The sequence below is a fragment of the Prionailurus bengalensis genome, chromosome C1, assembly GCF_016509475.1.
Source record: "Prionailurus bengalensis isolate Pbe53 chromosome C1, Fcat_Pben_1.1_paternal_pri, whole genome shotgun sequence".
In the NCBI taxonomy this organism is placed as follows: Eukaryota; Metazoa; Chordata; class Mammalia; order Carnivora; family Felidae; genus Prionailurus; species Prionailurus bengalensis.
Window position 1 is genome coordinate 14,743,802 of NC_057345.1, and position 70,649 is coordinate 14,814,450.

At 52.4% G+C, this 70,649-nt stretch overlaps 1 protein-coding gene across 1 annotated transcript; it reads left to right on the forward strand.

The window, feature by feature from the left end:
- Positions 1-14,662: 14,662 nt before the first annotated feature.
- Positions 14,663-57,558, forward strand: VWA5B1 (von Willebrand factor A domain containing 5B1). The gene is made up of 21 exons (XM_043573939.1): positions 14,663-15,252; positions 16,812-16,964; positions 18,609-18,879; positions 22,594-22,739; positions 23,519-23,650; positions 24,281-24,405; positions 28,059-28,235; positions 32,870-32,980; positions 34,906-35,108; positions 35,568-35,682; positions 38,955-39,140; positions 41,023-41,206; positions 42,149-42,339; positions 46,090-46,291; positions 46,762-47,076; positions 49,486-49,623; positions 52,059-52,172; positions 54,549-54,623; positions 55,489-55,558; positions 56,070-56,187; positions 57,052-57,558. The coding sequence occupies exons 1-21, from the start codon at positions 15,114-15,116 to the stop codon at positions 57,556-57,558; spliced, it is 3,672 nt and encodes a 1,223-aa protein (XP_043429874.1). The 5' UTR covers positions 14,663-15,113.
- Positions 57,559-70,649: the final 13,091 nt, after the last annotated feature.

The following is a 70,649-nucleotide window of genomic DNA, read 5'->3' on the forward strand; positions in this document are numbered from 1 at the left end:
TGTAAGGTGAGGACAGGCAGCTGAGGAGGATGCTCCCAACACAGCCTAGAAAGGAACCATGGGTGAGAGAGGCTGGAGGGCAGGGGACGAGTCCGCCTGATTGGCCATGTATTCCCGGTTCCTTCTTCAGATCCCATACAGGGGTCTGAGTCATCATTATCTGAGACCCTACAGATGTGAGGTTGTAGGTTTAAAAAAGAGTACCCTGATAGAAGAACGTTAATGAAATGACCACTTAAAAAGTAGTCCCTGCCTGAAATCTCTCCTTCCACAATGCCAACATCCATCCCTGGCCATCACTTAATACTGGTGTCCATCAGGTTCTTTTTGGGTTTGGGGTGGTGTCAGCAACTGAACATACAATGCCAAAGGATTGCAAAGTGAAACTGAGGTCTTATGAAGGTTGTAGGATTTAATGAACGAAGAAAGGTTCTCATCTCTTCTTATCTCACACAAAGCCACAGACAAATGAGAACCCGGCAGAGGTAGACCAGAAAACAACAGAAGGGGAAACTGGCAACAATGAGTTCATGGTTAGAAAACTTGAATGGTCGCTCTGTGATGGAGAAACGTGAAATGAGAAAATGTCATATCATGCTAGCATATGATTTTGCACAAAAAATTTATCTCCCCACCCCCACCGCCGCCCAGTCAATACTTGATTTGTTCTTTGTTCATTGGAAGGTTTAACACATGGCTGCAATTATAATCTCATTTTGGTCCAATATAAGATTCTATTTTCATATTTTTAGTTTTACTTTTCAAAATAAAATCCCAGTCGAAACTTTTTTTTCACTCACAATTTCATATGCAATTTTGGTCCCTGTCTTCAGTGGATTCACTGGAGTGGTCTCTTTCTGGTCCAATTATTGCGCAAATATGGAGGTCATTCATTTGTTTTTTCAGCATTAATGAGCACCCGCTGATGGCCAGACACTCTGCTAAGTACTAGGGATATAACTGTCAACAAAACATACAAAAATCTCTGTCTTCATGGAGAGTGGACCCACTGGGCAATTCCCCCTCCCCCATCTCTTACTCCCTTCCCAATATTGTGGTTTCTGTCTCTGGACCATCGTCTTTGCTCAGAGACCCAAACATTTATGGCTCCACTTGCCAAGTTAGATTGTGCTGCAGTAAAAAGCACAATCTTTCATTCTTGCTCCTGCTGCACATCAAAGTGGGTCATGCATATTGTCACATAATATAGTCACTCTTATGTCCAGGATAACAGAGGCTCCTTGTAGACATGTGTCCCCATGATCACAGTGGCAGGGAAAAAGATATGGCCAAGTACGCAGCAGCTTTGAAAGCTTCTTCCTGGGAATTGACACACCTCCCTTCCACTCAGTTCATTGGTCCTAACAAGACACACAGCCATACCTTCTAGAAGACAGCCTACCAAGTGCCCAGAGAATTGGAAAAGTCTGCCCAACAATGTGAAGATCACATGTGGGCTTCTTCAGAGAGGAGCATCATAGCATTTCTGAGAATGCAAACAGAAAATGGGTGGAAGAGGAAGAGTTATCTTGGGTTGAATCCCTTTGGGCATCTTAGCCCCCAGCCCTGGCCACTGAATACCTCACGGCCAGTGGACTCATCTTCTGCCAACCCTGAAGCCCAGCCTAGCAAAGCAGGTGGAGAGCCTTCATAGAGTCTCAGTCAGCTCAGGCTGCTTTAACAAAGGTACCCTAGAATGCGTAGCTCAAATGGCAATTTACTTCTCACAGTTCTGGAGGCCAGAAGTCTGAGATCAGGATGCCAGCATGGTTGGCTCCTTGGTAAGGGCCCTCTTCCTGGTTTACAGACAGCTGTGCTGTGTCCTCACATGGTGAGGAGAAAGAGAGAGTTCTGGCTTCTTCCTCTTTTCATCTAATTCCATCAAGGGGTTCCACACTCATGACCTCATCCACATCTAATTACCTTCCAAGTGCCTTATCTCCAAATACCGCCACACTGGGGATTAGAGCTTTGAATTTGTGGGGACACAGACCTTCAGCCCATAAGAGCTCCCATAGGAGCTCCAATTCCCCTGTGTTACTTCCCCCTCTGAGCCTCAGTCCCTGATCCTTAAAATGGGTATAATAATCTTTATTTTGCCCCAACTCACAGAGCTCCAATTTAATTCACAGATGTGAAAGTATATTATAACTCACTCCATATAAGGCTCGATGCTCATTATTCATACTCTTATGGCACAATGGTAGATTGAAAAGGGTAAATTGGTCAGAGACTAGAACGCCCTCACTACTGTAAACTCCATCATTTTCTTTAAAAAAAATGTTTTTAATGTTTATTTTTGAGAGAGAGAGAGAGAGTGGGGGACAGGCAGAAAGAGAGGGAGACACAGACTCCAAAGCAGGCTCCAGGCGCCGAGCTGTCAGCATAGAGCCTGACGCAGGGCTTGAACTCATGGACCACGAGATCATGACCTGAGCTGAAGTCGGATGCTTAACCGACTGAGCCCCCATCATTTTCAATTCTTTGAACCTTGAAGGGTTTTCTAAGAGATTCTTCAAGAGCCTGTCGGGAGGTCTGACCTTGACCCGGTTTGCCCCTCACCTCATCTTCCCCCGCAAGGCCAAAGCTGCCCACTCACCTTCAAGAGCCAGCCCTGTCTTCCTCACACGGCTCCAGGCCAGCCATGATACGTACCTGTGCAGACACAGGAAGCACTTACTCTGGGCCGGGCACTGGGCTCAGTGTTTCACACGCATTGCTTCACTGCCTCATGACAACACTCGAAAGCAGACCTGCTACTGTGCCCTTTTCACAGATCAGAAAACTGAGGCTCAGAGACATGAGGAAACCTGCCCTTGTCACTCAGAGGTACGAGTCAGAGCCTGGCTTTGAGCCTAACTGTTGAGACTCTAGAGCCTGAGCTCTTGGCCTTCAGGCTGGCTGACCGGGGTGGGGGGCTCTGCTGCTGGCCTCCTCTCCCTGCTTTCTTGTCCCCAGCTGGGTTAATCTCTGGCACTGACAGCCCACTTTGTACCTGGCAGTCTGAGAGGGCTTTTCCTTTGCCTCTGAACGTGAGGGATATTGTTAGGACGGACTCCATGATGGCACAGTGAGAGACACAGAGGTGCCAGAAAGAGACTGCCAGACTTCCAGTCCCAGACCTATTACTTACTAGCTTTGTGACCTTGGGCCAGTTTCTTAACCCCCCTTGTGTTCACCCAGATCATCTGCAGAAAAAAAAAAGAAAGAAAGAAAGAAGAAAGAAAGAAAGAAAGAAAGAAAAAAGTGCTACAGGCTCATGAGGAATCAGTGTGCTAATCCACATAAACTGCTTAGCGCAGTGCCTGATTCAGGGACAGTGTGTGATAAGTGTCGGGAGCCTCTAAATCCTATCTCCTTAAGCCTGGTTGGCAGTGGGGACTCTGTATCCTGGACCCAGCTCCTTCCACCGCCTCCCCACTCCCTATTAGCCTTCCGCTGGCTCCTCACCACCTGGAGCCCTCCCAGGAACAGGGACACAGCAAACCTTCCAGAGTCTCTCCCGCACTGTCCCCCTCCCCCCCCCCCCCCCCCCCCCCCCCCCGCCCCCCTGAGACCCATTTGGAGGCCTCTGTGCGCATCCGCTGTGTTGTTTGCCTGTTAGCTCGGATGATTTCCCAGCGGGAGCTGCCTCAAATATGCCGACTCTGTAGGAGGAGGGCATGATGCGGATCCGACATTGCTGCTAGAAGCCTGGGGAAGGAGCCCCAGAAGGGTGGGAGCCAGCGTGGCATGGAACCTGGCCTCTTGGAATAGCAAGCAGGCTCTCAGGCACCCTCCCTGGGCCTTGGCACCTGGATCTGACTGGGAGGCTGCAGAACGACACAGTTAAGAACCCACGTTCTGGAACCGGAAGGCTTGGGTTCAAATCCGGACTGTACCACTAGCATGCTGTGTGACCTTGAGATTCCCTTAACCTCTCTGGGCCTTGGTTTCCTCTGCTATAAAGTGAAGAGTCCAAATCCCAGCTCTGCCGCTTAGGAGAGTAGCACTTGGGCAGGGGATGTAAGCACTCTGGGCCTCAGTTTCATCATCTGCAAAATGGGAATAACGGTCATGCCTACTTCACAGGGTCGTCCTGAGGGTTCCCTGAGCTAACGCATGAAAAGCATTTAGAATAACGCCTGGTGGATATTAATTGCTCCGTACGTATTAGCTGTTATTATTTTTAAAGACTTCTTTCATGTGCTGGGGAATAGAACAAGGAACAAGACAGCCTGGGTCCCTACCGCTGGGCAAGTGGGGCAAAGACAGACACTAAGCCAGCCACCCACCCATCTTTGTGTCCCACTAGGTGTACTGTGTGTGGGGCCCAAGCGATGGATGCTGGCAGCATGTGTGATAGCAGGGTCCCGGTCCGGGGTCCATATGGAGTGGTTGGCAGAACTGGCACCTGGGCCTGGGGACCCTGTCTCGGCCCACACAGCCTCCCTGTGCCATCTGAGGGGACAGCGTGAGTGCGGTAATCTCGCAGCATGGCCCAGGACCTCAGAGGAAGTTAAAGCCGTGAATATATTCTTCAGGCAACACCCAGGCCGGGTGGTGCAGAAAAGGGGGGTCCCTGGGGTGGCCGGGTGGCAGGTCTGGGGTCTATCGATGGCCATGACCACCAAGGAGACATACGAAACACACAGGTGCCCAGATGCAGTCTGAGCTGGGGGGAGAGTAAGACCAGGAAGGAATCCCAGAGAGGAAAGGAAAGGAAAGCCATCCCCAACATGTACTGAGGGGAAGCCCTGGGGTGAGCCCTCTACATGCAGTGTCTCACTTGTAATCCTTGCTGGAGCCCTGGGAGATAAATCGCCACGGTACATGCCCATTACACAGAGGGCAATACTGAGTTTCTGTGGGAAAGACTTGGAAAGGAAGAGGCAAGGCAGGTTCCAGAAGCAGGAAGTAGCTTCCCAGCCTGTCATTCCACCCTTAGAAGTGTCTGGGGGAGGCATGGTCCAAGGGTGCCTCTTCAACTTCCTAGGAGCCCCCAGTGCCAGACAGCAGTTCTAGAAGGGAAATGCCTGGGGGGTGGATTCTAAAATGGCCCTTTCCCGGCGCGGTTGTTCCGTGAGCCCCTTAGCAACAGGGAGGCATGGATAAGGTCAAGGTCACAACCGTTCGGTTAGTACCTTTCATGGGCCACAGGGATGCTGGTTGCTCAGCACAGGGGGCTCGCCTTGCACGTGCAGCCCTGGAAAGATGGGCAGAAACCGAATCCATGTACACGGAGTCCAGTTTTCCCGGCGGTGTGGTGGCTCATGTCTGAACGGCCCTCCGTGGGCAGAGACTCCAGTGCTGGAGCCTCACGGGGCCCCCGGGAAACGGGCATCCGGCACCTGCTCACAAGTATTCCCACCGTCACCTTAATGGTACACAACAAAGACTCTTTTCGGAAACCCGACACGCAGTTTTCGGCTTAGTTGTGTCTATTCCTCCCTCCTGCAGCAGGTCCGGTCCCAGCCTCTTAGCCGGAAGCCTCTGCAGCCGTGGGCGGCTTGGGCCTCAGCCACCTGCAGGGCTGACTGCCCTGGACATCCAGACTGGCGGGACTCCAGGTCTCCCGGCAGGGCAGGAACACGGAGCACTGAGAGGCCGGGGCGCCCTCTGTCCTGATTAGCCCTGACTCCCCACCCCAACGGGAGACCAAGGCTGGCTCTGGGATGGAATCCTACAGGCTTTGGGTTGAAATAGAGGGATTTCTCTCACTGTTAGCTGCTTTAAATGAACCCGTGGCGGAGGCCTATTCCCACCCCTGATACACTCTATCCTATTTATTTATTTATTCATTCGTTCGCTCACTCATTCATTCATTCATTGGGTAGATAGAGCACACACCATCCATCCATTCAGGCCATCGCTGAGCACCGACTGTGGGCCAGACGGTGGGGGAGACAGTCCTTGCCTCCAGTGCCAGGAGCTGGCAGCCTCCTGGCTGGGGTGGGTGGCGGGCGGTGGGGGGGGAGGGGGGGGGCAGTTCAGGACCATAGGTGTGGGCCCAAGGGGGGAGGTGTAGAGAAGGAGACCAGCTGTGAGAACCCCAGAATTCTAGAAGCTTAGGACAATCAGCGGGGCCTGAGAACCCATCAACTCTGCCCCAGCTTTGAAGGGAATACTGGGGCTCATCTGTGTGTGGAGCAGTCCTTGGAGGACAGGCTCCCAGCAGGGGCATGAAAGCATAGACTTCCTAGACAGCTTGGTGACAGGAAATATGATGAGGACCCCTAGCCCAAGGTGAGTGGGCAGGGTGGCAAGGCCAGAACTTCTTGGTGGGTTCACAGTCTGTGCCTGGCCCAGGCCTGGCTGAGACCACAGAGCTAGGAAGCCCCGACCCCGTGGACACAATCTGGGGGCACCTGACCAGGGGGAAGGGGAGAGGTCTCCAGAACGGCCTTCCAGGTGGAGAAAGAAGGCCTACCATGCTGTCTCTGGAACAATATGAGCTAGGGAAGAAAGGGAACAGGGCACATTCCGGCTCCAAGGTCAGAACCAGAGGTGGGCGCTTGGGCCGGGACCCGGGGATCTTCCCAGCTGTGCGAGCTTGGTGCCTGTACAAGGTCACCCAGTCCAGGAAGGGGGCCTTGCAAGGAGACCCTATGGAAAAAAGGCCTGGAAGAGAAGCCTCCAGCCTCCTCAGGACCCGCCAGCTTCCTGCCCACCACTCACAGACATCGTCTCCTTTATCCGTCCAGTTTCTAAGGAGGTGGGCGCCATCATGGTCCCATTTTATAGATGCAAAAGCTAAGGCACAAAGAGGTTAAGTAAGGGGCTCAAGGTCACACGATATATAAGCGGCAGAGCCCAGCTGAGTAACTGGCCCCAGGCCACCAGGGAGTGGCCATCTCGGACACTAACCTAGGCAATGCTCTGGATCCTAGGACCCGGCTGCTACCCCGCAAGCAAGCTCCCCCCACTTTCCAATCCCTTTCTGGCAAGTGAGCGGGAGGCCCCTCTCCTGCACCCCAGGACCCTGATGCAGGTGTTCCCCAGCCTGTCATGACGACTGAAGACAAGCAGGGACCCCACACTCTCTTCTCCCAGTTCCTTTCCCTGCATACGTCCCCACATCACATGTAAACCAACTCACGCCACCTGCTGCAGGTTCTTGATGGCCCAGAGTGTTCTCAGCCTAGAACGCTGCACGCCAGGTGATTCCGGGATGACTGGGGCCCAGACCACAGCCTCCCCAGAGGCATCTTCTGGGGCCCGCAGCTGGGGCGGGGGGCTGGTATGCAGGGGCCTGCTGAGCTCATGGTGGTCAGGATCATAGCAGCAGCTTGAGAGGCATCACAGCCAGGGGAAGCCCAGTGTCCTGAAGCCCGGTCCCCCAGGCTCCTGGTGCTCCCTCCTCCTCACCCTCCCTCCCTCGCCAGCCTCTCCTGTGCTCAGCATGGACTGGGAAGCAACTGGGGAAGAAAAGGACAGGCATTGGCCGGTGGAAGGCTGCTTGACCACCCACCCAGCCTGACCGCTCACCAGCATGCTTCCAGACTTCCCTCTGCACCTCATTCCCCCCACCCACAAAGTGAGGGTGGGTGTGAGCTTTAGCAAGGATTACAAAGCACTAGAACCCGGTAGGTGCCCCATTTAGAGGCCCTCCTCTGAACTGAGCCCTGTGCAGGAAGCTAGGACACAGGCAGAGAAGGAGGCGCGCCCTGTTTGTACAGCGCTTGGGGTCAACAAGCATTACTGACGAGCAGTTCTGGTCCGTCCAGATGAGAGATGTGCCAGACAAGTGCTCAGAGGCCGTGGAGGCCCTGAGAAGGGCGTGTCTGATGGGCCGGGATGTGGGGTGGGGGGCTTCAGAGAGGAGGTGACAGTGAAACAGGGCTTTGAATGCTGAACAGCACTTTGAAAGGCAAAAAGAAAGCAACCATCATTCCAGGGAAAGGCCCAAGGGTGAGAAAGAACCTGGCCAGTTCAGGGCACAGTGAGAAGGTTGGCGTGTTTGAGACAAAGTGATGGAGAACTCGGCAGGAGGTGACACTGGAGAGAGATGGGGACCCAAATGGGGAAGAGCCCTGGGCGCAAGGCTAAGAGTTTAACCTGCCCTATCAGACAAGAGCAATGGGGAGCCATTAAGCCCAGGGGAAAAGAAGGCTGGTATGTGTGTGTGTGTGTGTGTGCACCCGAGGTGACAGAGTGAACTGGAAGGGAGGGTAGAGATGGTCCAGGGCAGAATAAGGAAGCAGCAGTGGTAGAAATGGAGGGGAGGGGCGCCTGGGTGGCGCAGTCGGTTGAGCGTCCGACTTCAGCCAGGTCACGATCTCTCGGTCCGGGAGTTCGAGCCCCGCGTCAGACTCTGGGCTGATGGCTCAGAGCCTGGAGCCTGTTTCCGATTCTGTGTCTCCCTCTCTCTCTGCCCCTCCCCCGTTCATGCTCTGTCTCTCTCTGTCCCAAAAATAAATAAAAAACGTTGAAAAAAAATTAAAAATATAAATAAAAAATAAAAATAAAAGGGGTTTGTTGGGGCCCCTGGGTGGCTCAGTCGGTTAAGCGGCCGACTTCAGCTCAGGTCATGATCTCGCGGTTCGTGGGTTCGAGCCCCGCATCAGGCTCTGGGCTGACGGCTCAGAGCCTGGAGCCTGTTTCTGATTCTGTGTCTCCCTCTCTCTCTGCCCCTCCCCCATTCATGCTCTGTCTCTCTCTGTCCCAAAAATAAATAAACGTTGAAAAAAAAATTTTTTTTTAAATAAAAAAAATAAAAAGAAAAAGAAAAGAAAAAAAAAAGAAATGGAGGGGAGAGGAGGCTGGCAAGAGACGCATGGAGAGAGATGGCCCATCCCAGGAGAAGGTTAAGCAGGAGGCAGTGCAGCCGCGAGGCTAAGCGCATGGCTCTGCAGTCCTTCTGCCTGGGTTCAGCTCTCAGCCCCCTTACCTTCTGGCTGTGTGGCCCTGGACAGTCTACCTCGCCTCTCTGAGATTGGTGTTTTCATCTATAAAATGGGGATACTAAGCGTATACCTACCGCTGAGGGCTGTTGCCAAATTTTATATAAAAAGTCCATGGAGTGATGTTTCATTCATTCAGAAACAAAAATATTTATTGAGCATCTACGATACCCAGGCATTATTCTCTTGGTCGTGGATGCAGCAGTGAACGGACTGAAACAAAACCCTCGCCCTCATTGGGGATTACACCCTGGAGAGCTGGGGAGACATGTCGAACGAGACTATTAATAAGAAGAATATACAGTATGGTGATAAGTGCTGAGGAGAACGCAAGGAAAAGAGGGCTCAGACGTGCGAAGATTTGGAGGTGGCTGCCTGCGTGGTTTTGGAGATGGGGCACACATGGGTACTATGTCAAGCTCAAGGTGTGGGAGTGGAAGTCACCAGCTGAGCTGGAGCAGAAGCAAAGGTTACTGAGGTGCAGGGGTCCGGAGATACAAGGGCTGGGAGATGCACCACACCTGTGGATGCTAAAGTCACCTGGTTGATGGCAGGGTTTGGGGAGCGGAGGAAGATGGGAGCCAGGTGCCAAGTGTTTGCTGAAAGAAGGGAGAAATCAGGACCTTGGGAATGGCAAGCAATGGGCGGGTACGGAGTCAAAAGGCAACAGTGCCCCCAACCACCACCACGGAGAAGGGGTTTTATAGGCAGAAGCAAAATGGTGGTTTTGGAGCAGCGGCTGAGGCCAAGGAGGCCACCGTCCCACCTTGACACTGAGGGGTGACAAGGAGTAGGCAGTCCTTCCCGTCTTGGGCTGCAGGGGAAGCAAGGTCCTTGGCCAAGGACGCTGAGAAAATCCCAGGAGAGCCCCAGAATACAGGGAGCCTGCTGGCTCCAGACTGGTAGCTGCAGAAGGCACTGTGGTGGGCTTGAGGGATGGGAGGTGGGCAGAGGCTGGCTCAGGGACACAGGATAGCAGCGTCCACTATGGACCGATGGGTGAGCTCCAAGATGGCGGGACCTTGGTGCCAATGAGGGTGTATCTGGGGCCCTGATATAAACACTGAGATGAGAGTCCTAATGGATTTAGCATCAGTATCTTCTCTGAGGTGCTGCTCTGGGCCTGGTGGTCAGAAGACATCTCTCCCTCAGCTGGGAGAGCTGAGGAACCCCGAAATGGCCAGCCTGACATTATGACTACATGTTGATTGATCCATTCAACAAATATTTATTCACCACCTACCATTGGTGCAAGCAGTGTTCAAGACACTTGGGATATATCAGTGAGAAAAACAGACCCCAATCCTTGCCTTTGTGCAGGGACAGTAGATTATAAGCAGCAAACATAATGCATAGATTGTATTACATCATATTATAGTGGTGCATGCTACGGGAAATATAAATGAAACGTAGGTTGAGGGATTGAACGTGAAGACGGACGAACAGGTCGCCAGTCTAAGGGTAAGCTTCCACGAACAAGTCCCCTTTGAGCAAAGACTTGAAAGAGCGAAGGAACGAGCCACGAGAATGTCTAAGGGAAAGCATTCCTGGGTGTGGAACAGCCATTGCAAAAGAGCGAAGCCAGGAGAAGAGCTGGAAGGATGTCATGTCTTCAATGGGAAGAAGGAAGCAGGCCTGGGGGGCCTGGAGGCATGCGGGGAGCCATCAAGAGGGCTGTGCCATCGAGTCACGTGACTGGATCACGGCTTCAAGGCATCACTCTGTCTGCTCCACTGTTGGACTACAAGAAGGTGGCAGCAGGGGAAGGTGACAAGAAGGGGTCAGATTGTGAGTCTGCTGGCTTGCAGCTTTATTTAATATGTGTCTCTCCCATTAATTTATGTCTCACACCTGGCTTGTCTCCCACGGTCTCCCCGGCACCTGGGTGATCACTGAAAGTTCATGTCCTTGGGAAGCAGCCGATGTTCATTCATTCATTTCCCTGCGTAAATATTTATTGAGCACCTAGTATGTGCCAGGCATGGTACTGGGTACTTTTCATACATTACTCAATGTAATCTTCATGGTGCTGGTGAGGTGCCAGCCAGGGGCCCCTCTGCTCGCCTGGTTTTGCTGATGAGGGAGCTGGCATCCAGGGAATAAAAGGCACCCACTTGGGGCAGGGTAGCAGTCCCAAGTGGGTGCCTTCTAGGCTTGTCTGGCTCCAGAGAGGCCTGCCCGAAGGACAGGGATCACTGGAGATTTACAGGTTCTAGGCCACCAAGAAACAGTCTTGGTGTTCAACCGTCACACCAGGAACCTCCCATACCCTGGATGTGTCCTATGACCTGGCAGTCACTCGAGGCCCAGATTGGGAGGATTGCCTCTCCAGCACCCCGCCCCCCCCAACTCATGTGCAGAAGCAAGCACATCTCTCTTCAGGCCACAGTGTCCTCATCTGCAGAACAGCAATGCACCTCCTACATGGCTCTGAGGATTGAATGATGTACATGCCCAGCAATTTCGATGTTCGACAGATCTCCCTGCCACGAGATTCTAAGCTCCTTTTTTTTCACAATTGTAATTATTTTTTATTTTGTTTTTTTCTTAATATAATTTATCATCAAGTTTAGCTAACATACGGTGTATACAGTGTGCTCTTGGCTTCGGGAGTAGATTCCACTTGTTGGGACGAGCCCTGGGTGTTGTATCATAAGCGCTGAATCGTGGGAATCTAAGCTCCTTAAGGACAGAGCTGTGTCTCATGTGCCCCCAGTGGCTAATTCGGGGCCTTGAATACAACAAGTGCTTATTAATGCTGGATGAATTCATGAAAAATATGCATTGTTTAGGCCCCAAGGAATCTCAAGTTCTCTCTTCCTGAGAAGAGAAGGTATTGATATTGTTAAAGGGGTGAGTTCTGGGTGAGTCTGCCCCCTGTTATCACCATCACTGTCATCCAAGCCTCCCTTCCAGGGCAAGGTGCCCCCGGGACGGGCACCAGGGACTGTGTGGGAAGATGTCCTTGGCCAAACTCCACCCCAGGATGGACTGAAGCTGAAGTCCAAATATTCTGGCCAGGAGGGAACCGGGCTGAGGAGGAGGAGGGAGGGAGTGTGGGTGGCAGCTGAGACAGCTCAGGAAATGAACTCCGCCACCTTGTTCTACCCCTGGGAGTGGCGAGGCTTTGCTCAGGCCACCAGGACAGAGAACATTCCTGAGAGAGGGTGGCTGGGGATCCAGCAGCTCCCTCCTGGCTCCTTATCTGCCTCCTGCCGTCAGTCAGCCTGCCTCGATAAGGCAGGGCTGAGAGGCGTCTGGGCCGGAACCACAAGAGAGAACATAATTATAAAGACGCTGCTGCGGGGCAGAGAGGGCGGGAGCCCCGGAGGAGCCACGCAGGGCCATGAGGAAGGCTTGCAGGGGAAGAGTTCCCTTCCTTGGGAAAAGGCAGCGCAGTAGCACGCGTTGATCGGGCTTTGCTTGGCTCGCGCTCCACAGGGAGGAAAACCTGCCTTGAACTTGACCTCAAATTTGTATTCCCCACCCTTTGACTTTGCTTCCCTGCCGGAGTCCAGTTCCTGCAGATCCAGGGGTTCCCGAAGGATGAACGGCATCGGCGAAAAAGTGAAAAGAAAATCAAACAAAAATAAAAGTGGACACAGACCACAGCAGTGTGTTGGACTGGCCGCTTTATCGTGGCAAACGTGGCATTATATTTGCTAGCAATTTCCTTGTAGCGTGCGTCATCTATGTTTTCTGGGCTTTACCTAATTCTAAAATGTTCCTGTGTGTAATCACCCTTTAAGGAATAACATGGTTATTTTCTCATAACGCTCCCTCCTGCCCTTTGCTTATGGATTAATTTCTTACATTATTTTCATGACGTATCTACGTTTATCTGTAATCTATAAAGCATTTGCTTTGCTGTTTTCATGAAAGGTCATCTATCTCTCAACATCTCAAGTGGGACAGTTACAGGGACATGACCTCTTAGTTGGTTCCCTGAACCACTTGTGGTTTGAGGAACAAAAGTGTTCGCCTCGGTCTGAGGTGCCAGGAGGGGGCCAAGAGGGCCTTAGGAACCACGCCTCAGGCATTCTCAGAGAGACCATGCACCTAGGAACTTATGGACCATTCTGCACCTTAACCAACTAGGTTCAATCATCATCTGGAATGCCTCCTGGGGGCCAAGTGGGCCTAGGGGTTGGAGTAATTTGTGCCCATAGATACGCTCCTTTGTTGCCGGAGTGGGGCTTTCAACTCCATTTGTCTCTCCTTGGCTGGGAGATATATGGGGCTATCCTTCCTTTAGGTAGAGGAGTCTTTATAGGGGGTGGCAAGGGTTAAATGTAGGGCCGCGCAATTTCCTTGCGGAACCTTATTTTCTTTCCCCAGTAGTTCTTTTCCCAGGGGGCCTGTCGAGGGCAATTCCCCAACAGACAATTCCCCAGGTTCTTTTATTTAAGGCCAAATTACACAAAAGCGGGAGGACAAGAAGCTTCACTGTCAGCGGGCCACCGTGCAGTCCCGATCCGTCCACCGCCCGGGCCCTGCCGTCAGGCTGGTTGGAGAGCTCGGCTTCTGGCACTTCCCGTTCCCACCCCACCCTTCAAGCCCAGGGATTACCCAGGAGGGTCCTGGGAGCCCAGTAGATAATGGACACATCATTGCCCCGTGAAGTGCTTGGTCCTTCGCGATGGAGTGACGACAGTCATCCGTTCTCATATCGGTTTAATCAGCACTGAGGGTACAATAGGAAGCACAAAGAGACGCGGCCTATCCCTCCAGGAGCACACACTGTAAATGGGATGACAGACAGCAACAAAATAACCTCACACAACAAAATGTATCCCTGCAAATGGATACATTTGCTCTCGGGGAAAGAGACTTGTCTCTGCGGAGGCAGACGAATGAAGGACGCTGGGCACAGGTGGTGTCACTTCCCTGCGGAGCAAAACCCTCCGTTGACACTGAAGGACAAGAAGGAGGTGACTAGGGTTTTTTTTTTTTTAATTTTTTTATGTTTATTTTTGAGAGAGAGAGAGAGAGCACAAGCAGGAGAGGGGCAGAGAGAGAGGGAGACACAATTCCAAGCAGGCTCCAGGCTCCAAGCCCAAGGCGGGGCTCAAACCCACAGACCACAAGATCTTGACCCGAGCCGAAGTCAGAGGCTTAACTGACTGAGCCACCCAAGTGCCCCAGGAGGTTACTAGTTTAAAGTGGGTGGTGGGGTGAACCTTCCAGGGGGTGAACAGCAGAACAAAGGTGGGAGGTCACAGGATACCTCTGAGGAATGGACTGGAAGCCTGGGAGAGTCCCAAAGGCTGGGTGCGGACGTGGTGACTGACTAGCGGCCCTAGGCGGACTTAAGGGTTTCGGTCTCTGCCCCAGGAGCAGGGTGGTGGGGGAAAGAGACCAAACCAACTGGTGTTTTGCTATGGGGGCGTGGCCACTGAGTAGAGAAATGGCTGGAGGGGGCGGTGACAGTAGATTCAAGAGGCCAATGGGGCACCTCGGTCCAGACAGACGCGGTGGTGGCTGGAATAAGGGTGCAGGTGTCAGGGAGGCGAAGGCACGATGGATGCCACCGCTTTTCCAGAGGTAAATCACAAGCCTTGGCCATGGCCTGGGGATGGGGGGTGCTGAAAAAGAGGTGCCAGGAATCACTCCCAGGCTTTTGACCTGCACACCTGGAGGGAGGGTGGCCCCTTTCACCTGAGTCTCTTTTGGGGGTGCTCCTCACTCCCCTCACAACCCCGGGCTGCTGGTGGTGGGCAGATTCATTTCAGACGCCCCCTGAAATCAGAGAAGGAGGGATGCGGTGAGTGATTTCAGTTCCCTCATGCTGCACAGGAAGCAGCCTCAGCTCAGAGATTATGGGACTGACATAGGGATGGGGTCAGAGCCCATGGCCCCGGACTCCCATCCAGAGTTACGGGAGCACCATCCACCGGGGAGGATTCCAGCTTGGCCGTGATCCTGCTTGGACTCCAGCCCCAATTGTGCCCCATCTCGCTGAGTAAGCCCAAGCGGGTCACCTGTCTTCAGGCCTCAGTTTCCCTGCTGTGACATGGAGGGAAATGAAATTCCCACTTCTCTCAGGGGTGCTTGAGAGATAGCAGGGGTCACTACCCGGGAAGCGTGTGGGGAACATGGAGAGAACAGTGTGCTGGCCGCCTGTGGGGGCTGAAGTGGAGAACTGGTTTGGGAAGGGATGGGGGTGGGGTTTCCCCACTTCCTGTCCTTCCTGTCTCTCTTGCAGGGTCTGAAGGCTGAGTAGCCAGCGGGATGCCTGGGCTGCTGAACCAGCTCACAGGGGCAGCCCTGCCCCTCACCGCCTCCGATGTCACCTCCTTCGTCAGTGGCTACGCCCTGGGGCTGACGGCCTCTCTCACCTATGGCAACCTGGAAGCCCAGCCCTTTCAAGGTGAGGACCCCTGTTACGGCTGCCCCAGGGCCACCCTGCTCTCATTTTTCCTCATTTTGACACACACAAGCCAATGGACGTAGGGCAAGTCATGTAACTTCTCCGAGTCTCAGTTTCCCCATCTGAGAAATAAGAATGGCATTTCTGCCCCCAGAGGCCTCAGAGCCAGTAGCAAATCAGGTCGGGCTTTGGGCTCAGCCCCCACCAGCTGTCCCAGGACTGCCTGTGTCCCACACGGGCGTGCCCACCCGCATCAAATGGCCAGACCCAACTTTCTCAGGGGGCCCCACAGCAGGAGAGTCGTCAAGACTCCATGCAAACCCAGGAGCTCCCACTCTTAGGCGTGGCTCACCCTGGTCATCTGTTTAGGAAAACCTCCAGAGGGTGACAAAACAGAACTTGCTGGGGACCCAGGAGACTAAACGACGGGCCAATGTCAGGATGGTCCTTTGGCATGCCACGTGCGGGAAGAACCAGCCTCTGCCCATTTCGTAGATGAGGAAACTGAGGCTCAGAGGTTTGGGAGCCGGGGTGGGCTCACCATCAGCCAGGCATTGTGCAGCCCTGGTGTTCATGGCCATGTTAAATGAGATATAGCCTTGATCCCTCTACTGAATCAGAATCTGCCTTTTAACAAGACCCCCAGGGTGACTCATGTGCTCTTAGAGTCTGGGAGGCACTAAGGTCTAAACACACGGGGCACACACTCTGGGGCACATAGCTCAATAAATGGTGGCTACTTTTTCCATTTGCATGACAACCTCATGAGTTTGTCTCTACTGAGCCCATTTTACAGATGGGGCTGGGGGGCTTAGAGAAGCTAAGTGTCTTATCCAAAATCACCAGGCGAGGAGAGGTGGTAGGGACTGGATTAGAACCTTAGTTCTAAGGTTCTTCTTCCTCCAATGTCCCAGCATGCAGAATAGGTCACATAAAAATCCAGATTTCCACTGTGTCTTGAAAACTCAAAAGCCCTGGCCACATGGGTCTCATGTGCCTGCACAGTCAGCTGGGACAGGGGAGCAGATGTCCCTTTTCCAGTCGCCCCACTGTTCCCACAGTTCCTCTGCTGCACTTGCCTGCTGGCTCCAGAGCCACAAGGTCCCAGCCAGAGCCCTCTGGCACCCTCTCTGTGACAGTGAGAACCAACCATGGATCTGGCAGGTCAAAGGCTTGGGTGCCCTCCGTGATGCTGATGCAGGGTGGGGCTGGGACCCTCCATGATGCTGATGCAGGGTGGGGCTGGGACCCTCCGTGATGCTGATGCAGGGTGGGGCTGGGACCCTCCGTGATGCTGATGCAGGGTGGGGCTGGGACCCTCCGTGAGATGCTGATGCAGGGTGGGGCTGGGACCCTCCGTGAGATGCTGATGCAGGGTGGGGCTGGGACCCTCTGTGAGATGCTGATGCAGGGTGGAGCTGGGACCCTCCGTGAGATGCTGATGCAGGGTGGGGCTGGGACCCTCCGTGATGCTGATGCAGGGTGGGGCTGGGACCCTCCGTGATGCTGATGCAGGGTGGGGCGGGGACCCTCCGTGATGCTGGGCCCTTCCCTGGCAGGCCTCTTTGTGTACCCACTGGATGAATACACCACAGTGATCGGCTTTGAGGCAGTCATTGCCGACCGTGTCGTGACAGTACAGATCAAGGACAAAGCCAAGATGGAGAGCAGCCACTTTGATGGCACCCGCATCCGAGCCACAAATGTCACAGGTGAGGAGGACGGAAGGGCCGTGGCAGGGCCTGGGTCTGGCTGGGGTCTCAAGCAGTCTGAAAGGACAACAGTGGGATAGGGTAGAGAGAGCACTAAACTAGGAGTCAGGAATCCTGTGTGCCCTCAGGCTAATAATTTACTTCTCTGAACCTCATTCCTGTTCTCTCACCTCAAAAGCAGGGTGAGGATCAAAGGAGGCGACAAAAGCGTTGCTAAGTTGCCTCTACAGAGCAGAACAGCGTGTCCATTAAGCTCAGAGGTTGTGGAATGAATCACACCAGGGTTTGACTCCCCATCCTGTTGCAAATGGTATGGGCTTAAAGACAAAATTACACTTCATCCGTAAAATGGAACAAATAATCGTACGCATCCAAAGCCGAACAGAGACGTGATTGTGGAGATGGCAGTCTCTGGTAGAGAGTAAGTACCCAAATCATGGCTGCGGATGCCTGCTATTGAGGATACTGAGGCACAGAGAGGGCCCACACAGCCTCCCTGTGCCATCTGAGGGGACAGCATGAGTGCGGTAACCTCGCAGCATGGCCCAGGACCTCAGAGGAAGTTAAGGCCGTGAATATATTCTTCAGGCAACACCCAGGCCGGGTGGTGCAGAAAAGGGGGGTCCCTGGGGTGGCCGGGTGGCAGGTCTGGGGTCTATCGATGGCCATGACCACCAAGGAGACATACGAAACACACAGGTGCCCAGATGCAGTCTGAGCTGGGGGGAGAGTAAGACCAGGAAGGAATCCCAGAGAGGAAAGGAAAGGAAAGCCATCCCCAACATGTACTGAGGGGAAGCCCTGGGGTGAGCCCTCTACATGCAGTGTCTCACTTGAACTTGTCTCAGCCCAAGTTCACACAGCATGTTAGTGACAAGTCAGGATTTGAAGTCAGACCAAGGATCATGTGACATAAGAGACTCTTACCATTGGATCTGTGATCAAAGTGACATTTGTTCACCTGATCATGAAGACAGTCAAGAATCTTCGAATGAGCACCCACTGTGGGCAAGACACCAAGCTGCCTCCAAGTTGTTAGGGCTGCTCGCAGTCTGGACGAAAAGCTGTACACGCATCGGGGAAGCCGCAACAGGAGGTGGAAGGCAGCTGTGCCAGAAGGGGTCTGCGTAACGTCAGAGAAGGGAAGGAGGGTCCGACTGGGGACCAGAGAGGCTTTCGTGGAGGGGCTGGTGGCTGCGTGAGGCTGGCCAAGTAGGGGCGAGGGAACGGGCCTCTCAGACAACAGCAATAGACATGAACAAAGGCATCTGCCCCAAAGGTGGGGGGATGCTGAAATGTGGTTCTTTGAGGGGAAGCAGGGTCTGCAGATGGGGGCGTGGCCTCTGTCTGGGTTGTATGGGTCCCAGCCCCCCACTCCCAGCAGGGTGCTAGTGGGAAGTACTCCAGCCTGGCCTCGGACCCACGTGGGTTCAGATCCCGGGCCAACGAGTTAGTTATTTGCCTAGTAACTTGGGCGAGTTGCACCCTCCCACCCCCACCCCCACCCCCATCCCCACCCCCACCCCCACCCCCGCCGCTAAGCTTCAATATTCCCATCAGCAAAATGGGCTCTCAAACCTACCCCACTTCGAGGGGACTAGAGATAATATGTGCATAGCTGCTGACTCCAGGCCTGTCACTTAGGGACCACTCTGCAAGAGGGGGTTTCCGTCATCCCTCATTCCTGCACGCCGGGGAAGGTGGCTTTGGATGAGGATTTGGAGCGGGTCCTGTTCGTGGTCAACCTGGGGACCATTGTCCCCATGGAGAATGTCACCATCTTCGTCAGCACGTCTTCGGAGCTCCCCACGCTGCCCAGTGGGGCTGTGCGGGTCCTGCTGCCTGCTGTCTGCGCCCCGACCGTGCCTCAGTTCTGCACCGAGAGCGCTGGCCCCTCCAGCCAACAAGCCCAAGGGTAAGGAGCCCTGCCCAGCCCAGGGCAGAGTCTCGGGTGGCAGCAGGGAGGCTGCGGATGAAGGCAGGGGAGTGTGGGGCCGGGGAGAGAGGAGAGAAGACAAGGCTTGGTGGTACAGTAGCCACCACCCGAATAATTGCTCCCTTCTGCTCGCTTAAGAATCTCCCTGAGGGGCGCCTGGGTGGCTCAGTGGGTGGAGCGTCCGACTTCGGCTCAGGTCATGATCTCGTGGTCCGTGAGTTCGAGCCCCGCGACGGGGCCTGTGCCGACAGCTCGGAGCCTGGAGCCTGCTTGGGATTCTGTGTCTCCCTCTCTCTCTGCCCCTCCCCCACTCACACTTTCTCTCTCTCTCTCTCTCTCTCTCTCTCAAAAATAACTAAACATTAAAAAAACATTTTTTTAAAAAAATAATCTCCCTGAAATGCCCCGTGCTGCTACTGGCCGGAAGCTCGGGTATTTGGACAGCTTGGGATTCGAATTTCCAGGCTGTATTTTTTAATGCACTCGAGGCATTTTCTTAGCACCCTAGTAGTGCTAGACAGACGGTGTTAGGGATGCAGAGGGCGCCCAACCAACATGGCTCCTTCCTTCTTGGGACTTAGGGGGAGAGATCGTTATCCGACTAATAACGTAACTCATGCATAGGTAATTGCTTATGTATTGCATGCATAATTAATGATGTGAAAAGTGCAATGACAGGGCTGACAGTATGAAAGAGGAACCCGCCCTGGAAGGCCAGGGGCCAGGCCAGGCTTCTCCAGGGACCGGAGACCAGTATTTCAGCTGGGAGCTGAGCGATGAGAGGGAGGTGGGCACCGAGAGGAGAGTTCCTGTAGGTGAGAACAGCAGGAGCAAAGGCCCTGAGGTAGCAAGGGCAGACTCCAGAGAACTGAAGCACGGGTGACACGAAATGAGGCTATAGACACTTAGGACACCCTGTAGCCCTGGCTGACTTTGGATTTCTTCCAAAAGCAACAAAAATCCAGTAATAGGGGTTTTAGGAAGGTGGGACTGGGAAAACTACAAGCCCAGGACAAGAGGGTTTCTCTGTGCTCTGCCGTGCCCCCCCCCCAACAGGAAAAGAAGGTGGGTCACAGCCTGAGGCACCTGCTGCTGAAATTGGGGCTCCTCCCTTCCCCCCTCCCCCGCCCCACCCCGTGGGGACTGAGGCGGGTGAGCATTTCCCATGCAGGGAGAGAGGAGGCCACGGTCAAGCAGCCAAGCAGCCTGCAGCATTCAGATGTCTTTGGCAGTCTCGCATTTTATCATTCACATGTGAATTTTTAAAATCTATGCCATAGCGTCTTTGTGCCACTCTGGCATAAAAATAACACTTACAGGGGCGCCTGGGTGGCACAGTCGGTTAAGCGTCCGACTTCAGCCAGGTCACGATCTCGCGGTCCGGGAGTTCGAGCCCCGCGTCGGGCTCTGGGCTGATGGCTCGGAGCCTGGAGCCTGTTTCCGATTCTGTGTCTCCCTCTCTCTCTGCCCCTCCCCCGTTCATGCTCTGTCTCTCTCTGTCCCAAAAAAATAAATAAATGTTGAAAAAAAAATTAAAAAAAAAATAAATAACACTTACAATTAATGACCAGTTGAACTGCTTAACTCCCCCCCACCCCCAAGTCTTGTCTCAAACCTTTGGGCCAAGTTGAAATCCGTGAAGATGTACCATATACATCCAGGACTTTCATACACACCCTGGTAGGACTCCGGGACAGCTGGGAACACGTGCCCATCAGGACACAGACAGCAGTGTCAGCAAATGTCTAGATGCCGCCAACCTCAGGCTGAGCCGGGCGGAGGGTTACAGCAGCTTCCCGTGTGGAGTGAGCCTCGAGTGCAATTTTCAGTCACTACATGAACAGTAATTAAACACCTACTGTGTGCCAGGCACCATTCTGCATGCGGGGAATATACAGCAGTAAACCAGACAGACAAGGTCGCTGTCCTAATGGGGCTGGCATTCTGACAGCAGAAGGGGGGGGGGGCAGACAGTTAATAAAGAGATAAGCCCATAACATGTAATATGTTAGGTGAGTTCTATGAAGCTAAATGCTGTAGAGGCTAGGGAGGATAGATTGGGTGCTATTTTAGCTAGAAAGGACAGCTTAGGCAACATTTGCGTGATCTGAAGAAAGGGAGGGTGGAGATATGCTGGAGGAAGAACATTCTGTGCAGAGGGCAGAAGAGGGGTAAGTGCAAAGGCCCTGAGGCAGCAGCGGGCATGATGTGTTGGAGGAGCGGCCGGAAGGCTAAAACATCTAGCAGAGTGCGAGACAGGTCAGAGGGATGATGGGGAGTCAGACTGTATAAGGTCTTGAAGCCTAAGTGAGGACACCTGTTGTCACAGCACAGAAACTTGAGGCACCAGCCAGTCTCAGACCATGAACACCAGCTTGTGTGCTGTCTTTGTACGTGCTGACATTGGCCCCAAGTCTTCTGTGTTTGAGACACGGGGCCTACCGGAGCTGGGGACACTCAAGACCTCGGTGGATGGAAGAACAAGGGACCCAGGAGGCCCTGAGAAGCTTATCCCTGCCCGTTCCAGCAGGCAGAGTAAAACACGCTCTCAGGAGCAGCCTGCATCAGATCCCCAGGAACCTCGGAGCTGTGCACAGAGTGTAAGAATAACAGATAATAATACCAAGGGTTAGTGAGGGTGCCGAGAGGAGGAGACTCCTGTCCATTGCTGGCAGAAATGGAAACTTTGCAGCCTGGAAAGCAATCTGGTGAAACACAGCGGCGGTCCTTTGACCCACGAACCCCAGAGACATTGTTTCCTAAGTCCACAAAAGGGATGCAGACCTGCCGTGTTATCTGTTAACCCAGCGAGGCAGGGAGAAGAAGTACAATATAACAGATGCCCCCAAGTGACACGCGTCCCAGCAAAGACTGGTTTGCACAGCGCACCTGGACAGAGCTTAAAAAAACAGCAGTGAGCAAAACAAGGGAAGTGATGGGCCACACACACACACACACACACACCCACAGGGTGCTTTACAAGGAGACCTGCAGATTAAGCACGTAGAACAAAGACCTTAGAGGGTGTCACCCTGAGGGGTGGGGGATACAGTAGGGTCAAAGACAGGGTGGGGGATGACTCAGAAAGAGAGCCTGGGAACTTGAGACTTCAGCAGGTGACTCACTGAGCAACTCACTGTCATTATTATCCGCATTTAATGGATGGAAAACCCAGACTTGGAGAAGCAGCTTGGGCAAGGCACCCCCAGCTCACAAGGAAGAGCAGGGATCCGAGACATGGTGTGACGTTGTGTGAACGTCCTCAGCGTGGAGCCAGACTCACCCGGCAAGGACACGCTCTCTTCCAAGTGCTAGTTGTGGGAGCTTAGGCTAGCCGCTACATCTTGCTGAGCCTCTGTTTTCCCATATGGGAAATGGGGGCCCTGGGGGCCCTGATGCCTCTTCTACGGGAGGTGGTGAGAACGACAGGTGCCAATGCTTTGGGGCACCAGGCCTGGCGCCTGGCCCATCCACCATGAGTCGTTGGGCCTCATGTCGGAGTCCAGGCTCTCCCTGGGGTCAGGTCCCATGGCTGAGTAAGGGTGTGGGGTGGGAGGAGGCTCCTCAGCCCCCTTTCGGGCTGGGCTGCCGCTTGGGACTCACCATCTTCTTCCGTTTTCCTGCCGTTTCCTCACTTCCTTCCTTCCTTCCTTCCTTCCTTCCACCTCCTCCTCCTCTCGGCCACCTCCCCAGCAAAGACAAGCATTGCTTCGGCACCCGGGCCCTGGACTCCTGGAACAAGCTGTGCCTGGCAACTCTCCTGGACACCGATGTGTCCAACCCCATGGAATACGAGTTCAACTTCCAGCTGGAGATTCGCGGGCCGTGCCTGCTTGCAGGTGAGAGAGGGCCACCCAGACCTGGATCGGGGCCGGAAAGACCTGAAGCCCGGAGGCGGGGAGGGCTTCCAGCAGAAAGCTGCCAGGGATAGAGAGGAGGGGGAAGGCAGGGAAGCTGACCCGCCCAGAAGCACATGGAGCTTCGTGGACCCCCACTTCCTGCTCCCCAACGTGTGGCCCAAAGATGAGCCTCTCCCAACGACAGGCTTCAAGGCTGCCCCCATGCCCACCTCAATGGCTCCCTTGCATAGTCAAATCGGCTGGGGGGTTTTCAGATCCCACCACCCAGATCCCACCCAGAGCTGCTGATGACAGTGGTCTGGGCTGTGTCCTGAACACTGGAATATTTAAGAGCTCCCAGACGATTCTAACATGCAACCAGAGTTGGGGACTATTGTTCTGATGGCTCCCCTCCCCAACCCACTCAAGGTTTTAAAGGGACACGAGGACGCAGTTTCTTGTCAATGAGTGTTCTCCCAGAGCAGCGTGATGGCATTTACAGAGTGCCCAGCCATCGAGCCCTGAGCTCTTTCTTTCTTTATGTGCACTATGAGGAAGCCACCCTTTGACCCCAGTGGACCCTGAGGTCAGGACAGGAAGGGCCACAGACATCGCCAGTCTAAGCCCCCTTTTTGCAGATGGGGGAATTGAGGAGGCCTGTCCATGGTTGCACAGCAGGTCAGGAGCCCCTCATCTCTGACACGGGTCTTCCTGTCCCCAACGGAGCCCCTATTTCTCCTGAGACTCCTGAGCTTATTCCATGTTTCTGTGCCACTCAGGGGTGGAGAGTCCCACCCACGAGATCCGAGCTGATGCTGCCCCATCTGCACGCTCGGCCAAGAGCATCATTATCACCTTGGCCAACAGGCACACCTTCGACCGGCCGGTGGAGATCCTCATCCACCCCAGTGGTACTACGCGCCAGGCGGGGCCCCTGGGAGGCCTGTGGGAGGGAGGAGGTGCTGATCCTGTGGGGCAGAGATATGAGGCCAGCCCGGGAGAGGGCGGGGGGGGGGGGGGGCAGGCAGCAGAGAGGAAACCAGCAATAGTGGCTCCTGGAAACCTGACTCCAGTTGGCGGAATTGAGTGCCTCCTGCCCAGATTCTAGCTCCAGAGGCCCTGGGGGTCTCATCTACCCAATGGGGAACTTGGCCTCCAGGCCAGCTGAGCAGGTAACCTTTGAAATCCCAAGCTCAGGGAGACCCTCGCAGCTCTGAACCCTCAAAGAACAATTCCTTTGTCTCTTGAAGGCTTCATAAAATGTCAGGATCTGAAAAGATCAGAGCCCAGTCTCACCCCCATTTTATAGATGGGTAAACTGAGGCCCAGAGAAGTGTGTGAGTTCTCCATGGCCACTAGGCTCCCCTGCCTAGCAGAGAAGGAGTCTTCCCGAGACCCACGCCACTCCAGGCAGCCAGGGGTCCCTCCCCCTCCCCACATTGGGAGTCCTCCCCCTCCATGAAGATCTTCCTCCTAAACCAAGGCCCCTGGCCTTGCCCTCCCACTCGGACAAGTGCCAAGAGTTGATCTCATCTCTGCAGAGCCCCACATGCCGCACGTCCTGATGGAGAAAGGGGACATGACCCTGGGAGAGTTTGAGCAGCACTTGAAGGGAAGAACGGATTTCATTAAAGGGATGAAGAAGAACAGCAGTGCAGAAAGACAGGTGCGTGTGGCTGGAGCCAAGTCGGCGGCGGCAGAACTGGGGTGACATCGGGGGCTCGGTCATCAGGGGACCCATGAGGATGCTGAGCAGGGGAAGAGGGTGGCTTACCCGGGTCCCTCCCTCAGCACTCTGCTGGCACATCCTGATCACTGTTTCCGTCTGTGGCTGGGGCGCTGCTGGGACATGGACGTCCAGATGCAGCCGTCACTCTGTCTCCCCGTCACCCGGCAGGCACCCTGTCTTCCTGCCTCCTGCCAGCCCACCTTCTCCTAATGCCACCGAGGTGCCTAAGCCAGGCGACGTTCTAGGCTGGTGGTAGAAACAACCTTGGTCTTCTCCAGGTCGCTTCATCCCAAGGAGCCCCCAGGTGCCCTCTCAGTCCCACCTTGACCCCTGGGCCTCCATTTTCCCATCTGCTGAATGGGTCTCCTGCTCTTCCTTCCTCTGAGATCCTTGCAACTATTACCTAAAGAATAAAGGCAGAGCAGAGAAAGCCGGAAGGAGACCCTTTCTTGGCCCGCCCCCTCCCCCCATGAAGTGTCAGTGTGAGAAGGCCTCAGCAGGGGGTGTGGGGCACGGCTGGGGAAGGCTGGTAGGAGGCTGAGCCGCCAGCATCTCCTGCTCATGGCTCTGCACACCAAGCCGGGCCCTGAATGCCAAGGCAGGTGCAAGGACGATGGCATGCTTCTTTTTCTGGTATCCCCATTTTAGACGAGAACGCTGAGGTTTAGCACCCAAGAAGAACCACTCAGCTGAGAGGAAGGGAAGACCGTTGGCTTTGGTGACATGAGGTTAAGGACTCAGAGTCAACACTGTGGGGGCAGCTTGGCTGGATCTAAGAGCCCCTCCCTGACTGGCAGAGGACCATGGCAGAGGGGGAGGGCGTGGGAATATGTAGACCCTTCCCTGCTCGTGCCAACCCCTTCAGCAGACATCCCCCTGGCAGGGCCTGCTTGGTGGGGGGCAGGAGGGATGGCGAAAGGAAAGGGTCAGTAGCTCACTGCCCCTGTCGTCACATGTTAGGGACCCCACTGGGAACATCTGCCTTCCCAGAGGGGCTCCCTCACCCAGATGAATCAGTTCGGAAAAGAGGCTGGGGCCAGGTTCTCAGAGTGGGGGTGTCCCCGAACTCTGAGGACTGTAGCATGTGGGCAACAGTGGGGGCAGTGGGTCTCCCAGGCCTGGGGCTCCTCTGCCTGCCAAGATTAAATCAATTAGCCCCGGGAGGGTGGAAGCAAATGAGGATTTGCCACCTTGGGTTTGTTATGCAAGTACCCTGTATTCTCGTGAGCTCCGGGGATGACAGGGGATCACCCAGAGCCACTAAGAAGTGATGAGTTTATTGCAATTGGATAAAGGCGGCGGGAGGAGACATTGGTGAATCCTGAGCCGGGGTCCCCACGCCACCTCGCTGAGAGGCAAAACTCAGGTTCCCAGAAGGGGTTCCTGTCACTGGCAGACGAGGCTGTTGCTGACTTGGGCTCTGTCTTCCGGAAAGCCAGCCTGGGCAGTGGCCTTTGGCAAAGGAGCTCCACGTGAGAGGGAGAGCGTGATCCCTCACGGAGAGGGGAGGCAGGCATCCAGAAGGTGAACATCAATCATGAAGAGTGGGTATGACAAGCCGTCAGAGGCTGTGATTTAGCAAAGAGGGGGCAAATGACACAGAGGGAGATGCCACGTACAAGAGACAGATGCAGAGAGAAGCAGAGACAAGTAGAGACAGAGACTGGAAGAAAGGAAAAAAAGCAACTCAGAGATGCACACATAGGTGCCCACACAGATTCATTTCTCATTTATTTATTCAACAAACACTATGTCCCCCAGGAGATGTCAGGCTCTGTTCTAGGCACTGGGAGGACACTAAAAACGACATGTCCTTGTTCTCATGGAGCTTACATTCTAGCACAGACTAGAAGTAAACGAATGAGCAAGGTCAGGGGCAGAGAGGGCTGGGGAACCAAGAAAGAAATACCGCAGAACGATAGGCTATAATGCGTGCTAAGCATGGGCGCTGCTTAGCCTGGTGTTTAGAGAAAGCCTGTCTGAGAATGAGGCCTGGTGAGTGGTGAACAACGGAAGACCGTGCACAGAACTGAAAGCAGAGTAAGGGCGACGCGTCTGGGAAACAGGTGGCCGGAATTGCCGAAATGTGGGCAAAGATGGCGGGGACAGGTAGGCAGGGGTCAGGCACTAGGGGGCTTCATAACCATGGTGCAAGGCATGGGGGAAGCTTTGGCGTAAGCACCAGAACGACAAGGATGATCACACTCCCTGCTCTATGTAGAGAACAGACCACAGGGAGGTAAGAGTGGTTGACAGAGGCATTAAAGGTCCAGACTAGAGACAGTACGGTCCCAAACTGGGCTGGGGGTGGGGGTAGAGACAGAGACAAGAAGACAAGTTCAGAGCGCATCTCAGCGACAGAGCTGACAATGCCTTGCTGAACGACGAGCCGTGGGGGCGGGGGGAGGAGGATAAGAGAGGAACCAAGGACAAGCCCTAGGTCTTGGGTGCGAACACACCTGGGTGGGTGATGATGTCACCTACCGAGTTGGGGAAGGGGCTGAAATGAAAACACTGAGAAACAGACACAAAGAGGCACGCGCACCAGACACAGTCAGACGAAGAGGCAGACAGAGGAAATGGGGGTGAGGAGAGAGAGAGAGAGGTAGGGTGAGGATGAAGGAAATGAGATTCGGCGCAGCGTGCAGGGTGAGTCTGGAAGCAGGGTTCAGCAGCAGCGTGCCAGGGCAAGTGAAGAGAACACACAGGAAGATAAAGAAGTGTGGTGCTGTCCCGCCTTTGATGTTTATGACTCCATCTTTCTACCGGGCTCTGAGGTAAGCCCTGGTAAGATGGAAAGAGACTCAGGTATGGCCTGCCTGCAAGTAGCGTACAAGCTAGGAGGAGGCAGCCAGGTAAGCAAAACATCGCAATGTGAGAAGCGCCTGGGTCCCCACAACAAACAGCAGCAGATACAGTGACGGTGGCTCCCGTGTAGAGACACTTGCTCTGCACCAGGCGGCAGGCTTCACAGGCATTGCATTTAGTCCATATAACTCCGTGAGATCAGTATTCTTGTCTTCATTCCATGCGTGAGGAAATTAAGCAATAGTCAGTTCACCCTGAAGACGCGGGCAGGCATTCTAAAGAGGTAAAATCTGAAGACGGAGTAGGAAGTTATCAGAGGGAGAGAAGCGGTAAACCCAGGGAAACCAAGTTCACAGCCAAGATGAGCCGGAGGGAGTGGCTTAGACACTGGGGGTGAAAGTCAGAGACACACTTCTCAGCTGAGGTCCTGCACGTGTCCATCCCATAACCACCCTGAGAAGGGGATGCTACTTGCCCCATTTTATAAATGGAGAAACAGACCCAGAGGAGGGACGTGCCCAAGATCACACAGCTGGACGGTGAGAGCTGGGATTTAAACCCTGGTCTTTCTGACTCCAAAGTCTATGCTTGCTGTTTGTTGCCACTGTGAAAGTCTAGCAAACGGAAGAACCGGGTATGGTCGACCTGGAAGTGTCTCTCATGCGGAGCATGAGTGGGATCTTGACAAAACCTGGTGAGTAACGGGGGACCAGCATGAGCCCCCAGGAGCAGCTCTGGACGCCTTGAGTGCTCAAGTGAGAGAGTTTTCCTTTCTTCTCCAGACAGAAATCATCCGGAAGCGTCTCCACAAGGACATCCTCCACCATTCGGTCATCATGCTCAACTTCTGTCCCGACCTCCAGTCAGTCCAGCCGAACCTGAGAAAGACCCATGGGGAGTTTATCTTCCTCATTGACCGGAGTGGCAGCATGAGTGGGACCAACATCCACCGTGTCAAGGTACCTATAAGAGGACCCATGCCCCGGGATTTAGGGCTTCAGCACTTCCTCAGCACACTCTGTTCCAAGCAGCCCTCCTTCCACACCTGAACTACTTTCCTAAATTACTCCGGGACTAAAAGGAACAACTCAACTTTCTAAAATCCATTTGAACACAGACACTCAAACTCAGCTTGTTCCCCAAATAAAACCCTGAAATGGATGAGCAGAGGTAGAACTGTTGCCCATTTACCAAGGGATAAAGTCATCATCAATAGCTTTCCTTGGCACTCTGCAAACCTTTGTTGAGTGCCTGCTTGGGCTGAGACATCTCACCAGGTACTGAGTGGAGAGAGGCACAGAGAAGAGAGGAGGGAACTCACATAGCATCAGGTTTATGTGCCAGATACAATACCAGCCACTTAATGCACAGCGTGGTGTTGAATCCAGACAATAATCCCGTGAGGTTGGCCCTCTTGTCACCATTCTCCAAATGGGAAAGCCAATCCTGAAAATTTCAGTAACCTACCCAAAGTCACACAGCTAGTGTGGTCTAAGATCAAACTCATGTCTGTCTGTTCCTACCACCTGACATCAGAGATTCATTGCACATGGCCTCAGCCATTAAGGACTGTGTACAATCCACTAGAAAATATTTGGTTCATTCTTTTTTTTTTTTCAAGTGCCTAATATGTGCAAAGCCCAGTGCTTGGCCATCTGGAAAGACAACAGGTTGTAAATGTAGTTCCTGGCCTCAAGGCGTTCACAGTCGAGTGAGGGAGCAGCCCTGCTAACCAGTCATAGCTGGGAGCATGGTCCCACTGCAGTGGGAAGTTCTGAAGGAGTACAGAAGAGTGATAAACTTTCCCCCCCACACACATATCCAGAAGTGTTTCCTCTCCTTCAGGAGATTATTCACCTCGATTATGGCATTATCTAACTCTCCTTTGTATTTTTCATCGTGGAGAGGTATGTCTCCTCTGCTGGAGTTATGAACTCATTAAGGGAAAGGACCAGATCTTTCTCATCTATCTCTCCCCATGGAGCCTCGCTCTGTACTTACCCATAAAAAGCCCCCAGTTGCTGTTTATTGAACTGGGTAAAGGCTCATAGTTTGAGGAAATGAAGGATGCGGGAACAGGAAGAGAGACAGTTCTGCTGCTGTCACCTGAAATGTCATCCCTCCCCCTAGTTTGTCTCTGGAGCAAACTCTTGTTCCCAGGGCAACAGGATTGGCAAGGAGGGGAGGGGTTAGATGGGATCTGTGATGCCAGGTATCTCCTCAGGCTTGCCATGACTAGGTTTAATCTTGAAGCATGCCTGAGCAATCATGTATGAGACCCAAGCTCCTGTTTGAGGCCTCTAGACGCTGAGGTACAGGACTAGTTGTCACCTTCTCCCCACCTTTGTCTGCCATCAAAAGCAAGAATTAGAATGGGGAGCTGTCCATAGTTCTGCTGAAGTATGCTCCAGGACTGTGTGGCCATGTGTATTTCATTCCATAGCTGTATCAGTTTTTAAGACATCTCTTCAGTTATTCTTAAGTATCATGGGATCTTATGATAGCTCTTAGCATTTAAGTCATTTTTCCTGCCTTTTTCCAGGTAAAGAAACTGAGTCCCCAAGAAGCTAGGTGTTCTCCCCAGCACCACAGGGCTAATGAGAAAGTCAAAGCCTCCCATATCTTGGATCAGTGCTCATTTTCCTTAGGTTGCTGGTAGGGTATTAGAATACTCTTTTACTGAGAAAATCTCTCTTCTCTATGTCATTTCTGCTGCATGGCTTAATAGAAAGAGCAATGCTTGGGTTTGGGGATCAGTTCTGCCACTGACCTGCTATGTGGCTTTGGACAAGTGGCTTCTCAACTCTGGGATTCATTTATCCTTTCTGCAAAATGAGCAAGAACGATTAATTCAGGGAGGGCAAACATATGTCACACGTCCCTTTGTTCCTCTCTCCTAAGGCCAGACAGACATCAATAATTGACCATGGCATTTTTTTCTCACGCTGAGCCTGGACTCATTCTCTACACCCTTGTCATCTCAGTGGTCCAGGCTGTTACTACCAGTTAAATGGAGTCAGTTTATGCGTGGAAATCTCTTTCCTGAACTAAAGACCTTTCCAAACTTTACCCTCTAGAATTTTCAGACAATGACTTCCTCTGACTCTCCTCTCAGTCCTTTCCCCCTTTGGAGTCTCCCCTGCTCTCTTTTCCAGTTCAGCTCACTGAGCTCAAGGTCATCTCTCCACAAATGGCTTTGCATTGGCACAATCCATTCTGCTACACATGCCCCTTTTAGAAAAAGGTACAGAAACCACTCAGGCACACGCTCCTTTCCCCACTGACAACGAGGCCATAGGGGGGTTGCTTGGGGCATTAATTGTGTGCCATTAGGTAGACATTTTAGGGAAAACTAGGCTCAGGAAGGTGGGAGAGAATAGAAATCCAAACAGCCACATTAAGGGGGAAAGTTCAGCCAATTTAATTTCCTGCAGCTGGTCTCATTCTTCAGCTGCCACTCGATGCCAAAAACATGGCTTTAAAAATTCTAATAGGTGTGAGCAGAGACAATCTGTATGGATCAGCAGAGTCTCCCGCTAGCGGGAATATACATTAGTGGCTAATGAAAAAATAAGCAGATATTGACTTCTTTTGTAGAGAAACAAAATGTATTGACACAGGCAACAAAAAGAGATGGAGAGAACGGTGAAGGTTGATGTTAATGTTTGATGTTTGTGGAGGGGGATGGGAGAGGGGCTGCAGGTCTGTGGAACCTGCAAGGCTGTATTGCTGTGGAAGTTGCCAAGACAGACTTGCAAGTGCTTCCTTCTGGATTCTGGAATATAACAGTTTGTCTCTCTGTGAAGTCAGCTGAGATCCCTGGGGTGCCATCAATAAACTCCTTGAGGGTGACAGAGAGCCCCTCATTTCTGAGCTCTGTGCCAAGGCAGAGCCAACATGAATAAGGATCTCAGAGATATGTTTTAAAAGCTGTCTTGGGTTTTGCAATCCAGAGCAACTTCTTAACCCTCTGAGCCTCAGTTTTCTTTTTAATGTTTTTCTTTTTGCAAAAAAGAGGAAGAGAGAGTGGGGGGAGGGGCCAAGAGAGAGGGAGACACAGAATCCAAAGCAGGCTCCAGGCTCTGAACTGTCAGCACAGAGCCTGATGTGGGGCTCAAACTCACGAACTGTGAGATCATGACCTGAGCCAAAGTTGGACGCTTAAATGACTGAGCCACCCAGGTGCCCCTGAGCCTCAGTTTTCTTACCTGTAAAACAGAGGCATTGCTATTAATATGTTTCTCATTGGGGTGGTAATAATAACCATTTACTGAATGTTTACTAAGTGCCAGGCTGAGGCTTAGAGGAGGGACATAACTAACCCAAGGTCAAGTTAGTAATGGGGCAAAAGTGAGATTTAAACCAACATACATCTGGGGCGCCTGGGTGGCGCAGTCGGTTGAGCGTCCGACTTCAGCCAGGTCACGATCTCGCGGTCCGTGAGTTCGAGCCCCGCATCGGGCTCTGGGCTGATGGCTCAGAGCCTGGAGCCTGCTTCCGATTCTGTGTCTCCCTCTCTCTCTGCCCCTCCCCCGTTCATGCTCTGTCTCTCTCTGTTCCAAAAATAAATAAACGTTGAAAAAAAAAATAAAAAAAAAATAAACCAACATACATCTAACTTCAAAATGTATCTTCTTAACCACTGTGCTGTAATACATGTTAAAGAGATTAAATGAGATGACTAATAGAAAGTGCTTAGCACAGGATTTGGCACATAGTAATTGCTTGTTATTTACTACTGCACTGTTCTATCATCATCATCATTATCAACATCATCATCATCATCGTCATCATCATCCCCCGCCCCCACCATCTCTCCATCTTTCTTCTTTGTCATTATTTATTTCAACAGACCTTCATCAAGGTCTCCTGGTGTTGTCTAGTTAAGCAGGTTAGGACTCTACTGTTCACAAACTTCAGAGGCAAGGTGACACATGTTTGAGTTTTTGACTCCACTATTGTCAGAATGCTCACCAATGACTTATTGCACCCCTCTGTGCCTCAATTTTCTCTTGTATAAAAGGGGAATAATGTTTTGCCTGCCTAAAGGGTTATTGCAAAGATTACATACAGTAATGTGTGTTAAGTATCTCCTGGCATTTAACAAATACGAGCTGAAGAGACTGTCCCTAAGAGACTTGTCCCCTAGTTAACAGTGGGGAGTGGGCCCATCTGATGCAGAAGGCCCTGGATGAAAGCCAGAAGCCTGTTCCATCAACAGTGTGCCCTGGACCCAGCCACGTGCCTCCCTTAGACATTGATTTTGTTTTTGCAGAAGGGAATGGATATTCTCTGCTCTCCCCAACTCTCAGGGTCAGCAGGAGGTGAAAGGGAACTGGCAAATATAATAGAAAGACTTTGAGAAGTCAGGCTTGCTACACGGGTGAGAAGTTTTATGATGATGGCTTTGGTCCAGCCTCTGGTCTCCCTGTCAGCAAATTTCTAGATCTGAGGGAGAAGGCAATGTTGGGTGCAGGCGGGGGGTGGAAGGCCTGCCTGCAGGCCGTTTCTGGCTGGGATGAGAACACTGGTGTGTGGTGGCAAAGGTCGTAGCTCCTTTCTGAATTCTGAACATCCCTTTCTTGCCTGCCAGGATGCCATGCTGGTGGCTCTTAAGAGCCTCATGCCGGCCTGCCTCTTCAATGTCATTGGGTTTGGATCCACATTTAAGACCCTCTTTCCTTCCAGCCAGACCTACAGTGAGGTAAGGAGGGGGAAGGGCTGGGTCCAGGAGTGGATGGGTGGTGAGGAGCAGAGGAAAAGAAGAAAAAAAAGGAGCAGGTAACCCTGAGGCCAGCCCCAGAAGCCATCCCTCACGTGGCACCTCAATGATGCCCACAAGCAGAGAACCAGGGAGGCTATCTCTGGGTAGGCCGGTTTCTAACATCTCTCTCTCTCTCTTTTTTTTTTTTTTAGTTTATTTATTTTAAGAGAGAGAGAGAGAGAGAGAGATCATGCACACATGTGCATGAGTGGGAGAGGGGCAGAGAGAGAGAGAGAGAGAGAGAATCCCAAGCAAGCTCCATGCTGGGCTCAATCCCACAACCATGAGATCATGACCTGAGATGACCTGAGCCAAAATCAAGAGCTGGACCCTCAACTGACTGAGCCACCCAGGCGCCCTGTCTCCTCTTTAAAATAAGGAATATTTTAGGCAAAGTGTAGGTGTGCACAAAGAGGGGATACAAGGAAGGGGTGGAGATGGGATATATCCTAGGCCTGCCACTCACTGCAGCCTCTGTTTCAAGAGAACGATGGACCCATGCAAGGTTGAGTTAAAGGAGGGAGTGGAAAGGGGATTGTGGAGTGAATAGGTGGGGAGGTGGACTAAGAATAGAACTCACAAGGTTCAAACTACAATTTAGAACAAGAGGGCTGGGGCCCCAGCAGCATGTTCAAAATTGGAGCATATCTTATCCAGACCTAGGAACAGGAAGAAAGAAAGTAAGGGAGGGAGAGGAGAGAGGAAGAAAGAACATTTTTCAGTGAAAAATAACTTTATGGGCTTTTAAAATATTTTTTTAAAAATTATATATTGATTGTCCCACAATTTCTAAATCTGGATAATCAAAAAGAAAAAAATTTAAATCTCCCATGATCACATCACAAAAAAAAAGAAAGAAAGCCCACTGTTATAGGCTTAGTATAAAGCCTTCCAGACCTTGTCCTATATATTTACACACATTTTTAATAAAGATAGGATTAGACCTGCCACAACACAACAGCCTATCATAAGCATATTTCCGTGCCAGTAAATATTAATCTGCAGCATAATGTAAATGGCTGCCTCGTATTTCACTACACAGGTAAATCGGGACTTACTTAACTAGATCCCTACAGTTGGGCATTTAAATTGCTTCCATTTATTTTTCTATTCAGTCATCTTTGTAGCAAAGACTCTGTACCCATCCTTAATGATTCCCTTAGGATAAATCCTTAGTTCTGTTGGTTCAAAAGGGACATATACATTTCAAGACTTTTGCTATATGCCGTTACCCCAATCATGGGAGTTGAAAGAGCATCTTCGTGAATCGGGAGCAGGACATCTGATGTCCAGTGAGAATATGTTCCTGCTGCAGTGACATCCATCTGGTACAGCAGTCCTTGGCCAGTTGAGTTTCACAGTATTGATCCAGGGGAAGGGGGATCTGAAGCCCATGTTGGGGTACTTTGATTTCCTCAAAGCACCATAGGGAGTTAGCATCTCAGGCAGGCCAGGACTCAAGTCTTGAGATTTCTAGTGTAATGTTCTTATATCACTACACCTCCTGCCTTGCTCATCAGAAAAGGACACCTCATTTGTGCTGAGCAGTTGGGGCTTGATGTGCTACCTTTTAAGGGGTGTTTATATTTTTAATGAGGAACAAAGAAAGGACAAAGGTAAGTGAACACACCATCAACAGCATTAGGGCACTGGTAGGGGGTGTTATTGGGCAGAATCACCCCAAATGAGTCGCCATCTATTCCTCCTGTGCACGGACAGGGTTGAAATTGGGAATATGAGTCAATCCAGCGAGACCCAACTAAGATCTAGGGAAACAAAGGACTTATCCTCCAGGGGGCTTGGAGTCTCAGAGCCATATGGTGATCCTGGGGACTACCTTCCCTGCCTGTGGCACTTCCTTGCAGGAGAGCGTGGCCATGGCCTGTGATAACATCCAGAGAATGCGGGCCGACATGGGTGGCACCAATATCCTCTCCCCGCTCAAGTGGATCATCCGGCAGCCAGTGCACCGAGGCCACCCACGGATTCTCTTCCTGATCACGGACGGTGCCATCAACAACACCGGGAAGGTGCTAGAACTGGTGCGAAACCATGCCTTCTCCACCAGGTGGGCACAGGCTGAAGGTCTAGGGCTTGGTTATCCTGGGTGGCCCTGGGCTGGGGGTGGCTGAACCAGGGCATCATGGAAAGTGCCAGAAGGGGAGGAGAGAACTCCCAATTCCTACAGTGCTTTGCGTCCAGGGTGGTGTAGCTGACTTCAGAGTTTGCCTTTTTGCCTCAAGAGTTCAGATGGAATGAGACGCCCACACCTCTGCTTCCAAAGGGCAGCCTCGTCAGAGGAAGTCTTCCTGCTGCTTTGACTCTGTCTTGGGGTGGGGGTTGATGGGCTATTGTGAATGTTGAGTGCCTGCTGCTGGTCCTCTTCCTTCACCTTCACCCTCTGCCTGATGTTAGGACCAGCTCTAAGATAGCTCTGCCGGCTCATGCTCTGTCCCTTTCCCCACCAAAGGGACAAAGGTGGCCCAGAGGACCAGAAGTAGCAGCCTCTCTCCTCCCCTTCTCCCAGGTGCTATAGCTTTGGAATTGGACCCAACGTGTGCCACAGACTGGTGAAAGGGTTGGCAACTGTGTCCAAGGGCAGTGCTGAGTTTCTGATGGAGGGAGAACGGCTGCAACCCAAGGTGGGCGACAGGGGCTCAGTCTCTTCTGGTGCTGGTACCTCAGGGGTGGAGCCGGAACTTCATTTCATCCAGGTCTGAGCTCCCCGCTAGGCCACACTACGCCCCAGTGAGGATCAGAGAGGTGGAGGCCACAGAGTGGGCACCTTCTGGAGCTAGTCCAGGACACTAGATCCATTGGTCTCCAGTCACCGGATCTACGTGCTCCGTCCCCTGGCTGGGCAGGAGAGGGGCTTCTGAAAGAGTCACTGCCTCTATGGATATGAGTTGTGTTTGGGGTCATTTCTGACCACATTCCTGATGGTGACAAATGGTGTCTCAAAAGAAATCTAAAGGACCCAGAAATCAAGGGGATTATAGTCTTCTCTCCATTTTCTGCACAGTTGGCACAAATAACTCAACCCTTAGAAAAACCCTGTGTCAACCCAGGTCCTCCAGGAACCAGGGACAGCTCTGGAGTTAAGAGTGCAAGAGATTCACTGGGGGATAATATCTATGAAAGAGGAAAGAGGAAGAAGCAGGAAGGAGCACTCTTCAGCCCATGATGCATTTGCATGCCTGTGAAAGGGAGGAAGGGAAGCAGCATGGAGAAGGGAGAGCCTGACTGCAGGTCTGGCAAGGTCTCAGCAAGGACCCAACGGAGAGCTCTGGAGCAAAGATCCCCATTAGGTAGTCAGATTAGGCTGAAACATCAGGTCCGCCCTGCTCAGCCGTTGCCTCAGGGCTTCCAGGCAGAAGTGTGGTCTTGGCTCAGAAGCTGGAGCATTACATCTGGAGACTATCACCTAACTGCATGCCTTGCTGCAAAGAACACAGTCTTCCTCTGAGGGAGATCTGGGAGTGCACCTTTTTGGCTGCCACAATCTCCAAATCATTTTTCTCCAGCTTTGCAGTACCTTTGAAGAAATCAGCCTAGCTGGTGCTAAACGACAGCTGTCGTTTTTGTTTGTTTGTTTTTTAATTTTTTTTTTTAATTTACATCCAAATTAGTGAGCATATAGTGCAACAATGATTTCAGGAGTAGATTCCTTAGTGCTCCTTACCCATTTAGCCCGTCCCCCCTCCCACAACTCCTCCAGCAACCCTCTGTTTGTTCTCCATATTTATGAGTCTCTTCTGTTTTGTCCCCCTCCCCATTTTTATATTATTTTTGTTTCCCTTCCCTTATGTTCATCTGTTTTGTCTCTTAAAGTCCTCATATGAGTGAAGTCATATGATTTTTGTCTGTCTCTGACTAATTTCACTTAGCGTAATCCCCTCCAGTTCCATCCACCTAGTTGCAACTGGCAACTTTTCATTCTTTTTGATTGCTGAGTAATACTCCATTGTATATATATACCACATTTTCTTTATCCATTCATCCATCGATGGACATTTGGGCTCTTTCCATACTTTGGCTATTGTTGATAGTGTTGCTATAAACACGGGGGTACATGTGTCCCTTCGAAACAGCACACCTGTATCCCTTGGATAAATGCCTAGTAGTGCAATTGCTGGGCCGTAGGGTAGTTCTATTTTTAGTTTTTTGAGGAATCTCCATACTGTTTTCCAGAGTGGCTGTGCCAGCTTGCGTTCCCACCAACAATGCAAAAGAGATCCTCTTTCTCCACATCCTCGCCAACATCTGTTGTTGCCTGAGTTGTTAATGTTAGCCATTCTGACAGGTGTAAGGTGGTATCTCATTGTGGTTTTGATTTGTATTTCCCTGATGATGAGTGATGTGGAGCATTTTTTCATGTGTCGATTGGCCATCTGGATGTCTTCTTTGGAGAAGTGTCTATTCATGTCTTTTGCCCATTTCTTCACTGGATTATTTGTTTTTGGGGTGTTGAGTTTGATAAGTTCTTTATAGATTTTGGATACTAACCCTTTATCTGATATGTCATTTGCAAATATCTTCTCCCATTCCGTCTTTTGCCTTTTAGCTTTGCTGATTGTTTCCTTCGCTGTGCAGAAGCTTTTTATCTTGATGAGGTCCCAGTAGTTCATTTTTGCTTTTGTTTCCCTTGCCTCCAGAGACGTGTTGAGTAAGAAGTTGCTGCGGCCAAGATCAAAGACGTTTTTGCCTGCTTTCTCCTCGTGGATTTTGATGGCTTCCTGTCTTATGTTTAGGTCTTTCATCCATTTTGAGTTTATTTTTGTGTCTGGTGTAAGAAAGTGGTCCAGGTTTATTCTTCTGCATGTCGCTGTCCAGTTTTCCCAGCACCATTTGCTGAAGAGACTGTCTTTACTCCAATGGATATTCCTTCCTGCTTTGTCAAAGATTAGTTGGTCGTATGTTTGTGGGTCCATTTCTGGGTCCTCTATTCTGTTCCAATGATCTGAATGTCTGTTCTTATGCCAGTACCATGCTGTCTTGATGGTTACAGCTTTGTAGTATAGCTTGAAGTCTGGGATTGTGATGCCTCCTGCTTTGGTTTTCTTTTTCAAGATTGCTTTGGCTATTCGGGGTCTTTTCTGGTTCCATACAAATTTTAGGATTATTTGTTCTAGCTCTGTGAAGAATGCCAGTGTTATTTTGATAGGGATTGCATTGAATATATAGATTGTTTTGGATAGTATCGACGTTTTAACAATATTTGTTCTTCCTATCCAGGAGCATGGAAACTTTTTCCATTTAAAAAAAATTTTTTTAACATTTATTTACTTTTTGAGAGACAGAGAGATACAAAGTGTGAGTGAGGGAGGGGCAAAGAGAGAGGGAATCCCAGATTCCAAAGCAGGCTCCAGGTTCTGAGCTCAACACAGGGCTCAAACTTACAAACTGCAAGATCATGACCTGAGCTGAAGGCAGATGTTCAACTGACTGAGTCACCCAAGCCACCCCCACAGATGACATGTATTGAACATTTATCATGAGGCAGCTACTTCAATCCAGTATCTCGGCTAATCCTCCCAATGACGTTGAGAGTTGAAAATTACTAACTCACTTTACCAATGGGGAAACTGAGGCCCAGGGAGGCAAATTAACTTGCTCAAGATCACTCTCTAGTCCACGCTTTGACACAAGCTTCCTGTGGGCCCTGGGCTAGTCACAACCTTACTTTGGGTCTTGGGTTTTCCCATTATAATATGCTAGGCTTAGAGGAGCATTCTGGTAGTTTAAGAAGCTCAGAGGCATGTTCACTGTTGGACAAGCCACCCCAAAGCCCACTGTGTCTTCTCTGCTCACACCCTCTCGTGTTCATACCCACATGATCTTTGTGGGTGCTCCTCCTATGTGCATGTCCCTGCTCACGCATGTCTCCAACCTGTGTTCTGACTGTGCCCAACAGATGATCAAATCCCTGAAGAAGGCTATGGCCCCAGTCCTGAGTGATGTAACTGTGGAGTGGGTCTTCCCTGAGACCACCGAGGTCCTAATCTCGCCTGTCAGCACCAGCTGCCTCTTCCCTGGAGAGCGGCTGGTGGGGTATGGCATTGTGTGTGATGCCTCCTTATACATCTCCCATCCCAGATATGTAAGTATCTTAGACATTCCAGAACCTTGCCCACAAAGCCATCCTTAGCTGGAAAGACTACTGGGAACTAGGAACTAATTGGATCTGGTGTTTACAGTTGTGGGGCATGGTGGCCAGGCCAAGGGCATGTGGTCATGATGACATTGCTTGGCTAAGTGCTATCATCGCAATACGTGGTTCTTAAGATCCCCTGCAACAGAAAACTTGGGGTAACGTGCTTAAAATGCAGACTCCAACCTCCAACCTCGGCCTACTGAATCAAAGTCTTTGAGGGTAAGGCCTAGGAACCTATATTTTATACAATCTCCTCAAGGTGATTTTGATAAACAATTCATTTCAGAATAACTGCGTTCAGGTTTCTTTCCCCAAACACTCTATTCAGGTCATGTCTCCTCAGATGAGTTTGTGTTTTATTTACATGGATAATTCTCTTGTATGTGGTGACAGACGTGAGATAAAAGTGAGGAATGTCTATGAAGAAGGTGGAGTTCATGTTAAAACGTGGGAGATTGCCCGAGAAGCTATTTCCCCATCCATCTTCCCTCTTTAGTGAGTCTCTCCTCTCCTGCTTGAAGGATTTGTCCTCTTGTTTTATTTTTAAGCAGGAGTCACAAACTCATTGCCTAGAGGGATTGTGCAGGTATAAAATGATTGAAATTAACTTATAAAAATAAAAGGGAAAATGCCATGAAGGATAGCAGTGATCACTGAGTCCATAGAAAGGCTATAAGGAGTGATAAGGAATATGGCAAATTGGACAGCATGCACCCATCTAAATTGGGTGGTCCCCTACCCAGCTCTAACAAACTGTTCCCATGCAGGAATGTGGGCTCTGTGTTAAATGTGTTTTCAGTCTTACAAGAGAAGTTAGAATTTTATGTGCAATTTCCAGATTTTAGAATGTTATAGAATCTCCTAAGAATCGTGGTCAGGGTAATGGTTAATGTGTTGTGGAGAGCAGGGCATTCAAATGCAGGGAGAAGTTGGTCAGTCTTTGAACAGTATAGACCCTTCTCGGAGGTCTGGAGGCAGCAGATCACCAGCAGACCCTACCACTAGAAGGGACCATCAAATCCCTTCCCTTTCCTTACTCATGAGAATGGCAAAGTTTTCTCCCACTCTTACCAAGGCTGTTGGGTAAGGGTACCCTTGTATATCGTGGTGAAAACATGACTTTTCCCCCTGGAAAGCAATCTAGAAATAACTAATGAAATTTGAAATACATAACTTTTCAGCCCAGAAATCCCTCCTAAGAATCTAACACATAGAAATAAAAGTGATGTAATGGATTCGTGCCCAAGGATTCACCGTAGCAATTTTTTATGGCGGCAAAAATAAATGGCCGCAAAGCGAATGCTTAAAAATAAGGGGTGGGGGAATATTTATTCAGTCAATTGCTAAAAAGAATAGTTGATATGCAGGATTTCCAAAATGTTTTAAGTGCAAAATTCAAGATACTGATAAATGTAAGTAATACAGTCCAGCTTTGGTAGAATAAAAGTGACCCTCCAAAGCCCTTATGTTTTATATATATATTTATATCATGGAGAATGGAATGGAAGGAACAGATGGTTCATTCTGTTAATTTTGATGACCTATTTGGAGACAGCAGTGGCATTTAGAATGACATTTTTAAACATGTTTCAATAAATAAGATAATTAAAAATATAAATAGTATAAATGATATGGAGAGTCAATGCCATTCACCATCTCTTAAACAGAAGTCTGCCTAAACAAATCAAGCAAGCAAAAAGCTTTCCTGTTATTCCAGATCTTCAAAGATTGAATGTCTGTCACCTCCTGTCACATGCTTGCTGCCCTGCACATGTTCTTTCCGACACCTAGCCTCACTCTCTGCCCTCTTCTCTCTCCCTCCCTCCAGGACAAAAGGAGACGATACAGCATGTTGCACTCTCAAGAGTCCAGCAGCTCTGTCTTCTACCACTCACAGGACGAGGGGCCCAGCCCAGACAGCAGGGACTGTGTCAGGGGCATGGGCGCACCCTGCAGCCCGAGGCAGCCTAAAGATGCCCAGCCGTCCACCGGAGACTCCATCGCCAATCTTGGTTAGCCTGTGCTCCACTCTCTCTTCCAGGGAAGCCATGGTTGCTACATTTTACTGAGCAGTTACTATGTGCTAAGCTGTTTTATACAATCTCACTGCAGCTGTGCAGATGAGTACTGCTCTCCCTATCTGCAGATGATGAAACGGAGTCTTGGCGACTTTAAGCAATTTGGCCAAATCATGAAACTTGAAAGAGGGGGAGGGTACAGACAAAGGGTCTGAGAGCTGTCTGGACCCAAAGCTTCTTTATGGTGTTAATTTCTGGTCCTAGGTATTTATTTATTTACTTACTTACTTACTTTGGTGGGGGGGGCTCAAGTGAGCAAGGGTGGAGAGAGAGAGAATCACACGAGGGGCAGAGAAAGAGAAGGGATCACCTGCTAAGGCTAGGCTACCCAACACAGATCTGGGAAGCAAAGATACCCCAGATGCGGACTCCTGTCCTTCAGAAGCTCTCCGCCTAGTGAAACAGATACAATTGGCCCTAACTCTGATAGAAGCGGAGTGACAGGGACCACAGGAAAGTTTAACAAGCTGTGAGGGTCCCAAGGAAAGACACATCGGTAGAGGATATCAACAAAGACATAACGAGGGCACTGATTCTTAGAAGCGGGAAGAGAGGAGATTCCAGGCAGCAGAAATGGACCTGAGATGTGGAAGTGTGACACCTAGAAAACACATACACAACTGATTGCTCATCTGGCATATTTGGAGCACATAATACATTGAAAAAGGAGCAGAAAGGACAGTAGCTGGGTAGATGGATTGGGACCAGATTAGGCAAGACTTTAAATGCCAGGTGAGCCGAGACACCTGCAAATCTTTCACCAGGCAAGAGGTAGAAAATGCAAGACGTTTCCAAGCAGGAAAGGAGCATACAAGCCCCTCTCTCCTTCCCCACTGTTCTCCACCCTGATGGCTCCCCTGTCACCACCCTACTCAGGTCTGGACTTCTCCCAGCGACGGCGGGCATATAGCACCAACCAGATCACCAACCACAAGCCTTCCCCAAGGGCCACCACAGCCAGCGACCCCACAGTGCCTGCCAGGAGATACCCACTGCGGAAAGCCAAGCCGCAGGATCTCACCAACCAGACCAGCACAGAAGCCTCGTGGTGGCAGATTGATCTGCAGGTAACGAGCAGGGCAAGTTGGAGCTGGGGGAGACCATAGATGGGGAGAGAGCTGTGTGTCCTGCTTCAGCCACAAGGATGGGGCCTTTTCTGCCACATCTTATTCTGTCAAACAAGTCACTTCCTCTTCATTTTTCTGGATCTTCACCTGCCTGACCCCCTTTCTAATAATGGTACCCATTGGCCAGTGACATCACTCATTCCATGCACACAAACACCTCCCAGCCAGCAGGGAGCATCGAAGCGGGTGGGGGAGCTGACCGCCCCCACTCTGTACAGATGTGGAAATTGAGGGCCAGAAAGGTAAAGTGACTTATCCAGGGTCACATAGCCAGTCAGGGGACTGCGACCCAGGACCCTCTCCCTACAAAGCCCCTGCTTCCCTCCCTCCATCACACTGCACCTTCTGCAAATCCCAAGGGTTGCACATTCACCCCTGGCAGAGATCATTGCAGAGTTAGAGCCAGAGCAGGACCAGTCGCCCCGCCATTCAGCTAGACCAGAGTGTCTCCACCTCAGCACTATGACACGATAATTCTTTGTGGCAGGCGCTGTCCTGTGTTTTGTAGAATGTTTGGCAGCAGCCCTGGCCTCTACCAACTGAAATGCACCCTCAATCACCATAACCAAAAACAGTCACTGCCAAATACCCCTGGGGAAGAGGGTAAAGTCACCAGACAGAGAAACACTGTCCTAAACCAGATTGGGGTTTCTTATTATCTGCATGCCTTTCTCCCATTTTCTTAGGAATGGGTTTCATGTAGCTTTGTCATCATTAGGTCCTGGTTCCATAAAAGCAGCCGTTACTTCTCCCATGCCACCCACCTCCCCCTCCATCCCCGCCCCTCCGTAAGCTCCTGCCCTCTCCCCCGGGGCAGAGACTCGGCCACCTAGGCCCTTCTCTGTGCTTAGCCAGTTGGAAGACACTACCCTTGGACTCAGGCAGACTCTGCTCCTTAAGCATGTTGCTTACCCTCTCTGAGCCCTGATTTTCCCTTCTGTGAAATGGGGAGAATAGCTTGTGCAGATGATTGAGCTAATAACAGCCATCAACAGATGTTTTTGAGAGCCAACTGTAGTGGAAGGCTCTTGCAGGCAATGGCTGATAAGAGATGCAGTGCCCTGGAGCAGCAGCTGGTATGCAGTAGGTGTCCCTTAGATGCACCTCTACCTGGTGAGAGCTCTGGGCAGCTTAGCATCTGCTCCCTCCTGCTTGCTTCTGGCCCATCTTTGCTCGTCTCTCCCTGAGCCCCTGCTTGGCTTCTCCAGTCTGACTCTCCCCAACACGTGGTACAAACGCACACACATGCATATGCAAGCACACACACGTACACACTCCCTGCAGCCTCTGGCTGGGTGAAGGACTGCATCTTAGACCAATCTGTTACCATGGAAGCTGTAGCAGCGTCTGTTTCTTGCTGTGGTTGTGATGTTGGGGCAGGGGTGAGGGGAATCCCAGTCTATCATGGGAGAGGGGGACTAAGGATCCCTTGGGACCCAGCAGCCCTGGCTGGGTACCAGCTTCCATCAGGGACATCCTAACAATGACCGACGGTCTTTTCCTTCTCCCACACCTTTGTACTGTCCCCAGCCCCAGAGGAGATGGGAAGGAGGACCCCGGCCCCTGCCCTAAGGAGTCCCCATCTAATGGAGAGGCACAGTCCTCTTCTCAGTAAATACTTGATAGAGATGAGGAAGATTCCATGGTTAACTGTTGACCTTAAAACCTAAGAGGCGCTTTCTCTGTTTCATCTTGTAAGTGCCTTTCGCCCCTCCCAATCCCCTCCCCCTACCAAGCATAGCAAGTTTCCCGGAGGCACAAAATTCATTTTTAATTAATACTCTTTAATTACAGAAGTACTACACATTCAGAGTTTACAATAAAAACCCTCAAACAGTGCAGTCAGGTATAAAGTAAAACTAACATCACCCCTTCCCTGTGCCCAAACCCACTGGATTTTCAGTGTTTCCTTTCAGAAATACTACAAAGACACACACACACACACACACACACACACGTTTTGAAGAATCACATTATAAATCTCCAATCTATCCAATTATTATTGGATCTCTCCAAAGTCCATAAGTAAATCTCTGATTTACTTTGTTAATGTCTTTTTTTTAAGTTTATTTATTTATTTTGAGGCAGAAAGAGAGAGAACGAGTGGAGGAGGTGGGGGGGAGGGGTGGGAAACAGAGGATCTGAAGCGGGCTCTGTGCTGACAGCAGAGAGCCCAACATGGTGCTTAAACTTAGGAGCAGTGAAATCATGAGTCAAGCCGAAGTTGGGCGTTTAACTGGAAGAGCCATCCAGGTGCCCCTTTTTAATCCACTTTTCTGTATACAGTAAAGTGTACAATTCTTGGTGAATTGTTCTGTGACTTTTGACAAATGCATAGTCCTGTAACTATCTCCACAATCAAAATACCGAACAGTTCCAAGTTACTTTTTTAAAATATGTTTGATCTCGGACAGCTTCCCACGTTGGTAGGAAGAGATCTGCCACTTTGATTTCTGGGTTGTGTGGCATTCCGTTGTGTGGATCTACCATAATAACTTATTTGTAACCCCTATTGATGCACGTTTTTGACAGGGTCCAGATTTTTCACTTTTACAAACAATACTGCAACAAATCTACAGTACGTGCACGTAGATATCTGCATCCTTGTGTGTTCCACAGAATTAAATTTCTGAAAATGGAATTGTTGGGTCAAAGGAGCCTGTGCACATTTCATGTTGATAGCACACTGCTAAAGGTTCCTCCCACAGGCGTGCACCGGCTTACGCCCACATCGACAGTCCAAGAGAGAGACCCTACCCTGTCTCCCCAATTAGCCACAATGTGTGTCATCAAATGTTTAAGTATTTGCCAATCTGGAAAACGGAAAAAAATCATAACTTATTTTAATTTAGAGCAATGCTCATGAAGCAGAACATTTCTTCATGGGTTTATTTGATACATTTTGAATTGCCTGTAGATACCCTGAACCCACATTCTACCTCTGCCCTCCTGCCCCAGTGATTTACAAGCGCTTTTTCTTGAAAATGATCTTTGTCATGCATGTTGCAAATATATTTCCCAGTTTATCCCTTCCTTTTGATGTTTTTTTTTTGTACCAGCACAAGAACAGACAGATTAAACGCACAAAACAGAAGAGAAAGTCCAGAAATAAAACCAAATGTACATGAGAGCTTTGACAGGAGAGAGGCAGGGAACTGATAAACCCTAGAAACTGAATGAATGGACCATATTCAGGAAGCAGTGTTGAGATCTGTACTACTCAGAAAATCAAGGAAAAGGCTGGTTTCTATTCCTTGACACCAAAATAAATTTCATGTGAATCAAAGATTTAAGCAAACAAAAATAAATCATAAAAATTCCAGAAGAGTTTTTTTGAGTGGGAAAGACCTTTTAAGCATGACATATGAGAAGACATAAGGAAAACACTGATAATTTTAGCCTCCTCCCAACACACACACAAAGTTTTAAACTTTATGGCAAAAAAAAAAAAAAGTGGATTTAGAATATTATCCATGGTATGTGATTTTCCATGGTTTTCCATGCTTTGGGCTTTATCCATGCTTTGGGATTGTTTGTGTTGATGGTTCCTCATGGGTAGTAGAGAGTAGGTTATGTGTCCTTGGGAACCGCAGGAGCTGAAGTGCCCAGGGAAAGAGCTGTGGCTAGGGGTGGAGGGAAGAGGGCAGCCACCAGGAGCTCAGTCTCCTCCCTTCCCTCCTGCACTCCTAGCCCTTGCTCAACAGCGGTCCGGACCTGAGCCAGGGCCCCAAACTCCGCGGCCCAGGTGCCCGCAGGCCGTCTCTGCTGCCCCAAGGCTGCCAGCCCAGCCTGCCCTCCAGCCAGGAGACCCAGACCTGGAGCCCCATGAAAGAGCCCGATCTTGGGTTTAACCTGAAGCCTGCTTCAGACAGCCGTAGCCCTGGGGACCTGGGTAAGTGCCTGCAGGGTCCAGGACCTGACTGGGGACAGGAAGGAATCCTTCACCTTCAGATGATAGGACTGATGGCAAATGCCTTCCTCTGTGCCCTTGAGGGAGAAGGATCCGTTATTGCCCATCCCTGCCAGAGAACCTCACTCTCCCAATCAACCTAGCCCTTGGGCTGGCTGTGAGGATCCCAGATGTCCCTGAGGCTGCATTCTTGCGCCCAAGTGTCCCCACACCATTCTATCTGGCCACCTCAAGTACTGGATTCCTGGGAGGTGGGTCTGCCCCATTTTGGGGAGAAGCCATACCCTCCAGCTGTCCTAGGGAAGGAATCCTGTGTTCCTTGAGGTGGGGAGGGTCGGGGGAAGACAGTACTTGCTTAGGGATGTCTGCACCCTGGGGAGGAATGATGTCCCTAGGGATTGACCCTCCGTGCCCCAGCCCAGAGCACCACCTGCTTGTCCCTCCACTCGCAGAACCGTCCCATCACCCTTCCACCTTCGAGACCGAGACGTCCTCGGACTGGGAACCCCTGGCCGAGTCCGAGGATCGGGTCAGTCCCAGCAGGCCCCCTACCCCAGGCCCGGTGCTGGGCAAGGCCGTGGTCAAGGGCCTGCGCGACAGCCAACGTTTGCAGTGGGAAGTGAGCTTTGAGCTGGGGCCCCCCGGCCCGGAGAGGGGAGGGGCACACGAGGCCGACCTGTGGAGCGAGACCTTCCACCACCTGGCGGCCCGCGCCATCATCCGCGACTTCGAGCAGCTGGCGGAGCGCGAGAACGAGATCGAGCAAGGTGAGCCCCACGGCCTGCGTACTCCTATCTGCCCTCCCGGAGCCCCTCCTCTCAGCCCCGCCCAATGCCCATCCCACTCCTCCCACCATGATCCTCCCCCTCCCCGCAGCCCCGCCCAATGCCCATCCCACTCCTCCCACCATGATCCTCCCCCTCCCTGCAGCCCCGCCCAATGCCCATCCCACTCCTCCCACCATGATCCGCCCCCTCCCCGCAGCCCCGCCCAATGCCCATCCCACTCCTCCCACCATGATCCGCCCCCTCCCCGCAGCCCCGCCCAATGCCCATCCCACTCCTCCCACCATGATCCGCCCCCTCTCCGCAGCCCCGCCCAATGCCCATCCCACTCCTCCCACCATGATCCGCCCCCTCCCCCCAGCCCCGCCCAATGCCCATCCCACTCCTCCCACCATGATCCGCCCCCTCCCCGCAGCCCCGCCCAATGCCCATCCCAAGCTTCCCACCAGGATCCTCCCCCTCACAGCTGCCGCGTTCGGCCCCCTCCCCACAGCCCCGCCCAATGCCCCGTAGCCCTCCCGGCCCACCCACCCGGAGATCTGCTCCCTTCCCCTGGCTTCAGCTCTTTGCATCTTCCCACAGCTGCCATTGTCTATGCTCCACCTCTTCTCCCTACACTGCAGCCTCCAAGTGCCTCTCCTCTCCCCCAACCCCCCAGCCCCCCGCCCACACACACAGCCAGGTGTTCCATCCTCTCCTGATCAGCCCCCATCCCCCAACCACCTTCTCCTCCCCAGGGACTCCTCCACCCCTCTCACCCCCTCCGGTGATCCGTCCTTTCCCCTCTTTCCTTCTTCCCCTCTACTACAGGTCCCCCATTCCCCCTCACTCCCACGGCTTCCCCTTACAGCGCCCCCTGTAGGGCTCCAGAGACAGAACGATGGAGCCAGCCCTGTCCCACCTGACCCGCTCCTCTGGGACGCACCTTCTTAGGGAACCCCCCCCCCAAACCCAGTCGGTCCACTCCCTCACTCATCAAGGCCATTTTATTGATTTTGGATCAGCGGGGGGCCAGGCTCGAAGCTGAACAGTGCGATGACCACCACAATTCCTACCCTTACTTACGAGTGCTTGATTGACAAGGACTAGCCAGGAAGCCGACATCAATCAAATAATTATACACACAATTAATTGAGTGCATTTGTCCTAAGTGCTATTAAGAAATACAGGGATCCAAGAAATCCTATAACGGGATGGGAGGGGAGCTAATTTAGCTCAGGAAGTGGGACAAACTTTCCTAAGATGGTGACTCCTGGGATCAGGGTGGTGCACACTTAAGAGAATAGATAGATACAGATATAGAGAATAGTACTTGTTTATAGGTTCATGCTTTGTTTATACAATAATGTATTGCTTATATTTTATATTATTTGTACTTTCGTTTAATGTATATCATCGTTTTCTTTCCATGAGCACCTCACCTTACAGTTTACGAACCACTTGTACCCCTTTTATCTCCTTGGATCCTCACACAGACAGCCCTCTGGAGGCAGCAAGCCAGAGACTGCTCACCTGTTCCATGGAAAGGGCTTGGGCTTTGGGGTCAGACCATCTTGGATTCAGATCCATCACTGACTCGCTGTGTGACCCTGTGTTCGCCCCTCTCCCTCTCTGGTTTTCATTCTTCTCAGCAAGATTGTCCCAATGGGCCAGACCAGGGGTCCCCACCCAGTCAGGGAACCTGCAAAGTCCTGCTACAAAGTTTTTACCAGATAGCTGCAAAATGAAAATGGAAAATACAGACAACAGAAAGGTTTGGGGTTTTTTTTTTGAGATTTTATTTTTAAGTAATCCCTACACCCAACGTGGGGCTTGAACTCACAACCCGAAGATCAAGAGTCACATGCTCAGTAGACCAAACCAGACAGGAGCCCCTAGAGGGTTTTTTTAATAATGCTGAAATTATTTAAGGAGTATAACTATCTTTTTTGTCTTAAGACGTCTTAGCTCTTTGACATTAAAATGTCCTTTTAGGAAATGATGACAGAGGTTAATAATCTGGGGTGGGGGCTAAGGTCAAGGCATCCCCTCAATTTTAAGGGCTTATTTATTTATTCACTTATTTAAAGTTTATTTATTTATTTTGAGAGAAGCAGTCCGAGTGGGGGAGGGGCAGAGAGCGAGGAGAGGGGGAGAATCCCAAGCAGACTCCATGCTGCCAGCACAGAGACCGATGAGGGGCTCAAACCCACGCAGCCGTTGAGATCATGACCTGAGCTGAGATCAAGAGTCAGACGCTTAACCAACTGAGCCACCCAGGCACCCCTTAAAGGCTTATTTAATCCCAAAGATGAGGACCACTGGTCTAGCCCTTCTTTTAGCTTCCAGAACTTCCGCATCAAGGGGGACTTTCCGAGCCTGCACACTGACCCCCAACTTCTCCCTCTGCAGGGTCCAGCCGCCGCTACCAGGTAAACGCTGTGCACACCAGCAAGGCCTGCAACATCATCAGCAAATACACGGCCTTTGTTCCTGTGGACGTGAGCGAGAGCCGGTACCTGCCCACCGTGGTGGGGTACCCCAACTCTGGTAAGGCGGATGGGTGGCTGGGGCATGCCTGAGGAACAAGCAGTGCCCCCCTTGGCTGGCAGAGGGGAACTGAGACACAAAGGAGCATAGGCCTACCGAGAGGAGTACAAGGAATGACCTAGAAGCAAAAGGGGCCCCTGGCAGATGACTTGGTCACCATAGGGTGGGGGGCGCATGAGCCCCCTTCCCACTGCTCTGCAGAAGGCCATGAAACCACCCCACTCCCTTTTTCCCACCAAGTGAATATGATTTTATTGTATTTTTCCAACTGGAACAATGTGTGCTCACTGGAGAAAGTTCCAAAATACAGAAAGACCTAAAATAAATAAAAGTGCTTGGAACTGACAGTCCTCCAGAAATGAGTACTAATTACTTCCTTGGTGTGACCATCCTTCCAGACTTCTATGAATATCTACATGTAGAGAAATCAAAAGACAGATAATTTTTTCATGAATTGGATCATACCAATGTGCACTACATTTTCCAAACTATGGGTGTAGAAAATATCTTTCCACGAAGCTGAATCTATATCACCATTTTAATACCTGCAGGGTTTTCTACTTTCTTCATTGTAACAGCCAGTTAGACAGCATCCCAAAGCACTTTACAGCAAATGACTTAATTCTCAAAACAGCGCTGCAACCCAGATGCTGTTATGAGCCCCCCCCCCCCACTTTACAGATGGGAAGACAGAGGCAGAGGGAGTTAAGTTACTTGCCCAAGGTCACACAGCAGGGAGGGGCAGAGCCAGGCTTTGAATCCCAGCGATCTGCCTCCAGCGTGTGTTCCCTCCTGCTCCTCCCCGCTGCCTCTTAAGGTTTATCAGAACCTATTTCACCAGCCCTGTGTTATTAGACCTTCAGTTTAACCCCCTTTTGATTATTGTAAATTACGGTGCAAAAAACATCTTTATGCCCCTGTCTGGTTATCTCCTTGGGGCCAATTAACTCTCAGAAGTAAGAGGGCACATCCAAAGTTCTGCCCGTTGAAAACTGTGATGTATTGTGCAAAATTGACCCTGCCCAGAGGTTGTTCAGAAATCTCCCTTCCCCAACACTGCATGCTGCTTATCTTTCTAAACGCTGCCAGGCTCATAGACAAGGAAAGATTCTCTCTTCGGGGAATTATTCTAGGTTTTTTGTTTTTTGTTTTTGTTTGTGTGGTTTTTTTTTTTTTTTTTTGGTGAGTTACTCTCCATAGGGGCATAAACTATATGTACTTTTTCTTTCCTATATTTCATTTTCCCGTCCGCTGCACCTCCATTTTCTTTTTTTTCTTTCTTTTTTGTTTCCTTTAGCAAACCTCCTGAAAGAATGTTTGAAAACAAAATGTGCCTCTCCTCATTTCTCCTGTGCACCCCCCCACCCCACTCCCCCTGCTGTTTTTCATCTGTGGTACCAAAATAATCAATGACCCGTTCCCTCTTTCAGATGTCTCATTTCAGGTTCTGGCCAGAAGCCCAGGCTGTTCCTCCACTGGGCATTCTCATTCACCGGGCTTTTGTCATCCTGAATGACATTCAGGATGTCTCTCCCTCCCCTCCCATCTCAGACTGTCCTCCTAGTGTCTGTAGCCCACAGCCTGTAAGGTTTGGGGACCTGGCCCACGTCTTAACCCAAGTCCCCCAGCCCCTTAAGACCTGGATCAGTACCTCCCAAAGTGTGCTCCAGGAAATCAGTACCCTAGTTCCATGTGCCGTTCATGGCCATTCAGCACAAAACTAGGAAGTACTAGTTAGGAAATACATTTAGGAACCACTGGATTAAGCTCGGAACTTTTGACTGCAGAACTTGTCAGAGCCTTTTTTAGTACGATAATCTACATCAGGAGGCTCAGAGAATGGACTGCAGTTTGCATCTTCTAAACTTACCTCCCCATAGAACTCCTTGGTATTTTTTAAGACATAATTTACCGACTAGTGTTCTCCAAAAGTGGGGTTCCCCAAAACATACTCGAGGGTGCTCTAGTTTCATCTGTCTTCTACCCATCCCCCATTGGTGGGGCCCTAGGACTTCAGGGGCCTTCCCTGTGGGAGGGGAACTGGGACCTCAGTCTCTGGGACAGTAAACTAAGAGAGAAGGAAAATGGGGTGTTCCTGAGAAAACCAGCCTTTTAACTAACTAGAAAACATTGCTGCTTTCTGAACGCTAGCTCAGCAATAGCATGTACCCAGCAAGGTTATTATCCCCATTTTCTAGATAAGAAAACTGAGGCACAGAGTGGTGAGCACCCCATCCAGCTGCTAAGAGATGGGGCTGAGGTTCAAATCCAGGTCATTCTGGCTCCAAAGCTCACGGTCTTGCCTTGTAAAATGTCTCTCTGCCTTTGGATAAGTGACAGACTGAAGCCAGAATCATTCCCGCTAGCCTCGGGGGAGAGGCAAAGGACTGACACAACGGTACCTATCTGACCCCCTTCTCCTTGTCCTCGTGAAGGTGCTGCATGGCGGATGGTCAGCTCTCAGGTCCTGACCCGACAGTGGAGGGGAACCTCTGCCGGCTTCAGACGGTCCCAGACCCTCCTCGGGGAATACTCGGCAGCAGGAGATGGCAAATTCCAGAACCTGAGTAAGAGCTGCCTCAGGCGTGCTCTGAAGCCTGGGCCCCGTGTCCAAGGCTGCGGAGGCCAGTCTCTGAGTCTGCACTCTGGGTCCTCACAGGGCCTGGGTGAGGCCAGGCCTCCCGGGCTCCCCGAGGCTCAGCATGGCCCAAGCATGCCACCATCAACACAGCCTCGCAGAGCGAGCTGTGGGGCACCTGCATGCCCGCGCCATCCCTCCACGTCTCCCCCTTCATGGTTTGCCAAGCCGGTGGCTGTTCTCTGACTCCAGTCTCCTGAGTCCTCCCAGGCAGCAAATGCCAAGACAGCTAACAAACCAGGGGGAAAGCCAGGAACAAAGAGGCAGTTTCATCTGGTTGGGTCCCACCATCTGCTTCTGTCAGGATTCCCAAAGCTTCCTTTCCGCCTTCGCCTGATTTCCTTGTGCCTACAGCTTGGGTCCTTAAACACTCATGATTCGACCCTTTTGTGACCTTGCACTAATTCACGGGATCGCTTTCACCCTGCGTGTCTTGAATGTACGTGCGTCCTTTGGTCCCTCCAAAGACAGCCTAACTGCTGCCCTGGTCCTAACCCTTTCCTTCGTGCCCTCTCGTGTTCAGTGAGGATCTGCTGCCTTCTTCTGTGCATGGGAAGGACGTCAGAAGTCCCACCTGACCACTAGGCCAGGCACCCAGATCCTGATTGTTTTTTACCTGAGAGACTAGAAAGTCCTTACAGACATTGGTGGGTTAAAAAAGGAACAGTGTGTGAGGGGTAGAAGAGAGTGTAACTCCAGAATTAAAAAGCTCTGCCATTTCTTTGGTCCCTCAGAGCCTCCAAAACTGGGGGGAGCATGCTGTAACCCCTGATCCAAGCCAGGCTTCCAGTCTAGAGGAAATTTCTGTCTACCTTTTCATTTCTCCGTAGCTCAGTTCTTGGTGGCCCATGGCTTCCTTCAAAATCACAAATCCCTTCTTTTCTCTTTTTTTTTTTTAATTTTATATGTTTTTAAGTTTATTTTTGAGAGAGAGAGAGAGAGAGAGAGAAAGAGCGTGAGCAGGAGAGGGACGGGGGGGAGAGAGAGAGAGAGAGAGAGACTCCCAAGCAGGCTCCATGCTGTCAGCACAGAGCTGGATGCAGGGCTTGATCCCATGAACTGGGAGATCATGACTGGAGCCAAAATCCAGAATCAGACGCTTAACTGGCTGAGCCATCAGGCGCCCCACAAATACCTTCTTTTCAGTTGACCTCTGATTCACAGCCAAGTGTCTATAACTTCTACACTCTGACTCCATCCCAAGCCCTTTCCCTCCCCAAGGATGACAATGGCTGACATTTCCTGAGAACTGTCTGTGTGCTGGCCACTGTTCTAATTATCTGACACAGTTTCTCTTCCTCATTGAGAAATGAGGAGACTGAGGCTCAGAGGAGTTAAGTGACTTACTCAATGTCACACAGCTGGTAGAGCCAGGACTTGAACCCAGGCAGTGTCTGGCTCCAGAGCCATGAGGCTAACTTCCATGTTGCCTCCCAGTGCCTCCGTCACTCAGGCGTTCAGTCACTGGTGCACTGTTGTGCTATTCCCGCACCCCCAGCGATAAACGGATCTTCCTGGCCCTCACAGAGCCACTAATGGCCTCCTAGGGGACATAGAGGCTTTGATAAACATTTATGCATGAAGCTTTTTCCATATTTTTGAAATTCCCTTATGGTATATTGCCCATCGCTGTCCAGCCCTTGAAACAATCATAAGAATAAGCACCGTGAGTATGCATTTTGAACCAGCTATGTTCAGTTATTATTCCCATTTTACAGATGGGGAAACTGAGGCTCAGAGCCCTCTGACAAGTTAGTGCCATGTTCTAGTGCCTCCTGGAGAGCTGGCAGGAGCCCCTTCTCAGTGAGGCACAGACCTGGTGAGCGAATGCCCACCTCGCCCCCCATCCTCAGGCCCCCGGCCTGCTTGCATTTCTCTGCTGGGGTCTGAGCTCAGGGCTTTATTGAGCACTTTCCATGGGCCAGGCACCCGGCACCATCATCTGTGTATTGTCTCCCTTGATCCCTAAGACAACACTGCGAGATAGATACTATTATCCTCAATTTGCGACCTCAGTTTATAAAGGAAGTAACTTTCCCAAGGTCACACAGCTAGTCAATGGGCGAGTTGGGATTTGAACCCAGGCTTCTCTGACTCTTACGGTGGGGCGATGGTGTTATCTTTGGAAGACGAAGGACCATAAAACAGGGATGGAAACCCTGGCCTTGCTCGTCCAACTTACCCCCCAGGGACTGTGAATTCTTGCCCTCGCTTTCCTTGGGGGGCAGGAGAGGTGGGGAAAGGGAGGGCCCAGGGGGCTCAGGCCTCACCGGTTCCTCTGTTGTAGATGTGGAGGAAAGCCCCAGTGCGCCCTTCAGAGAGACCACATCCCCGGGCCGCGAGAAGCATCCTGCTTCGGAAGGTGAGTAGGCAGTCAGCTCTCTCTTTCATTAAGATAGTGGAGTGATTGATCCTTGAGCCAGGAGAGTGTTAGCCCAACAAAGTCTTTGGTGGTTTATTTATTCCTCAAAATGCCCCTGTGTGAGATAAATAGGAGTATCCTTAATTGAAAGACATGGAAACTAAGATTCAGAGAGGGGAAGTGACTTCCCCAAGGTCACACAGCAAGTTAGTGACAACACGAGGCCTGGAATCAGACCTCCCAATTCCCAGCAGAGGGAGCATTCTAGCACCTAACTCTGCTTAGAATCCTCCAGCAATATTCCAGGGAAGGAAGCTCAGTATCCCCACTCGGGGGTGAGGGGGGCTGATGAGAAACTGTCACTGCCCCCACGGGTAACCTTCCAGAAGATACCAGCGGCCGCCAGCCAAGGAAACTTGGAGGCCTATTTCTTATATGTGGACACACGTTTCACCCTTCCCCACACCACCTGGGTCAAAAACAGCCTAATGAGGGGCACCTGGGTGGCTCAGTCGTTTGAGCGTCCGACTTCAGCTCAGGTCATGATCTCGTGGTCTGTGAGTTCAAGCCCCGCATCAGGCTCTGTGCTGACAGCTCAGAGCCTGGAGCCTGCTTCAGATTCTGTGTCTCCCTCTCTCTCTGCCTCTCCCCCGCTCATGCTCTGTCTCTCTCTGTCTCAAAAATAAAGATAAACATTAAAAAATTTTAATAAATAAATACATAAAAACAGCCTAATGATCAGCTTGGATCCCTAGGGACCTAGGCAGGACCCTGCCCCGTTCTGGGTCGCTGTTTCCCAGCTGGGGAGTGAGCCATTGGACAGGGTCATCTGTCAGGCCCCAACTGTCATTCTGTGGCTCTCCAGGTCCCCTGCGCAGTCTGGCCACCAATACCCTGTCTTCCTTGAAGGCCTCAGAGAGTCTCTTTGGATCCAGGTACGTGGGATCAGCTTCCCTGGGGCCACCCCTAGCGTGAAAGGCAGAAAGCAGGCCCAGCCTGACATTTAGACAAAAACGAACAATCCAAAAGGGATCCAGGAGGCTCCCTACCCAGAAATATCACCATCTTCCCATCATCACACAGCAGAAGCCCCCACATGTCCATGGTCTCTGTGCAGGTGCAAATCCCCTGGGAGGGCTGCCCCAAGACTCTCTGACCCCCGGGGCTGAAAGGAATACATGATCAGAAGAGGGTCAGAAAAAGAATATGGGACGTTCCTCGTCCAGGCTGCCGCTAACTCACTGAATGTCTTGGGAAATGCAAACCTCCCTCCCTGGGCCTCAGTTTCCCCAGCTGTCAAATGAGGAGGTTGGAGGAAGCCATCTGTCACATTCTTTCTGGCCCTGACTTTCAGAAGCTGCTGAGTGAGCACAGGGGGAGGGGGGAGATTCCCAGGGACACCATGGGGGCAGCTACGGCCACCTGTCCCCGGTTCCCCCCACACAGGCTGAATCTGCACAAGTCCAGGCTGCTGACTCGAGCAGCCAAGGGCTTCCTGAGCAAGCCACTGACCAAGGCTCCGGAGCCAACCCCAGGGAGCCAGAACTTCGACTACATTCCGCTGGTGAGTGGCCCCAGACCCCAGACCTCAGCCCCCCACACTCCCCGAGGGGCCTTCCTGTGAGCCTCCTGCCCACCCCTCCCCCTTCACAAAGGGAAGAAGACCTACACCTTCCCACCCAAGTAGCCAACAGGGAAAGGGCCTGGGGCCTCAGAGTGTCGCTCGAATCCAGCACCAGCATCGTGAACATTCTTTGCAATCCGCTGTCTTTGCTTCAAAAATTCACAGGAATTTTGCATTCTACTCCACCACCTATGTGTGTTTATTTTTCAAGACATAAAAATAAGCCTTGGAATAGCTCACAAGTGAGTAACATTAACACCCCAGGGACACGCGGTGTGTTTAGTAAGCGGCTCTGCAGACAGCCCGGCGTGCTGCGGGCAGGGGGAGGTGCCCAGGTCTGGCAGGGGCGTCTCTGAATTGAGGAACAAAGGGGCCTGGCCCCAGCACATCTGGGGATCAGAGGGTGCTGGGAGACGGACACGGTGTGAGCTTTTCACCGCACAGCCCCAGGCCCTACACTCCCGAGGCATAGTGTCACTTTGAATTTCCAAATATCCTGAGCAGCACAGCACTGTGCTTACGGTATTTGTTGAACCAGGCACAGTGCTAGACCCTGGGAGACAACCTTGAACTGGATGAACAGAGTCCCTAAGTTCATGGCACTAAGTGTCTTGTGGGGACACAGACCAGGAACCAGGCAATCCTGAGAGGCTTAATTGGCCTGGGTACCCCTCAGGTCTCCCAGGCAGGAGGGGCAGGCTGGGGGGACGAGCGGGCGGGCGGTGTGGACCCAGGCTTTTGCCCCGCCCAGGGCTGCACAGGCTGAAAAGTTTGAGGCCCACTGAGGGGCTCCCCCCCACACAGGTGTCTCTGCAGCTGGCCTCCGGAGCCTTCCTGCTCAACCAAGCCTTCTGCGAGGCCATCCACGTCCCCATGGAGAAGCTCAAGTGGACCTCACCCTTCACCTGCCACCGAGTGCCCCTCACCCGCCAGCCTGAGCCCAAGACCCCAAGTCCCCAGCTGTGCAGCGCCGGCCCCTCGGCCCAGCACCCCTCCTGTGATGGCTTCTCCCCAGAGCCTCCGGCGGGGGGCAAGCCAGGCTGGGAGACCAGGGCTGCGATCGAACACACAGGGAAGCTTTGGGCTACGGTGGTGGCGCTGGCGTGGCTGGAGCACAGCTCGGCCTCCTACTTTGTAGAGTGGGAGCTGGTGGCCGCCAAAGCCAACTCGTGGCTGGAACAGCAGGAGGTGCCCGAGGGCCGCACGCGGGGCACGCTCAAGGCGGCCGCCCGCCAGCTGTTCGTGCTCCTGCGGCATTGGGACGAGAATCTGGAGTTCGATATGCTTTGCTATAACCCGAATTATGTGTAGTGGGGGGTGGGGGGAGGGAGGAGAGGGAGGGGACCATTTGGGCCTGGGTGGGGGGGAGATTTTGAAGCTACAGCCAATATATTGGCTGCTAGAAAGAGCCCTGGACTGGCAGCCGGGAGGCCTGAGTTCAATCCCAACTTTGCTACCACCTAGCTGTGCAACTTTAGGCCGGCCCCTGCCCCCTGTCTGGGCCTCAGTTTCCCCACCTGTAAAATAAGCGTGTGAGGTGAGGGAGGTGGTCTAGATCTCTAGAAGCTCTGGAGGTTCCTTTCTGCTGGACATCCAGGGAGCCGTGGGTGGGGAGAGAGAAAATACAGTTTAAACCCAAGTTCTCCTGGAGGAGAGTCACGTGGGCAAAGCCCCCCCCGCCCCAGCCAAATAAAAGGGTGGATGAGCGAACCCAAAGGCTGCCAGTAACCGGAACTGTGAGCCTCATCTAGGCACGAGGAGACCACCTCTGCTCGCTCCACAGTGACGGTCCAGGACCCCTAAATCCCAAAATCCCACCTACAAACCGACTGGAGAACCATCCTTCCCAACACGTTACAAAAGAGTCCGTCGGGGCCCTTTTCCCTGGGCTAGGAAGCCCTCGGTCTTTTTTAGTTTGCAGATTTACTGTGACTTCCTATCTAAGGAGAGGAGGCGGGGAAGATAAGGGGAGACCCCCTATGAGCTGACGTGTTGAAACGAAGCTTCATTGTGGGCAAAAATAGTCCCAAAAGAATAGACATGCTGGCAGAAGTCAGAGGAGAAACCAGGCGACCCCTGAAGTCATTTGCACACTTTCCAGAATTGTGCAAGGCGGACTCAGCTTGCCCTGAGGGGCTAGAGGGACCCCCGTGTTGGCTGCGCCGGGGGGCAGTGGGGACCCTCTCCAGCCACACCACTGTGGGAGAGAGGAGCCCCCTTTGCACAGAGAACCAGTGCTCAGCTGCCATGCCTTTGGGGCCAGCAGCTCCAGCAGGGAGGGGAGATTAATTCAAAGACAGGGAAGGCTTGAATTGTAAAGCAGACAGCCCCTGGGGACTTCCCTGTCTCGGGCCCACCTGTGACACCATGTGGTGGCGGGCCTGTGGCCGCCTCAGGTTCCCTGGGGGCTGGTCCCCGTCATCTCTGCCCCGAAGACTCCCTTGGAAGTCTACCAGCTTGAGACCCCAGGCTGAACCCACAGGCCCCCCTCCCTAAGGCCTTAATGTCTCCATCAGCCGTCCCTTCAGGCCCCATGGCCCCAGCACAAAGCCCCCTCAGGGAGGTCTGGAGGTCCCCACGGAGCAAACTGACCTGTGGAGGAAAGGAGCCATGGGCTCTGGCACAAGTCCCGGCCTCACAAAGCCTCCAGAAACGCCCAGTCTGCAGCAGGGGCTGAGGGAGAGAGGGTGTCCAGCAGAATGCCCTTCGGGCATGGAGAAGAGGAGTCCCCACTGGATGTGCCCCTTGTGCAGCCCGCCCTTGAGCAGAGCTCTGCCCTGGCCTTCTGCTGAGGCTCCAAAAAGCAGGCAATCGATCTATCCCCAGGGGAGGGAAGGGGCTGGAGGCTTCATATAAAGTCCCACCTGCTGCCTGGCCCATGTTCTGCTTCCGAATCACCCTCTGGGGAGGAACCAAGCCGGGCAGTCACCAACACTGTCACCACCACGACCCCAGCTGGGGCAGGGTGACCGTCTGGGGTGTTGGCTTAAAATCAGTGCCACTGAGAGGGACAAGGGTCTTAGGCTGTCGTGCCCAAGGCCTCAAGCAGGTGTAAGGACAGCGTTATCTCCCTACACACACCCCCACCCAAAAGTAGTGGTTCTGCAGCCGGCAGCCAGCAGCCCAGCTTCAGGGTCAGGAGAGAGGAGTGTGACATCCCCCCCTTGGCTCACCATGAATGGAAACAACAGTCAGGCTGAGAGTGCGAACTCCTGGCACCAGTTTGGGCAACAGCTTCCCCGTGCTGGGTGCCCTGGAGCTGGGAGGCTCCCCCGTGCTCGGACGTTCCCAGATTTTCTGCCTCTGAGATGTTTCCCTCTTAGCGACCGTGGACTTGCTCTCATTATCTGTGTGATCTTGAGCCAGTGGCCTGGGCTTCCTGGGCCTCCTCTCTCCTCTTACACAGTGAGGTTGGACTGGGCTGTCTGGCCTCGTGAGTCACCTGATTCTGGGCCTCCAGGCTCAGTGTGGACAATGAACAGGTTCGAGGTGGCCCAGTGTGGAACTGAAAGGGGTAACCGAGCACCCAGCAACGTGGTGGGTGGACCACCCCCTTCTCCAGGGAATGTCCTCAGTTCCTGCTCCTCCAGCGGCTGCTGGGGCTCCAGGCAATTTTGATGCATAAGCAAATTGCTGACCTCTGACCCTCTGGCTCTCCTGCCCAGCACCCAAAGGTACAGAGGGACAAACTCTCATTGATTGCAAATAACCCAAGGGCTCTGAGGGACATCTGGATAAGACATTTTTGTTTTTAACTTTCAGAGGTATTGAGATGGCATGTTTCTCTAGAATCTGCCCCTAGGATTGCCAAGCAGAGAACCGAAGGGACTCACTTTAAGGAAAAGTTAAGAACGTTAGGTAATTAGCACAGGTGCTGAAGCTAAAACGGTTCCAGAAATTCTCAAGGAGGGAAACATCATCCCTGCACTTGGGATTAACTTGGATTAACCTGGATCCTTTGTTAAACTAACCCTTGCTTTCTAGGTCACGGAAAGAAACGTTTATGCCCTGCCTGGCTGGGGAATCAGGAGACGACAAATGCCTAGTGGTACTGACCAGCGAAGGCTGGACACTTCAGTGGCGAGAACGCTGAGGGAGAGTGGGGGATTTCAGTGCTGGTCTAAACTCCACCAGTGTGCTGTGTGACTTCCGGCAAGTTGCTTGCTTTCTCTGGGCCCTGTTTCATCTGTTGTAGAATGAGCAGGTCACACTCCATCAGCATTTCCAACACTATCCCTTGGTGGATATGTGAATTAGCAATTCATGAGAAACTGTCAGGGCAGGCAAATATGTTGGGGAAACACTAGGAAAACAGATCTCTTTAGGTCAAGACCGACTCAGAGTCATGAATATGTAAATATGTATTGTCAGGCTCCAATGAGGTGATTCCGAAGGTTGCTGTCCCCTGGGTTATTCAGCTGGGAACATTCTGGTGGAGATCTCCCTCAGGGGTGTGCAGACACTGATATTCAAAGAGATCCTTCTGGATGCCAGGCACACCGGGCGGCATAGTGAACATGTCGGGTGGTAGTCCTGTGCTTTTGGAGCTTGGCGAGAAGTCTTTGAAGAATGTCTCCTCCGCGAACCATTTCCCCACCCACCCCTGGGGGACGCTGTGTCTTAAGCTGCCTGAGCTGCGACATCCCCAGCCTGTGGTTCTGTCATGTGCAGGTGTGGCCTCAGACTGTGCTGTCTGGGCATCATTTGCACCGAAGGCCAGCCCCTGAGCTTTCTGACACGGATGGCATGATAGAGCTGCCCGCAGCAGCGCGTGTATGGTGTAGCCAGAATGGAGGCGGCGTGGCACTCTCGCGGGAGCACCTGCAGTGAGCCTCCTTGGCCAGGTGGAGCAGGGGAGTCCCTGCCACAAAAGTATCCCGAGAGCCAACCTCCTGCCACACCCAGAGTCCTCCCTCAGCAGAGGAGATCAACTCTGGATCCTGGGGAAAACTGGGCCCCGCACTTAGGCAGACCTGCACTGGATTTGAGAAGAAGCATTGGTTTCCAGCCAACAACACATTTGCGGTTGCCCAGTCCTTCCCCTGCCTGTGGACAAACGACATCTACTGGCCCGTGGTGCTGTGATGGATGAATGGAGTAGCTAGTTCCAAAGCTACCTGCTGGCGGTGGGGGTGGGGTGGGGGTGGGGGTTTCACCTGCTCTCTAGGAGGGGAACCTTCTCTCTTTCTTGACAGGGACTCCCGGTGAAAGGTAGCGAGGAAATGGGTCTCCCCTGATCTGTGTGACCGGCCACCCCGTCCACCTGCCCCACTAGAGCCTGTGACACAGCACCTGCTGTTACAGGGTCCAAATGCTGCTGTCCCCTACTTGTGTCCTGGAGCATCCCCAAGTGGCCCCCAGACACAAACGCATCCTGTATCCTAGGGCTTTGGGAAGGGAAAGAGAAGGGCATTGCTACCAGGAACGGGTTGTGTTCACAACCCGTGGGAGATCTTTTTCTTCTTGCCACCAACTAGCAGGGACCAGGGAAATCAACAACCCCCCCCCCCCAACCAAACGGGCGCATTCCTCAGCCGGAGCACGCGCCACAGCTCCAGTACAAAAATAACCAGGGCAGGGGCGTGTGTGGCATTTTGCAGCTGGATAATCTGATCTTCAGAGATCTGTCCTAAGGTCAGGAGCTTGGCTGCATCTCCCAGCCGGGCTCCCAGCCCCGCTCCGGTGGAGCCCCCTGACCTGTGTGTTCACCCGGCCCCCAGCCTGTTGACTTTGGCCTCTCAACAGCACTGCCTCCCAGGTTACCCGCCAAAGTGGGACTTCTCCTGTTCATGCTGCAAACCTCCTTGGCTCGGAGCCAGCTGCCTTGAGCTTACAGCCGCTTCCCGAGGCAAAGCGCCTTGCCTCAATGTGGTCGAATGTGGTGACACACGCCGTGTAGTTTCACTATTTGCCCAGGTGGCTTTGGCTCAAGTGGCATGGCCGGTGCTTGTCCCCCTCGGAGCCTTAAGTGCCTACACCGTGCTGCCCCATCCCCTTGCCTGCTCATCTGTAATGTCCCCACGGTGCCTGTGATACTTCTTGTCCTAGGAATACACGTTGCCTTTTTCCCGGTAGCCGGTCATGTCAACACTGTGGGAGTCCTGGATGTCAGCCGTTTTATGTCCACCAATAATTAGCAAACCACGCTCTCGGGCTGTATGACCGTGTCTGTCTTCAAAGGAATGGCTTATTTGTAAATGGTGGCTACTGTTCTCTTATAGGCATTTAGCTCATAAAAACTAATGAACCCGACGACATGGCAAAATTATACTTGTGTCTGTTCTTTTGTTCTCGAAACCGATACTGGGCTTTCAAACTCGTGGTTCAGTGCTCTGTCTGCCTTGCTTAGTGTGGTCACATCTGTCTTGGTTTGGGATCCCCCTTGATCAAGTGTCCCTGTTTGCCTGGAACTGAAGTGTGGGGCAGTCTCAGGACGTGGGGCTTTCACTTTTAAAACTGGGACAACCCCGGGGAAATCGGGACAAGTTGGTCACAGTAGTTCAGCCAGAAGAGGAGCCTGAGATAAGGATTCAGTGCAAATAGGGTAATCGTATGATCCCGGGAAACACACCCTTAGGCAAGTGAGGAAGTGAAATCGCAACACAAAACACCAACCAAGGGAATGCTGTGAGCAGGTTACTACTATGAGTGTGGACTTTCATCCCACAGGGCTCTGGAAACCAAAGTACATGCCCATCTCAAAGCTCACAGAGAAGGAAGGAGTGAGCGCAGGCTCCAGCTCCACTGGGTCACTGGTTGAGGGTCACTCCTAGGCGTTCTTTCCTTGGCACGTCTGGCCTGCCACGGGTGGCCGAGCTGGGCTCACTTCTGCAACCAGAGAAAGCCTCCGGTCAAAGAAGTACAGGTATTGGCAGGTATCTAGCCCCCATGCCCCGGAGCTGAAAACCAGCCGTGGGGATACAACGCAAGGTGCTGACAGCACCTGCTACAGTCGTTCTGCACAGCTGATGTCCACGTTTCGGATTTTCCCCAGAAGCAATTAGCGACCACAAATACATTTCTTCGAAAATCATCGCCAGCCACCATCTTGCCTGAGAGCCCATACAAACGGACCCCCAAAGCCAACCTGAGTCATCTGGAAATCCGTTAGCAGCTTACATCGTATCCTTGCATCGGTCATCCCTTTGCAGCCTCCAGGGAGGACGGTTGATTAAAACAGGAATTCCTAAGGGGCCAGAAACATGGCCGTGAGGTGCTAACAGCCCCTAATAGGAACAATCTGAGAAGCCAACGGGCTGAGACGACAAAAGCTAACAGAAATACTGCTCACAAGCATGGCCCTCTTGGATGACTTTCAGATGAGTAATGGGCCTTCACTGACATAGACAAGCCCTTTCTCTGAGCCCCCAGCAGCTTCGACCTGAGGTTCCTTTAGCATCTCACTAATATGTGAGCGGGCACTACTCCATTTTGTATGAAACTTGCTTCTTTGCTTTCTTCTCCGGTTGTGCATTCTGTAAAAAGCCAGTGTGTGTGTGTGTGTGTGTGTGTGTGTGTGTCCTGCTGGGATGGCAGTAAGGGTCTCCTAATTCCTCATGCTATGAAAAGCATACTCAAGAAAGCAGAAACTCAGGACCCCTGGGTTCTCTCCAGGAACTCGGTGGACAGAGACAATGAAGAGAGCCCAGTGGTTTGGGTCTCTCGGCCCCCTGGGTCCTCTGTCCTGTGGCTGCCAGTCCTCTCCAAGGCACTACTGACCCCCTGGGAAACTTGAACTCCATTAGGCTTGATTAGTCTTAATCCTGGCCTGAAATGGGGAGAATACATCACGGTGAGTCCCAGCCTAGCTCTGCCAAGCTCTCTTGTTCTGCCCCCCCAGCACCAGCCACCCTCATTCTCAGCATCACCTAGAATCTCCCAATCCTAAATCCCTTCTGGAAGGATCCAGACCACCCACCCAAAGTCTAGCCACCCCACACCCGCGGTTGGAGAAAGAAAGGGACACACCCTCTTTGATATAATGAGACATGAGTAATCTGTTGGGAGATGGCCCTCTCCTAGCCTGGGGGGAGGAGGGTCCCTAGATACTCAGAGCTCCTGAGCCTCCTGGTGTGATCTGGGGTGGGTGGGGGGAGTTGTCTACCATCGCTCCCTCGGCCACTCCAAGCAGAACTGACCACCCCTCCACTACTCTTAAACTCCAAGATCTTCCAGGTCACAGATATGGACCTTCCCAGGCACTAACCGAGGTCCTATCCTTCACTCCTGGCTTCGGAATCTGGGGCTGCCGCAGAGCAGGGACCCCGGGCTGTTGGCACAAACGCCTCGGCGCGCGGAGCCTGCAGAGCTGTTCAGGTGCCTTCCAGCAGAGGGCGCTGTGGGCGTGCCCTGCCTTCCAGACCCGGGCCCCGCAGAAACATTCCGGGAGAGGAGGGGCAGCAGGGGCAGGGATGGAGAGAGGCTTCAGAAGCTATTCCCGTCCCCTGTCAACAGCCTTTTTTCCCTGCTAAAAATGGGTGATTCGTGATAGCTAGGAAGCCCACTGAAAGGCTGCGCCGGTCACGTACTCACCCGTGAGTCCAGACGCTGGGCCAGCTCCCGGGAACTGGAAAGGGGACTACTTGGGCTTCCTTGCTCTGCCCATTGTTCCTCCTGTTCGCCATATTAGCACCCCTCCTTTTGCAGACTCCGCGAGAACCCACCTCCTTCGGGAAGCCTTCCCAGGTCTTCCCACAGCAGCAGCTTCTTACGGGATATTTACTAGTGTATACATATGTGTGTTCTGTCTCCCCCATCAGACCGGGGGCTCCCAACCATATTTGCAGATCTCTTCCGGGTCAAGGCTGTGTAGCTCCCATCAGACTGGAGGGTCTTTGAGGCCACAGGCCTTACGTCCTCCATCTGACCAGGGGTTGTTTCCCCCATCAGACCCTTCACTCTCTGAGGTAACTCTTGTGCACCTCCAGTGACACCTGTCTTAGGTCTCTGTCCGCAGGCAATCATCAGTCTGAAGACAGCCCTCCTCCCTCCTCCCCTAAGGGGAGATCAGAGAGCTTTGCACACTGGGTGGGAGAAAGATGGGTCTGATCAGAGGAAAGATACTATTCGGGAAAAGAACAGAAAGCAGGCAGGTGAGATTGGAAAGGTTTGAAGACACCAGACTCCCTGTTTGTACCACATGTCGGCTCTGCCTCTGAGGGTTCCCCCGTTCCATCTGTGCGGTCACCCAGAATTTGGCCCTCATCACTGCATGTCACAAGCCAGGGTAACTTGTTCCAGCCCGGGGCCACATAGTGAGCCCACCAGCCTCTGCCTGTATCCACGGGCACTGACCAGAACATTTCATGTCTCCTATTCTGGAGGCTGGAAGTCCAAGTTCAAGGTGCTGGCAGGGCTGGCTCCTTCTGAGGACTACAAGGAAAGGGTCTGTTCCAGGCTCCTCTCCCGGCTTCTGGTGCTTCCTTGGTTTGTGGCCCTAGAGCCTGTCTTCACATGGCCGTCTCCCTGTGATGTGTCTGTCTTCAAATTCCCCCCCCCCTTTTTTTAACATTTATTTATTTATTTTGAGAGACAGCATAGGAGGGGGAGGCAGAGAGAGACGAAGAGAGAATCTTAAACAGGCTCCACGGAGCCCCAGGTGCGGCTCGATCCCACGACTGTGAGATCATGACCTAAGCCAAAATCAAGAGTCAGATGCTTAACCAACTGAGCCACCCAGGCACCCCTCCAAATTTCCCTTTAATAAGGACCTCAGTCATACTGGTGGATCAGGGCCCTCCACAATGACCTCATTTTAACTTGATTGCCTCTGGAAAGATCCTATCTCCAAATACAGTCACATTCTGAGTCCTAGGGGTTAAGAGTTCAACAAATGGATTTGGGTGGAGGGACACAATTTCACCCATAATGCTACACTCGTGGGGCTGATGTTCTAGTGGAGAGAGACAGACAAGAAACACAAAATCAAGTAAATATACATTAAGGCAAAAGGTGATAAGGCAGAAAAATGAAGCGTTATTAGGGAACAGGGAGCTCCAGGGTGGGCAGAAGGCTACTATCCCAGGGCAGTTCGAGTCCTGGGGCAGCAGAGAGCACTAGGTGACCGGGAACAAGAGCTGGAAAGAAGGCTGGAGCACACAAAACAAATCTTGCTGCCCTCCCCCACTTTGGGGTGAAACCCAGCCCCCCCCCCATGCTGAAATAAGGAGATGGGGGGCACGGTTCAGACACCCCAAAAGTCCTGCTGTGAAGGCCCAGGTCACGCCAAGCACACAGACTCTGGGCCTCAGTTTCCTCATTCAGGGAATCAGGGAGGAAGACTGGACAAGGTTCCCTCCGACTCTGAGGCTGGTGACTTTACTATCCTGGTTCCAGACTTCAGAACATTCCAGGATGAGAGGGGTGTGGGGATTGCCCAGAGGTTGTCAGCTCTCCTGGAGACGAGGACTCTTCCCTCGGGCCACAAGGCCCCAGCATGCAGGTGGCAGAGTCCTGTGCCACCACGCCTGGCTCAGGGGTGGAGACACGTGCTCTGGGAACCCAGAGAATGTGCAGAACAGCCACCAACCCCGCAGACCCACTGGGTGCAGTTCCAGGCCACCACAACACTGTCCCTCAGGGCCGGAGGCCCGATGAAATTACAACCACCATCAATGAAAGGTTTGGCCCCAAGTAGTGGAAAAAGTGTGAGTTTCTGGGCCGGCCTCTCCAGCCAGCCTGTCTCCTGTCACTGGCTGGGCGATTCACCTCACCTCTCCCAGCCCCGGTGTGCCTATCTGGAAAATCACCATCCTTCCCTCCACGGTGTTGGCAGGAAGAAACATGCTTGTCCCTGTGCGGCTCGGAAGGGGGACCCAGGGGCCCCTGCGCAGTCCACCCCAAGTCAGTTTTTACAGAGTTGGGGGGTGGGGGGGAGAAGGGGGGGGGGAGAAGGGCGGGAGGCGCAGGGCACAGTTCCCTTGGTTTTCTTAAGCTGCGATTCCCAGCCCGGAGAGAACTTTCAGGGTGACACCAACAAGGCTTGGGAGTTGGCAGGCCCTGTACCCACAATACCAGTAATAAAATTAAATGAATAAATGTCCCAAGCTGCCTGGGATGGGCCTGGGCTAATACAGGGAGGGGGTGGTTCCAGGCAAGAAGCGGGGCGGGCGTTAGAAGCCAGCCCGCCAGCGCCCTCTCCTGGCGGTCTCTGCGGCCTCCGTGTCGCCTCTGTTCTTCCCCAGCTGTATTTGTCGCACGCCTTCATCCGCTTCTCGCTCCCACTGTTTCCCACCCCACCCCCCCACCCCCAACTCTGCCTTTGTCCCCTCTTTCTAGGGGCGCCTAGCCTGGGTCTCTCTCAATCTGTTTTCCCCGCTCCCCTCCCCCCCATCCGCCCAGCACCCTCCCCGCCCCCGCGCGCCCTGCCTCCAAACCCCGCGAAGCCACATCTGTCCTTAACCCAAAATCCTGCCAATTAAACCGCTCCCTCTGGCTCCCGCGGCCGCTGCTGACGTCGGGAGAACCGGGCGAGGCGAGGCCGCCGCCTACGCGGGTGGGGTGGGGGGAGGCGACGGTCCCCTCCCGGGGCCCAGCGGTCGTCCGTCTGTCCGCCCACAAGGCAGGCGAACCTCGCGGGGCCCCAGCGCCGTGCGTCCCAACCTCACTCCCGCCAGGCCCCGCGCTCGGGGTCCCCCATCCGCTCCAAAACCCCCACCTGGGTCCCCTGCACCTCCCCTCCGTCCTGATGTCCCCCATCCGTTCCGAGAGCCACACCCGAGTCCCCCGGAACCGCTCGGGGTCCCCCACCCGCTCCAAGACTCGGTGTCGCTCTCCTGGCGGGAGCTCCGCGACCCCCAGCCCGCGCCCCCGCATCCCCCACCTTTCCGACTGCGCGCTCCCAGCACCCTCTGTGCCCCCGGCGCGCACCCCGAGGTCACCCGCTCTCCCCGCACCCTCCGCGCGCTCGGGCCTCGGTTTCCCCGCGCCGAACCGCGCTGGCTCTGCCGCCTCGAGGATGTCGCCTTGTGAACCCGAGGTGGGGGTGGGGGCACATTAAGAACAATCAGCGCGCGCATAGCTGACAGTGTTACCTCAATAAATAATAGTCTGAACGGCATGTAAATAAATAGAACGCTTTATGTGGGCAGGAGGTGCAGCCCCGAGGCCCGCAAGCTGCTCCCAAGACCCCAGGACATTGGCAGGTGCCCTGCGCCCCAGGGGCCTCACCCGCGGCGGGGCTGGGCCTGGAAGCTGAGGCCCAGAGAAGGAGCCCAAGGGAGAGAGACTGGGAGGAAGACAAAAAATGCCGTGGGGAGAGAGAAAACGTGAGTGGGGGGCTGGGAAGGAGAGGGATAAATCCGAAGAGCGGAGTGAGGACAGTAGAAGAGGCAGAATCTGGTGTCCCAGGATAACACAGGAGAGAGCTCCCTCCCTCCTGCTGACACACTTCCTCCTGGGTTTCTCCTCCTGTGTCTCTGCTTCTTTGCCCGCTCCTCTTCACCTCCCCCCATCCCTTAACCCTGGGAGACCCCAGGGCTGGGACATGGGCCTCTCCTCACCTGTCCCCACTGGCTCACTAGATGAGTGCCTTCACTCTAGATGCTTTACATGTTGTCCCTGTGTGGAAGGCTCCCTCATGTGCGCTCCAGCCAGACCTGCCTCCTCTGAACCACAGACTAGCACCTCTCTCGGGCATCCAAGACCTTAACGTGCCCCCAGCCCAGCACCCGCCCTCCTCCCAAACCTGCTTCACCCACCTGTTTCCCGTTTGGTAAGTGGCAACTCCCTCCTTCCAGTTGTTGAGGCCAAAAACCTGCATCATTGATGCCTCTCCCCCCTATTAGGAAATCCTGTCCTCTCGGCCTTGAAAACATCTCTGGAATCCTTCCACTCCTCCCAGCTCCATGGCCAAGCCCCCGCCATTTCCCACCTGGGCTGCTGCAACAGCTCAGGCTTACTGGGCTCCCCATTGTCTCTCTATGGACAGAGTAGAGACACAGAAATACTAGTCAGATTAAGCCCCTCCTCTGCTCAGGTATTTCCTGCAGAGGAAAACCAACATCCTTAAAGGGCCCACCAGACCCTACCGGCCACCGCTCCCTTTTGGCGCTGACCTGCTCCCCCCCCCCCATCCCCTGCTCTAGTCACCCTAGACCCCTCGGCTGTTCCCACCTTTGAGTTTTCACACTAGCTGCTCCGTCTTCCTAGAACATTCTCTCCCCACACATCATCATAGGTGAACCCATCACCTACTTCAAGTCTTTGTTCAAGTGTCCCATTCTCCATGAGGCCAACCCAGGGCCATCCTATTAAAGCTATGAATTTCTCTAACCCCTCCCTCCTCTACATCGTCATCATTCTGCTTCCTATTCCTTCAACCTCCAGTGCTCAACCTCTTCTAATAACATGACTTACCCATTTTCTTCTTTGTCTCTCTCTCTCTCTCTCTCTCCCAAATAGTAAGCTCCATGAAAGCATGGGTTTTGTCCCCCGCCCCCAACACTGCTGCTGTATCTTTAGTACCAAGAATAAAAGAGACTCAAAAATATTTGAAGGAAGGGAAGAAGAGAGGGTGGGTGGTTGGAGGGAAGGAAGAGGAGTGCACGGGGAAAAGAGAGCCCCTGGAGGAGGGAACAGCATGGCGGAGGCAGGGTGGCATCAGACAAGCGAAACAGGGTGGGGAGCACTTGGCCAGGCTGGAGCTTGGAGTGGTCCGAGGGCTGTCAGACGTGAGCAACTCTTCACCAGCCTGGTGCCCAGGCTGAAGGAGCACCCAGTGGGGGGTGCGGCAGCCCTGTGGCAGGCAAGGTCCCCCCCCCACCCCAGACCCTGTGGCAGGGGGCACCGGCACCACCTCAAGCCCCAGCTGGGTGTTGGACCCCGGGGCTGCGGGCAGTACTGCCTGGGTAGGCCCCTGGTAACAGCCACAGTAATTACTGGTTGTATGCGATTAGGGGATAATTATGCTTAATAAGTCCAAAAGTAATTACCATGCAGGCTGCTTGCTGCTTTGGAAAACAGAGGCCCCTGGTGAGCAGGAGCCAGGGAATTGAGAAGGGGGAGAGTGGGCATCACAGAACATCAGAGGCGCTGGTTCGTTTCTCTAGCAGATGCCTGAATCCTCTCGGTGGTATCCCCACCAGGGGCTTGCTCACCTCCAGTGATGAGGCAGCTCCTTCCATCTTTGGACGGCCACACACACAATTACAGCTGTTTCTGGCCACACCATAACCTCTTCACTTGCACGCAGCATCTTAGCATATGCACAGACAGAGAACTCAAGTATCATTTGGAAAAGGAGCAAAGCGCATCATCACACGCATTGCCACTGGCTGTTTTATTGACTCACAACATCACTAACGTAGTATTTCCCTTTAGTCCCACTGCTCAGGTGAACAGACTGGGTCTCTCAGAGGCCAAGCTCACAGAAGTGGAGGACAGCAGAGCCTGAGTTCACATTT

Coding starts and splice junctions, on each gene's coding strand:
- VWA5B1 (XM_043573939.1), top strand. CDS start 15,114: ATGCCTGGGCTGCTGAACCAGCTCACAGGGGCAGCCCTGCCCCTCACC. Junction 35,683..38,954: donor GAGAACGGCTGCAACCCAAG/GTGGGCGACAGG, acceptor TGTGCCCAACAG/ATGATCAAATCCCTGAAGAA. Junction 49,624..52,058: donor GGTGGGGTACCCCAACTCTG/GTAAGGCGGATG, acceptor GTCCTCGTGAAG/GTGCTGCATGGCGGATGGTC.